A 60,948-nucleotide genomic window follows, 5' to 3' on the forward strand; every position below is an offset into this window, starting at 1 on the left:
ATGTTTGATTGGATGGGCTGTAAGTTATGATTTTTATTCCACAGTTCCGTCCATGGGGCAATTTTGATTGTATATCAGTCCAGTTATGATTACTGATATGACGACTTGTACCCTGAAATGACTCCCCTGATGATTCTTTGAAACGCGTCGGGAGGTACTGTGGTATGGTTCGAGCAAAGTGAAGGTATTTGTGCAAGACCTTTAGGAGGTCACCTGACTTTGAGCCATATCATTACATGCCCTATGAAAATACGGTAAGGCCGTTTTTTTCTGCTTTAATGGTTGCGAACATTTGTTTGATCCTGATGAAGCGACCATCCTAGCTGTGTTTATCAATGCAGGTTTGAGTGTGACTTGTATTCATACCTCCTGTACTGTGTGCCTTATATGATTTGTCTGGAGGCTGTTAGTACACTTTCTGCAGCCCTTGACAGATGTTTTATTCTTTTATGGTGGCAGTCCACCTTTTATCCGCATATCTAATAAATGTTATATTTTAGGAGTTTTTCCTTGTCTTGACCCCATTTTGCTATATATTAGATCTTAGATATTAAGCCCTTCCCCCCCGGGTCGAAGATGCATGCTCTCTCAAAAGCTGTGGAATTCAGCGTTTTTCTTTCTTTCAATAAGGTCTGTAAAAAGTGATAAACCTGTTCAATTCTAAAGAACTCTTCCCTCGGTGGTGAGAGCTTTTCTAGCAATTCAGGTTTAGAGTATAATGTAAACAATGGGGCCAAATGGTGCAAACGTGTGATACCCTTTTCTTTCCACCAGGAGAATCCATTAAGGCACACCCCCGGTAGAAACATTGGATTGTGAAACAAGTCCAGGAGTGGAGATGGGGTTGTTTGCAACCCATATTGAAATCTACTGGTCCTCCAAAGTTTGATCGTGTTGAAAGAGAAAGGGGAATTCTCTGCCAATTTCAAGGGCAATAAGGCTAGTTTCACACTTGCGTTGGACGGGATCCGTTGCTATCCGCAGCCTTGAGGAATTACGGTAACCGTTACAGGAAACCGTTATATTCCTCATAGACTTCTATTAGCTACGGATAGCAACGGATGGTCTTGCATTGCATCCGCCCCGCAGCGCATCAGTTGTTTTGACGTTGACAGTCAGTGAGCGTCGGGCGGATGGAACGCTGCATGTAGCGTTTTTCTGCACTTGGCGGAGTGTCAAAAAAATGCAACCTGGAGGATTCCGTCGGCGTCCGTTGTTTTTATAATGGACGCCTATTGTGGCGGATTCCGTTAGAATCCATCATTTGACGGATTCCGTTAACGCAGCTGTCTTTACACAACTGCGCATGTCCAGATGTGTAAAGTCAAGGAAAAAAACCTACAACGGATTGCGTTATTTTGTACGATCTGTAGCATGCGTTGTGCCACTATATGCAACGGATCCGTTGCATGCGTCACACAACGCAATGCTACGGATCCCGTCCAACGCAAGTGTGAAACTAGCCTAAGCCCGTCATCCATAGTAGACTGCTCAACTTATATGGGGCTAATAATGTATTTTCTAGGTTCACCCATCCAGGGGCTCCCTTGTTGTGTGTTTTATTTTAATGAAGGATTTGCCCATGGTGCAATTTTTCATATAACTGTTGATGTTTATACTGCATTGCTTTGTATGTCATGGTTAGTGTTTTGAAACAGAATCTTTGGGCAATGGGAAACCAGTGAAGAGATTGGCAAAGAGGAGAGTCTGGGGAATATGGGGGGAGAGGTTGATTAGTCGGGCAGCAGAATTTAGGATAGAATGGAGAGGAGGAAGAGTGTTAGAAGGGAGGTCACAGAGCAGGAGGTTACAGTAGTCCAGACGGGAGATAATAAGGGCATGCACTAATGTTTTTGCAGATTCTTGGTCAAGGAATGTACGGATCCGGAAAATAGTTTTGAGGAGGAGTCGACAGGCAGTGGAAAGGGCTTGGATGTGTGGCTTGAAGGAGAGAGCAGAGTCAAGATATCAATTAAGGAAGAAAACAAAAGGTAAACAGTTTTTGTCCCAGGAGATGCCCATGTTGTCTCCAAGTTGATGAATTGTGTTCATTGTTGGCAGTAACCCTTTGCTGTAGATAGAGACTTTTGTGGTTTATTGCAACTGCCAAGCCGTATGCCTCAGCATAGATGTGTAACTGCCAAGTTCTACATCAACATTGTTAAGCATCAAGCTCTGTGCCTAAGGCCTCTTTCATACGCTCGAGTAAAACACACATGTTTCACGACACGTGCTGTAAGTGCATATGTGTGTGCATGTGCCCGTGTGCTGCCCCTGTATTATCCACGTGACATCCGTATAGCACACAGACAGCATGAGCTGGTATACTTACCTGTCCCCAATGCTTCTGCACTTCCGGGTCAGCGGTGAGTGCAGTGAATATACAATGAGCATAATGAGTGGGACCCAGAAGTAACAGCAGTGCCCTGAGACAGGTAAGTATAAAAAATCTTTATTTTTGTGTGACGAGTTTTCTCCGGTACGTGTCACACTGATGTCACACAAATCACATCAGTGTGTGGTCCGTGTAACATCCGTGCTGCTGGAGAAAAAGGGACATGTCACCGTGTGGCGCACATGAACACGAATGTGCACTACAGGGACACACGGTTCTTGTGAAAACACGGGTGTGTGCGCAGACCCATTGCTTTTAATGGTTGTACGTGTGTCTGTGTCTCCGGTATGTGTGTAAATGGACGTCACACGTACCGGAGACACGGATGTATGAAGGAGGACTTAGTGCTGGAGTGTAACTTCCTAGCTATATATCATTCAATGCTGTTGTGTAATCAAACCTGTGTCACTTTCCAGTGTGTAACCAAGCTCTGTATCATCATTGCTGTGTAATCATCAAGTACTGTGCCTCATTGCTGAAGTGTAACCACCAATTCAATCACCGCTGATGTGTAACTAGCACATGATATCTTGGTACTGGTGTGTAAATACCAAGCACTGTCAGCACTGTTGTGTAACCATCGAGCTCTGTGCCTAAGTGCTGAAGTGTAACCCACAAGATCAATATCAACACTGTTGTGTAAACATTTAGCTCTGTGCCTCAGTGCCGAAGTGTAACCACGAAGCTCAATATCAACACTATATGGAACTTATCCAGCTACATATTATCTGAAGCACAAATTTCCCTTCTTTCTAGAGGACTTGGTTTTTGCCCAACTGTGGACTTTGATATTTTCCAAACAATCCTCGATGTAAACAAATTTTCACGCAATATTACGTTAAAGTGTCATTTTGAAAATGATGGGATTGTTTTTGATGATTCTGAGACATTGTGTGATTCTTTTAAGTATAATGACAGTACGAACTATCCATTGTTCTATGAGCAGAAATCACTACAATGCCTCAGACAATTAAAAAGTGAATCCAATACTATAGAGGATACTAACAAAACAGTTGCTTCATTTCCTACCAGTAATCCTTGCTTTTATCCCATCAAATCACGTCCTAAAATATTGAATGTATATCAGGAATTGGTTGTTGGTGATCTTATAGATTTAAAAAATAATGTGAAAAAAACTAATGACAATTTAAAAAAAGCAGAACGTCTTGCCTTAAAACAGCTACAGGATAATAAAGATCTAATAATTAGGAAGGCAGATAAGGGGGGAGCAATTGTTCTTTTAAATGCTGGACTGTATGAGAAAATTAATCTCCAAGATTTAGAAAATGTTGATACCTATTTGGAGATTAATTATAATCCAACTGATAATTTCAACTCCCTTTTGAGTAAGCTTTTGGAAGAAGGTTTGGTTATGGGAGTAATGGATGATAAAATGAGAGATTATTTATATGTGTCTACCCCCGTTCTGCCCATCTACCACTCACTCCCTAAGATACATAAGAATGTTTTCCCTCCCCCAATGAGGCCGATTGTTTCGGGAATCGGGTCATTGGGGGAGAATCTTGGGGGGTGGGTGGATCACCACCTACAACCTTTAGTTTATGATATCCCTGGTTTCTTAAAAGACACCAAGGAAGTGGTAAAAGCACTTGATAATTTCCCATGGAAGTCAACGTACCAATGGCTTAGCTGTGATGTGGTCTCACTTTACCCCTCCATCCCCCACCATATAGCATTACGTTGCCTCACAGACCACCTTAATAAATATAGCCAATATGATAATAATCTAAAAACTTTTAATTTCAGCGGTAGAATTTCTGCTGAAATATAATTATTTTTACTTTAATGGAAGATTCTTTTTGCAAAGACGCGGAGTGAGTATGGGGGCTCGTTTCTCCCCGTCTTTAGCAAATTTGGTAATGGCCAGGTGGGAGGAGGATATGCTTTATAATGAAGAAAATCCTTTTTGTAAAAATCTATTATGGTATGGGAGATACCTGGACGACCTTTTGATCGTCTGGGTAGGCTCAGATGCTGAGATTGCAGATTTCATATGTTATATTAACAATAATGATTTTAATCTCAAATTTACATCATATTCAAATCCTAGGGATATTAATTTTTTGGATATATCCTTGAAAATTAAAAATGATAAAGTTAATATTACACCATTTAGGAAATCCACTGCGACAAATTCTATTCTAAAAGCCTCCTCCTGCCATATGCCACATACCATAAAAAACATCCCAGTAGGTGAACTTACTCGCATTAAACGTAATTGTACGGACATTGAGGATTATAAAAAACATGAAAAAATGACATGTGAACGATTGTCATATAGGGGTTACCCTGCTTGGTCTCTAAATAGAGCAAAATCTATAATGGGGGAAACTGATCGTAACAGACTCCTGTTTGCTGATAAAAATGAAAATAAAAATAAAAGTAAGAATATTAATAATAGAAATTTAGTTTTTACCACTAACTATAGCCTGCAATATAATAAAATCGCTGAAATAATAAAGAAATATTTACCAGTTCTTAATGAGGACCTGAAACTGAAAAGAATTTTAAGCAACGGTGCACACTGCATTGCAAAAAAAAGCGCCTACATTGGCTAATATGCTTTCACCAAGTCTGTATTTGGGAGAGGGTACTAACAGGTTAAAGAAAACTTGGTTGAATGCGGATGGCTTTTATAAATGCGGTGCGAACCGATGCAAAACTTGTAGATATGTTAAAAATGATAAAAACTTTATTTCAAGCCACAATAAAAAAGAATATTCGATTAAAAACTATATTAATTGTAACACAGAGTATGTAGTGTATTCAATAGTCTGTACTTTGTGTGTTACTCAATATATAGGATGTACAAGTGGCCCTTTAAAGGTGAGAATCAGGAGACATATTTTAGATGCTGGGAATCCTAATGCATTAGCCGCATCTGCGGTTTCAAAGCATTTCAGCGATATACATGGAGGCAATTTAAATAGCATGGAAGTCATGGGGATTGAAAAGGTAATAAAACCGCTGCGGGGTGGAGATCACAGAAGGAAACTTCTCAACCGAGAAACCTTCTGGATCTTCACCCTGGAAAGTAGATATCCCCATGGTTTAAACAGTAGACAGGATCTAATCTTGCATTATTGATCTATTTTATTAAACTTATTTCTGGACTACTCTTCACTATGGAACCTTTTGTGATGAAATTTGACATCTATAAAATTGGAAAATAAAAAATGAATTATGATGTCTATATTTATAAAATTGATAAGGTTTCATCTCCCTCTACCTGGGATATAATTACCATGATTCCTAATATTATTCACAATGTTTAAATATGGTATTCTATATATTTGTATATGTGTTTTTAATTATGTATGTATACCTCTTTGTATCAACCCCCTTATAGTTAACCTCACAGGTGAGCAATTAACTTTGAGGGGATTGCCTTCTTAGGTAAGGATTTGGTCAGTCTTGGTTCAGACCATGATTAAGATAGTTTGTTGAAACGCGTCGCTCTGACCTGGGCACATCTATATTTTTATGCTGCATGTACCTGCTTGGATTTTATGGAAAACCAACAATAAAGAAGATAACTTTTTTAAAATTTATGTGATTGCGCTGGATTTACATTCTATTCCTACTTGGTGACTTCTGACCATCCGTGCGCTGATCATCCTCCACAGGACTACTATAGGTCTGCAGCAAGCTTGGTGAGCTGATAATATATATTTTGCAATATCAACACTGTTGTGCAACCATCAAGCTCTGCGCCTAAGTGCTGAAGTGTAACCACCAAGCTCAATATCAACACTGTTGTGTAACCATCGAGCTCTGTGCCTCAGTGTCGAAGTGTAACCACCAGTGTTCACATATAGTCAAACATGCATTTTCATCTTTATTTGACTATCTTTCTATCATTCATGGTGACTATGGCGTTAATTAGGCTTTCATTATCATCTGCCCCTCTTCTTAAACCCCATATTCCAATACCATTTTTATGGTGGTGTGAGACACCATTTTAGGTATTCTCTGTCTATCATTATTCATAATTAATGATAATGTGTCTATGATACTTTGTTTGCTTTAGGACACTTTTGGGGGCTTTCTAGCCAATAAGAACCATTTGCATGTTGATAGGCTAAATCATTGGCTTGCCTTTGCGATCTGTGGTCCTGCTTACTATGGTACATTTAGCGGTATTTACCGCGTTAACAGCAGGATCGGTTTCCTCCACTCTATACAGGAGCGGAAGTGACGTTTGGAAGCTCCGACGTCACTTCCGGTTTGGCCGATGCTCTTCGCGCAGAAACGGAAGTGGCGTCTGATGACTCTGATGCCGCTTCCGTTTTGGCTGATGTTTTTCCGCGCAGGAGCGGAAGTGACGTCCTATAGTGATAACGTCACTTCCTGTGTTGCCGCGCGGTCCGCCTATTATAGGTTAGATAGCGGGATTGACCGCGCGATTACTGGCATCAGTCCGTCTTTACCTCCCTGCGCGGGAGCGGAAGTGATGTCACACGCCATTTGTCTTCACTTCCGGTCTGACCACGTGGTTTCTGTATTCTGCCACGTGGACAGGAAGTACCTCTGAAGTGGCCTCCACACATAAATAGACACTATAGAGATGGCTGCATTGCTTTGCGTCTCAGTCACCTTGGTCATTGTACCTGGAGGATGAACTGGGAATACCTACCAGACGACCTGCCTTCCATCTTTGGCCACTGATGTCGGTCTGCTTATGTCACGAAAGCCTATTCTACTAAGGTATTTAAAATAATATATTTCTGTATCTATTCTTTGATTGAGAATGCATGTTTTTTCGTTTTTCTTATTTCTTGGATATTATTGTATGTCCTAACTTATGGGAAATCAATCTCTTTTTCTGTTTAGATGCAAAAACTTATGGATACTATGAAATCCTTGGTTCTTTTTTTCCCCTGATGAACCCCTAAGATAAGATTTTTAGGGGGGAAACGCGTCGGGATTCTGGATTGTTACCAGTGACCTCAGCAGATAAGTTCCCTGCTGGGATTATATGTTGTATTTTTATGCATCTTTGGTACATTGGTATCTTTATATCATCCTATTGGAATTTTAAGAGCATAGGAAAAAACTGTGTATGGATTCCCATTTTTTGAGGCAATAACATACCATATAGTAGTTCGTATTGCCTTTTCTTTCCTTATTTAAGGATAAGTTGTATTATGGTTACCAATTCCTCTTGGTGACCAATTTTTGACAATGACCTATTGACTACTGTGCACTTATATTCTTGGTGGTGGGTCTTTTGCGACTTGCGGGTCAAAGGGACAGCTTAGGGAAAGCCGACGAGGAGCGGGGGGTACCCAATACTTTAAGGTGCACCTCCGCTGGCAGGTAGCTATAAGGGAGGGAGAGACTAATCCGATATATCCCTAAGGACAATAGGCTATCAATTTAATTTTACAAAGACTTGGAGCCATGCTACCTAGGGCTCACTTATAAAACGCTGAGATTACAATAGCCCCTTCCCTCACTAGCTGGTTTGTATACCTCTTGTCCTCCCACTCACTTCACTTGACCAATTAAAGACTTTCTATAATATAAGAGTTATTAAGCTCTGTATTTCTGAGCATTTTTAATATTTTACCCTAATAAATATTGTTTTTAGGAGTATTTTTTCTTTTTGGTTTTTCTTCACGAACACTCCTTGTATACATTTGTTTTGGTTGTAAATAAAAATGAAAATAAAAATAAAAGTAAGAATATTAATAATAGAAATTTAGTTTTTACCACTAACTATAGCCTGCAATATAATAAAATCGCTGAAATAATAAAGAAATATTTACCAGTTCTTAATGAGGACCTGAAACTGAAAAGAATTTTAAGCAACGGTGCACACTGCATTGCAAAAAAAGCGCCTACATTGGCTAATCTGCTTTCACCAAGTCTGTATTTGGGAGAGGGTACTAACAGGTTAAAGAAAACTTGGTTGAATGCGGATGGCTTTTATAAATGCGGTGCGAACCGATGCAAAACTTGTAGATATGTTAAAAATGATAAAAACTTTATTTCAAGCCACAATAAAAAAGAATATTCGATTAAAAACTATATTAATTGTAACACAGAGTATGTAGTGTATTCAATAGTCTGTACTTTGTGTGTTACTCAATATATAGGATGTACAAGTGGTCCTTTAAAGGTGAGAATCAGGAGACATATTTTAGATGCTGGGAATCCTAATGCAATAGCCGCATCTGCGATTTCAAAGCATTTCAGCGATATACATGGAGGCAATTTAAATAGCATGGAAGTCATGGGGATTGAAAAGGTAATAAAACCGCTGCGGGGTGGAGATCACAGAAGGAAACTTCTCAACCGAGAAACCTTCTGGATCTTCACCCTGGAAAGTAGATATCCCCATGGTTTAAACAGTAGACAGGATCTAATCTTGCATTATTGATCTATTTTATTAAACTAATTTCTGGACTACTCTTCACTATGGAACCTTTTGTGATGAAATTTGACATCTATAAAATTGGAAAATAAAGAAGGGAATTTTGTTACTTACCGTAAATTCCTTTTCTTCTAGCTCCTATTGGGAGACCCAGACGATTGGTGTATAGCACTGCCTCCGGAGGCCACACAAAGCATTACACTAAAAAGTGTAAGGCCCCTCCCCTTCTGGCTATACACCCCCAGTGGGATCACTGGCTCACCAGTTTTAGTGCAAAAGCAAGAAGGAGGAAAGCCAATAACTGGTTTAAACAAATTCACTCCGAAGTAACGTCGGAGAACTGAAAACCGTTCAACATGAACAACATGTGTACCCGAAAAAACAACCAAAAATCCCGAAGGACAACAGGGCGGGTGCTGGGTCTCCCAATAGGAGCTAGAAGAAAAGGAATTTACGGTAAGTAACAAAATTCCCTTCTTCTTCGGCGCTCCATTGGGAGACCCAGACGATTGGGACGTCCAAAAGCTGTCCCTGGGTGGGTAAAGAAATACCTCATGTTAGAGCTGCAAAGACAGCCCTCCCCTACGGGGAGGCAACTGCCGCCTGCAGGACTCTTCTACCTAGGCTGGCGTCCGCCGAAGCATAGGTATGCACCTGATAATGTTTGGTGAAAGTGTGCAGACTCGACCAGGTAGCTGCCTGGCACACCTGTTGAGCCGTAGCCTGGTGTCGTAATGCCCAGGACGCACCCACGGCTCTGGCAGAATGGGCCTTCAGCCCTGATGGAACCGGAAGCCCAGCAGAACGGTAGGCTTCAAGAATTGGTTCTTTGATCCATCGAGCCAGGGTGGCTTTTGAAGCCTGCGACCCCTTGCGCTTACCAGCGACAAGGACAAAGAGTGCATCCGAGCGGCGCAGGGGCGCCGTGCGGGAAATGTAGATTCTGAGTGCTCTCACCAGATCCAACAAATGTAGATCCTTTTCATACCGATGAACTGCATGCGGATAAAAGGAAGGCAAGGAGATATCCTGATTAAGGTGAAAAGAGGATACCACCTTAGGGAGAAACTCCTGAATGGGGCGCAGCACTACCTTGTCCTGGTGGAACACCAGGAAAGGAGCTTTGGATGACAGCGCTGCTAGTTCAGACACTCTCCAAAGAGACGTGACCGCTACCAGAAATGCCACTTTCTGTGAGAGTCGAGAAAGTGACACATCAATCAGGGGCTCGAAAGGCGGCTTCTGGAGAGCAACAAGGACCTTGTTTAGATCCCACGGATCTAACGGCCTCCTGTACGGAGGGACGATATGACACACCCCCTGCAGGAACGTGCGCACCTTAGAAAGTCGCGCTAGACGCTTCTGAAAAAACACGGATAGTGCCGAGACTTGCCCTTTAAGGGAGCCGAGCGACAAGCCCTTTTCCAACCCAGATTGCAGGAAGGAAAGAAAGACAGGTAACGCGAATGGCCAGGGGGATACTCCTTGTGCAGAGCACCAGGATAAGAATATCTTCCACGTTCTGTGGTAGATCTTAGCAGACGTGGGCTTCCTAGCCTGTCTCATGGTGGCAACGACCCCTTGGGATAATCCTGAAGACGCTAGGATCCAGGACTCAATGGCCACACAGTCAGGTTCAGGGCCGCAGAATTCCGATGGAAAAACGGCCCTTGGGACAGTAAGTCTGGTCGGTCTGGTAGTGCCCACGGTTGGCCGACCGTGAGATGCCACAGATCCGGGTACCACGACCTCCTCGGCCAGTCTGGGGCGACGAGTATGACGCGGCCGCAATCGGATCTGATCTTGCGTAACACTCTGGGCAAGAGTGCCAGAGGTGGAAACACATAAGGGAGCCGGAACTGCGACCAATCTTGCACTAAGGCGTCTGCCGCTAGAGCTCTTTGATCGCGAGACCGCGCTATGAAGGTCGGGACCTTGTTGTTGTGCCGAGACGCCATTAGGTCGACGTCCGGCACCCCCCAGCGGCGGCAGATTTCCTGAAACACGTCCGGGTGAAGGGACCATTCCCCTGCGTCCATGCCCTGGCGACTGAGGAAGTCTGCTTCCCAGTTTTCTACGCCCGGGATGTGAACTGCGGATATGGTGGATGCTCTTTCCTCCACCCACATCAGAATCCGCCTGACTTCCTGGAAGGCTTGCCGACTGCGTGTCCCTCCTTGGTGGTTGATGTATGCCACCGCTGTAGAGTTGTCCGACTGAATTCGGATCTGCTTTCCTTCCAGCCACTGCTGGAAGGCTAATAGGGCAAGATACACTGCCCTGATTTCCAGAACATTGATCTGAAGGGTGGACTCCTGCTGAGTCCACGTCCCTTGAGCCCTGTGGTGGAGAAAAACTGCTCCCCACCCTGACAGACTCGCGTCTGTCGTGACCACTGCCCAGGATGGGGGCAGGAATGATCTTCCCTGTGATAATGAGGTGGGAAGAAGCCACCATTGCAGAGAGTCCTTGGTCATCTGAGAAAGGGAGACTGTCCTGTCTAGGGAAGTTGTCTTCCCGTCCCATTGGCGGAGAATGTCCCATTGAAGTGGGCGCAGATGAAACTGCGCGAACGGGACTGCCTCCATTGCTGCCACCATCTTCCCTAGGAAGTGCATGAGGCGCCTTAAGGGGTGCGACTGACCCTGAAGGAGAGACTGCACCCCTGTCTGTAGGGACCGCTGCTTGTCCAGCGGAAGCTTCACTATCGCTGAGAGAGTATGAAACTCCATGCCAAGATACGTTAGTGATTGAGTCGGTGCCAGGTTTGACTTTGAAAAGTTGATGATCCACCCGAAAGTCTGGAGAGTCTCCAGCGCAACATTCAGGCTGTGTTGGCATGCCTCTTGAGAGGGTGCTTTGACAAGTAGATCGTCTAAGTAGGGAATCACCGAATGTCCCTGAGAATGCAAGACTGCTACCACTGCCGCCATGACCTTGGTGAAAACCCGTGGGGCTGTCGCCAGACCAAATGGCAGAGCTACGAACTGGAGATGGTCGTCTCCTATCACGAAACGTAAAAAACGTTGGTGCTCTGTAGCAATCGGCACGTGGAGATAAGCATCTTTGATGTCTATTGATGCAAGGAAATCTCCTTGAGACATTGAGGCAATGACGGAGCGGAGGGATTCCATCCGGAACCGCCTGGTGTTCACATGCTTGTTGAGCAGCTTTAGGTCCAGAACAGGACGGAAAGAGCCGTCCTTTTTTGGAACCACGAAGAGATTGGAGTAAAAACCTTGTCCTTGTTCCTGCAGAGGAACAGGGATCACCACTCCTTCTGCTCTTAGTGAGCACACCGCCTGCAGAAGGGCATTTGCTCGGTCGGGATGTGGGGAGGTTCTGAAGAACCGAGGCGGAGGATGAGAACTGAATTCTATCCTGTACCCGTGAGACAAAATGTCTGCTACCCACCGGTCTTTGACCTGTGGCAGCCAAATGTCGCAAAAGCGGGAGAGCCTGCCACCGACCGAGGATGCGGAGGGATGAGGCCGAAAGTCATGAGGCAGCCGCCTTGGAAGCGGTTCCTCCGGTTGCTTTCTTGGGGCGTGAATGAGCCCGCCAGGAATCTGAGCTCCTTTGCTCCTTCTGAGTCCCTTTGGACGAGGAGAATTGGGTCTTGCTGGAACCTCGAAAGGACCGAAAACCTCGACTGCCACTTCCTCTGTTGAGGTTTGCTCGATCTGGGCTGGGGTAAGGAGGAGTCCTTACCCTTGGACTGTTTAATGATCTCAGCCAATTGCTCACCAAACAGTCTGTCTCCAGATAGTGGCAAGCTGGTTAAACATTTCTTGGAAGCAGAATCTGCTTTCCATTCCTTTAACCACAAGGCTCTGCGCAAAACCACAGAGTTGGCAGACGCCATTGAGGTACGGCTCGTAGAGTCCAGGACAGCGTTGATAGCGTAAGTCGCAAACGCAGACATTTGCGAGGTTAGGGACGCTACTCGCGGCACTACTGGACGTATGATAGAGTCCACCTGTGCCAGGCCAGCTGAAATAGCTTGGAGTGCCCACACGGCCGCGAATGCTGGAGCAAACGACGCGCCGATAGCTTCATAGACAGACTTTAACCAAAGGTCCATCTGTCTGTCATTGGCATCTTTAAGTGAAGCCCCATCTTCCACTGCAACTATGGATCTAGCCGCAAGCCTGGAGATTGGGGGGTCCACCTTTGGACACTGGGTCCAGCGTTTGACCACGTCAGGGGGAAAGGGATAACGTGTATCCTTAAGGCGTTTGGAGAAACGCTTATCTGGATAAGCATGATGTTTCTGGACTGATTCTCTGAAGTCAGAGTGGTCCAGAAAAGTACTCAATTTACGCTTAGGATACCGGAAATGGAACTTCTCCTGCTGTGCAGCTGCCTCCTCTGCTGAAGGGGCTGGGGGAGAAATATCCAACAGTCTATTGATGGCCGCTATAAGGTCATTTACCATAGCGTCACCATCAGGGGTATCTAGATTGAGAGCGGTGTCAGGATTAGATTCCTGATCACCCACCTCTGTCTCCTCATACAGAGCCTCGTCTCGCTGAGACCCTGACCAGTGTGATGACGGCGAGGGTCTTTCCCAGCGAGCCCGCTTAGGCTGCCTGGGACTGTCATCCGAGTCAGAGTCTTCAGCCTGTGATGCTTGGGACCCCCTTGAAGTACGGATTAGTTCCAACTGAGGGGGACCGGGGAGCATAGACACAGCAGTGTCCATGGTCTGAGAAACTGGCCTGGACTGCAAGGTTTCCAGGATTTTTGTCATAGTCACAGACATCTTATCAGCAAAAACTGCAAATTCTGTCCCCGTCACCGGGGCAGGGTTCACAGGCGTCTCTGCCTGGGCCACTACTACCATAGACTCTGGCTGTCGAAGTGGCACAGGGATTGAACATTGCACACAATGGGGGTCATTGGAACCTGCCGGTAGATTAGCCCCACATGCGGCACAAGCAGTGCATACCGCCTGTGCCTTGGCACCCTTGCGTTTTGCGGATGACATGTTGTTGTCTCCTCAGAGCAATGAGGGTATAAGCCAAGAAGCGACTGTACAGTGCAACATAAATATATATATGGTACAGGGAAAAAATGCACCAAATAACACTGTGGCACTAGTGGGGCCAGCACTTATGTGCAGCTTACCGCCCGCATAAACGCGGGTGTGTGGTCGCCAGAGTCCCTTGTCTGAGTCCCCCAGAGCCTGTGTCCGTTCTCCAGCCAGACTGCATGCAGGAATGGCTGCCGGCGTCCTGTGGAGAGGGGCGGGCCCTGGGCGTGTTGAGACCAAGAGCGGGAAACTTGCGTCCCCACTGTGCCCAGTGAGAGGGCTGGAGTATGTAAATAAGACTCCAGCCCTCGGCGCTGGCTATAGAACAGCGTCTCTCCCTTTCCCTGATTGACAGGGTGGGGGCGGGAACGAAGCAGAGCTAGGCCGCAAAAGCCGGGGACTAGATTTATGAGCGCTGCCGCCGTAAAAGCGCGGGCAGCGCGAGTCCCCGGCGCACCACAAGTCCCAGCGGCGCCGCCGCTCCCGGAGCGGCCGGCGCGGTAGTTCCCAAGACATAAAATCACTCAGCTAAGCTGCAGTGACTCTAACCCGAGCGCGCAGCGCTAGTGTCCCCGGCGCACTAGCACACCCAGCAAGCCTGGAGTGTGTGTGGCCTGTCTGTGCGGGGACACAGAGTACCTGAACGTTGCAGGGCCTTGTCCCTGACTGTACTCAGCTCCTCCAGCAGGGTCTCTGGGTCTGTGGATGGAGCTCGGCCTCAGGGTTTGGGGGCCGGTAAGATCCCACTTCCACAGAGCCCCTCAGGGGGATGGGGAAGGAAAGCAGCATGTGGGCTCCAGCCTCCGTACCCGCAATGGGTACCTCAACCTTACAAACCGCAAGTGGGGTGAGAAGGGAGCATGCTGGGGGCCCTATATGGGCCCTCTTTTCTTCCATCCGATAGAGTCAGCAGCTACTGCTGACTAAACAGTGGAGCTATGCGTGGATGTCTGACCTCCTTCGCACAAAGCAGAAAACTGGTGAGCCAGTGATCCCACTGGGGGTGTATAGCCAGAAGGGGAGGGGCCTTACACTTTTTAGTGTAATGCTTTGTGTGGCCTCCGGAGGCAGTGCTATACACCCCAATCGTCTGGGTCTCCCAATGGAGCGCCGAAGAAAAATGAATTATGATGTCTATATTTATAAAATTGATAAGGTTTCATCTCCCTCTACCTGGGATATAATTACCATGATTCCTAATATTATTCACAATGTTTAAATATGGTATTCTATATATTTGTATATGTGTTTTTAATTATGTATGTATACCTCTTTGTATCAACCCCCTTATAGTTAACCTCACAGGTGAGCAATTAACTTTGAGGGGATTGCCTTCTTAAGGAAGGATTTGGTCAGTCTTGGTTCAGACCATGATTAAGACAGTTTGTTGAAACGCGTCGCTCTGACCTGGGCACATCTATATTTTTATGCTGCATGTACCTGCTTGGATTTTATGGAAAACCAACAATAAAGAAGATAACTTTTTTAAAATTTATGTGATTGCGCTGGATTTACATTCTATTCCTACTTGGTGACTTCTGACCATCCGTGCGCTGATCATCCTCCACAGGACTACTATAGGTCTGCAGCAAGCTTGGTGAGCTGATAATATATATTTTGCAATATCAACACTGTTGTGCAACCATCAAGCTCTGCGCCTAAGTGCTGAAGTGTAACCACCAAGCTCAATATCAACACTGTTGTGTAACCATCGAGCTCTGTGCCTCAGTGTCGAAGTGTAACCACCAAGCTCAATATCAACACTGTTGTGCAACCATCAAGCTCTGTGCCTCAGTGCCGAAGTGTACCACCAAGCTCAGTATCAACACTGTTGTGTAACCATCGAGCTCTGTGCCTCAGTGCTGAAGTGTAACCACCAAGCTCAATATCAACACTGTTGTGCAACCATCAAGCTCTGTGCCTCAGTGTAACTACCAAGCTCAATAGCAACACTGTTGTGTAACCATCAAGCTCGGTGCCTCAGTGTCGAAGTGTAACCACCAAGCTCAATATCAACACTGTTGTGTAACCATCAAGCTCGGTGCCTCAGTGCTGACGTGTAACCACAAAGCTCAATATCAACACTGTTGTGCAACCATCAAGCTCTGTGCCTCAGTGACGAAGTGTAACTACCAAGCTCAATATCAACACTGTTGTGTAACCATCGAGCTCTGTGCCTCAGTGTAACCACCAAGCTCAATATCAACACTGTTGTGTAACTATCAAGCTCTGTGCCTCAGTGCCGAAGTGTAACTACAAAGCTCAATATCAGCACCGTTGTGTAACCATCAAGCTCGGTGCCTCAGTGCCGAAGTGTATGTACCCACCATGTTCAATATCAGCACTGTTGTGTAACCGTCAAGCTCTTTGACAGACTGCTTGAGTTTAACTTCCAAGTAGAGCTGGGTGATTTCGCAAAAAAACGTTCCCTGCTCATTTTTTAACAAAATCTGGATCTGGTCTGGAATCCAGTACCCATATAAGTGTATGGGAACCAGAATCCGGGGATTAAAAATGTTGGTGGAAGGGATAGGGGATAGGAGTGTACGCAGTGTACTCACCGACCCTCCGTGTCATGGCGCTTTCACTTCCGGAACTGCATAGGTCTAGATCGTGCACTAAAAGTAAAGGTAGATGCTACAATGTATGAGCTCCTTCCAGGTATGACGTAATTTGTCACGTGATGGGGGTCTGTGTTCAAAATGGAGCCGCGATGTGTCATCCTCTGCTCAGCCTGAGCGGCCTGCATCATGAAGTAGGCAGGTCAGGATGAGCTGTGCCCGTGATGTCTACTCCTCTGTTCAGCCTGAGTGGCCTGCTTCATGAAGCAGGAGGCTCAGGATGTGCCACTTTGTTGATGTTTCCTCCTCTGCTCAGCCTGGGCCTCCTGATGCATGAATCGTGCAACAGGAGGACCAGGATGAGCTGCGCTGACGACGTTTCCTCCTCTGCTCATCTGACCCGCAGAAAGTCTGTGAGCGGACAGAGTCAGACACTGTCACAAAAGCTGGCGGCGCGTCTGACTGCAACCAATCACAGATGCCAAGCTGCGTGGGGAAAGCGGTGCATATGCGATGAGCGGCCCAGGAAGGCTGCAGGAGCAGTATACAGCCGGCTGGAGTCTTGGTAAGGCTAGGTTCACATTTCCGTTGTTTTGCATCAGTCTCTTGCGTTGCTTGACGCTTGTGACTGATGCGTTGTACAACTCGTGACAAGAATTGGAATTCATTGTCATCATAAAGCGGATTCTGTTGTAAAACGTGAGAGAGAGAACGATCAGCTGATCATTCACAATAGCCGGCTGCCGGCTTTTGAGAGCGATCAGATGATCTCCCGGTGGCCGGCTATTGTGAACGATCAGCTGATCGTTCTCATAAGCCGGCCGCCGGGAGATCAGCTGATCACTCTCATAAGCCGGCCGCCGGGAGATCAGCTGATCGCTCTCATAAGCCGGCCGCCGGGAGATCAGCTGATCGCTCTCAAAACCCGGCGGCCGGGAGATCAGCTGATCGCTCACAGAAGCCGGCCGCCAGGAGATCAGCTGATCGCTCACAGAAGGGGGCTGCCGGGCGATCAGCTGATCGTTCGGCCGCTGAGAGCATGCGCAGCGAAATCAAAAGGATTCTGCTGCTCAAAAAACGTTACACTCTGCGTTCCTGCCGCCCAACGGTCAGTGGTTCCATGACTAATCAGTCAAGCGGAGGATGCAACGCAAGGCCATCAGTCACAATCCGCCGCTCATACAAGTCTATGGGAAACAACGGAATCCGCCAAACGGATTGCGTTGTTTATCAGAGCGGCGGATTGTGACTGATCATAAACAACGGAAATGTGAACCTAACCTAAAGGCCACTTTACATGCTGTGATATCGGTACCGATATCGCTAGCGTGGGTACCCGCCGCCATCGGTTGTGCAACACGGGCAGATCGCTGCCCGTGGCGCACAACATTGCCCGAACCCATCACACTACTTACCTGCTCTGCGACGTCGCTGTGACCGGCGAACCGCCTCCTTTCTAAGGGGGCGGTTCGTGCGGCGTCACAGTGACATAACTAAGCGGCCGCCCAATCAAAGTGGAGGGGCGGAGATGAGCGGGACGTAACATCCGCCCACCTCCTTCCTTCCGCATTGCGGCCGGCGGCAGGTAAGGTGAGGTTCCTCGTTCCTGCGGCGTCACACGGAGCGATGTGTGCTGCCGCAGGAGCGACGAACTACATCGTACATGCTGCAGCAGCGATATTTGCGTACAAGATTTCTCCCGTGCCTCCCCCATACTCTGGAACGCTCTACCTCAGCATATCAGACTCTCCCCTACCGTGGAAAGCTTCAAGAGGAACCTCCAGACCCACCTCTTCCAACAAGCCTACAACCTACAATAGCCCTCAGTCCAGTACACCACTGCGCAACCGGCTCTGTCCTCACCTATTGTACCATCACCCATTCCCTGTAGACTGTGAGCCCTCGCGGGCAGGGTCCTCTCTCCTCCTATACCAGTCTGTTTTGTACTGTTAATGATTGTTGTACGTATACCCTCTTTCACTTGTAAAGCGCCATGGAATAAATGGCGCTATAATAATAATAATAATAATAATACTAAAAAGGGACCCCCATGTCACTGATGAGCGATTTTGAACGTTTTTGCGACGATTCAAAATCGCTCATAGGTGTCACACACAACGACATCGCTAATACGGCCGGATGTGCGTCACAAATTCCGTGACCCCAACGACATCGCATTAGCGATGTCATAGTGTGTAAAGCGGCCTTACGAATGAAGCGCTCGCTTCATACTTATATAGATACAATGAATTTGTAGCACTGTCCCACTTCTGGTTCATACAGGTGCACAGGAAAGTGAGTCATGAGATGAGGCCAATGTTACAAGAGGAGTCACACGCTTCTTCAAATTCTTCTATAGACTCCCTCTGCTGGACTCTCATGGGCAATATGGAATATCTGTTTCCCTACAACTACCAAGAAAATAAGACAAAATGGTAAAATAAATACAAAAAAACCCCACAATGCCTCCTCACACAGTTCAGACATCAGAAGTGTCTCATCGGCTCTAGCAGTGGTGGATTTTTACAAGAACCCACATTTCAGGGTTCTCCTTAAAGGGAACCTGTCACCACTTTTTTGGCCTATAAGCTGCGGCCACCACCACCGGGTTCTTATATACAGCATTCTAACATGCAGTATATAAGAGCCCGGGCCGCTGTGTAGAACGTAAAAAAACACTTTATAATACTCACCTAACGGTCGCTCGGTTGGCCTTATGGGAGTCTCTGTTGTCCGGTGCTGGCGCCTCCTCTTTCGGCCATCTTCGTCCTCTTTCTGAAGCCTGTATGCATGACACGGCTACATCATACACACTCGCCGATCCTGCGCAGGACCTTAATGCCGGTGAGTGTGGATGACGTCGGATGCATCATGCACCGCGGCTAGAGGAGAACAAAGATGGCCAAAAGAGGCGGCGCCGGCACCGGACAACAGAGACGCCCATAAGGCCCACTGCACCGCCCATTTAGGTGAGTATTATAAAGTGTTTTTTATGTTATACCCCCGGCCTGGGCTCTTATATACAGCATGTTAGAATGCTGTATATAAGCGCTCGGTGGTGGTGGCCGCAGCTTATAGGCCAAAAAAGTGTTGACAGGTTCCCTTTAAAGGGGTTGTCAAGTTTAAATCAACAAGTTCGCATTCATTTTATGTGTCGCTCTATGTGACTGCAGTCTTGTGAACCTTCACATCTCATACACTGTGAGGATTCTCCGGTGTCAGAGCCGGGAATGGAAGTAACGTGGCTGCGAGAATACAATATGCAGACCCCCCTGCCAGAATCTGACTAGAAGGTGGCATTGCTTAAACAAATATATTCACTGAGGCTGCTCTCTAGCCGGAGTCTGCATGTCGTATACTCGTGACTACGTGACCGCCATTCCCGGCTCTGACACCGGAGAATCCTCACAGTGCACAGTGCATGAGATTTGAAGATTCACAAGTCTGCAGTCACATAGAGCGACACATAGAGGGACTGCAGACTTGTGGATTTAGACCAGATAGATCATCAATATCTGATCTGTGGGGGTGCGACAGCCGGCACCCTCACTAATGACAGCCAGAACTGCTCAATTAGAGCTGCGCAGCACAGATCCGCCAACTCTATAGTGGCCAGCCCCTCATTCGAATCAATAGTACCTAGCAGGGGCCACTATTCTGTTGATGGAGCTGTTCTGTGCAGCTCCAGCTGAGCACTCCCGACTGCTGCCGTCACCAAATGGGATGAATCGGTAAAAAGTAAACACTATTCCGAAACCGATTTCTGGATTTCGTTTTTTTAAGGCGTTCATTGTGCGATCACCCCCCACCCTTAAGAGGTATTGCAAAAATTAATGGTGGGGGGAAAAAACAAAAGTGCATTTCACTTTTTTTTTTCTTTAAAGAGGATCTTGAGGGAAACTTGTCCAAATAAGGTATTGTCCAATCAGAAATCTGCAAAAAAATAGAAAACAAAAGTATAATAATAATAATAATAATAATAATAATTAAAAAAAAAACTTCTTTAGGAAAATAAAAACTCAAAATGCACTCAGAAAAAAAGAGCAGTGTGTGAACATAGCCTTAAAGAAGGCGCGTCCTGAAACGGACTTGTTAGGACCGGCTGCAGGGAACATCCCCTCCTCTCTGCGTCTGACAGTGTCCTCCAATGAGCGGTCACGTGTTACACAGCCGGGTCACGTGACGGTGACGTCACCAAGGTCCTCTTCTTTAGCGAAGCTCAGAGCGGCGCGCGGGGAAGGTGAGTGTGTCTGCAGAGGGCGCGAGGTGACGGCGGATGTCAGCGCCATGTGCAGCTGTGAGGTGACGGGGAAAGCTCCTGGTTCTGTCACCGTCCGTTCATGACCCATTTTGATAGTCGGTATCTGTCGTATCACGGACATGTCCTGTTCACCAGCGTCTATAGACTCCAAAATGTCGTCTCCCAGCGCTCTAGTGGAGGCGGCCATTTTTCTGTAGCCCTGTGCAGGGCAGTAGTGCTTCTGTTTTCTCAGTGATTGTAGTGAATTGTATTTCTGTTGATGCACCACAGATAACAAGACCATCAGATTACACTTTGGCCATATTTATGGTTGTAACCTATGGAAGCACCCAGTTAATGTAGGAGCCAGGAGCCCCAGATCAGAAACTGGGAGGTAGTTGGGGTTGTCCGGTGCTCAGACCAGGACAGCAAGTGCTACACTGTGGGCTTGCCCCATACAAAACACGGCCAATTCTATGGAATACACGTGTAACAACATATACTGGGCTCTATGTATGCACCGCTGCCTCAGGTCTTTGTTGACTAGCTGCAGCAGTGACGCCATGATAGATGCCCATGACCCCTGAGCCCAGGGATTGTCTGCAGCGGTCAAGTGATGATGGCATCATCTCTTCCAGGCCAGTAGAGGGCATATTTCAGCAGGAAGTATGGCTTCTTTTTTTTTTTTTTTCCAATTCTTCCTCGTTCCTTTTTACATCTTTCTTCGTCTCTCTCCATCGTCTTCCTTCTCTCTCCATCTTTCTCCATCTTCTTCCTTCTCTCTCCGTCTCTCTCCATCTTCTTCCTTCTCTCTCCATCTTTCTCCATCTTCTTCCTTCTCTCACCATCTTTCTCCATCTTTCTCCATCTTCTTCCTTCTCTCTCCATCTTTCTCCATCTTCTTCCTTCTCTCTCCATCTTTCTCCATCTTCTTCCTTCTCTCTCCATCTTTCTCCATCTTCTTCCTTCTCTCTCCATCTTTCTCCATCTTCTTCCTTCTCTCTCCATCCTTCTTCACCTTTCTTGCTTCTCTCTCCATCCTTCTTCACCTTTCTTGCTTCTCTCTCCATCCTTCTTCACCTTTCTTGCTTCTCTCTCCATCCTTCTTGCTTCTCTCTCCATCCTACTCCATCCTTCTTTCTTCTCTCTCCATCCTTCTCCATTCTTCTCTCTCCATCCTACTCTATTCTTCTCTCTCCATACTTCTTGCTTCCCTCTCCATCATTCTTCATCCTTCTTGCTTCCCTCTCCATCCTTCTTCATCCTTCTTGCTTCCCTCTCCATCCTTCTTCATCCTTATTGCTTCTCTCTCCATCCTTCTTCATCCTTATTGCTTCTCTCTCCATCCTTCTTCATCCTTATTGCTTCCCTCTCCATCCTTCTTCATCCTTCTTGCTTCCCTCTCCATCCTTCTTCATCCTTCTTGCTTCCCTCTCCATCCTTCTTCATCCTTATTGCTTCTCTCTCCATCCTTCTTCATCCTTCTTGCTTCCCTCTCCATCCTTCTTCATCCTTCTTGCTTCCCTCTCCATCCTTCTTCATCCTTCTTGCTTCTCTCTCCATCCTTCTTCATCCTTCTTGCTTCTCTCTCCATCCTTCTTCATCCTTCTTGCTTCTCTCTCCATCCTTCTTCATCCTTCTTGCTTCTCTCTCCATCCTTCTTCATCCTTATTGCTTCTCTCTCCATCCTTCTTCATCCTTCTTGCTTCTCTCTCCATCCTTCTTCATCCTTCTTGCTTCTCTCTCCATCCTTCTTCATCCTTCTTGCTTCTCTCTCCATCCTTCTTCATCCTTCTTGCTTCTCTCTCCATCCTTCTTCATCCTTCTTGCTTCTCTCTCCATCCTTCTTCATCCTTCTTGCTTCTCTCTCCATCCTTCTTCATCCTTCTTGCTTCTCTCTCCATCCTTCTTCATCCTTCTTGCTTCTCTCTCCATCCTTCTTCATCCTTCTTGCTTCTCTCTCCATCCTTCTTCATCCTTCTTGCTTCTCTCTCCATCCTTCTTCATCCTTCTTGCTTCCCTCTTCATCCTTCATCCTTCTTGCTTCCCTCTTCATCCTTCATCCTTCTTGCTTCCCTCTCCATCCTTCATCCTTCTTGCTTCCCTCTCCATCCTTCATCCTTCTTGCTTCCCTCTCCATCCTTCTTCATCCTTCTTGCTTCCCTCTCCATCCTTCTTCATCCTTCTTGCTTCCCTCTCCATCCTTCTTCATCCTTCTTGCTTCCCTCTCCATCCTTCTTCATCCTTCTTGCTTCCCTCTCCATCCTTCTTCATCCTTCTTGCTTCCCTCTCCATCCTTCTTCATCCTTCTTGCTTCCCTCTCCATCCTTCTTCATCCTTCTTGCTTCCCTCTCCATCCTTCTTCATCCTTCTTGCTTCTCTCTCCATCCTTCTTCATCCTTCTTGCTTCTCTCTCCATCCTTCTTCATCCTTCTTGCTTCTCTCTCCATCCTTCTTCATCCTTCTTGCTTCTCTCTCCATCCTTCTTCATCCTTCTTGCTTCTCTCTCCATCCTTCTTCATCCTTCTTGCTTCTCTCTCCATCCTTCTTCATCCTTCTTGCTTCTCTCTCCATCCTTCTTCATCCTTCTTGCTTCTCTCTCCATCCTTCTTCATCCTTCTTGCTTCTCTCTCCATCCTTCTTCATCCTTCTTGCTTCTCTCTCCATCCTTCTTCATCCTTCTTGCTTCTCTCTCCATCCTTCTTCATCCTTCTTGCTTCTCTCTCCATCCTTCTTCATCCTTCTTGCTTCTCTCTCCATCCTTCTTCATCCTTCTTGCTTCTCTCTCCATCCTTCTTCATCCTTCTTGCTTCTCTCTCCATCCTTCTTCATCCTTCTTGCTTCTCTCTCCATCCTTCTTCATCCTTCTTGCTTCTCTCTCCATCCTTCTTCATCCTTCTTGCTTCTCTCTCCATCCTTCTTCATCCTTCTTGCTTCCCTCTGCATCCTTCTTCATCCTTCTTGCTTCTCTCTCCATCCTTCTTCATCCTTCTTGCTTCTCTCTCCATCCTTCTTCACCCTTCTTGCTTCCCTCTCCATCCTTCTTCATCCTTTTTGCTTCTCTCTCCATCTTTCTTGCTTCTCTCTCCATCCTATTTCACCCTTCTTGCTTCTCTCTCCATCCTTCACCCTTCTTGCTTCTCTCTCCATCCTTCACCCTTCTTGCTTCTCTCTCCATCCTTCATCCTTCTTGCTTCTCTCTCCATCCTTCATCCTTCTTGCTTCCCTCTCCATCCTTCATCCTTCTTGCTTCCCTCTCCATCCTTCATCCTTCTTGCTTCCCTCTCCATCCTTCTTCATCCTTCTTGCTTCCCTCTCCATCCTTCTTCATCCTTCTTGCTTCTCTCTCCATCCTTCATCCTTCTTGCTTCTCTCTCCATCCTTCATCCTTCTTGCTTCTCTCTCCATCCTTCATCCTTCTTGCTTCTCTCTCCATCCTTCATCCTTCTTGCTTCTCTCTCCATCCTTCATCCTTCTTGCTTCCCTCTCCATCCTTCATCCTTCTTGCTTCCCTCTCCATCCTTCATCCTTCTTGCTTCCCTCTCCATCCTTCATCCTTCTTGCTTCCCTCTGCATCCTTTATCCTTCTTGCTTCCCTCTCCATCCTTCATCCTTCTTGCTTCCCTCTCCATCCTTCATCCTTCTTGCTTCCCTCTCCATCCTTCTTCATCCTTCTTGCTTCCCTCTCCATCCTTCTTCATCCTTCTTGCTTCCCTCTCCATCCTTCTTCATCCTTCTTGCTTCCCTCTCCATCCTTCTTCATCCTTCTTGCTTCCCTCTCCATCCTTCTTCATCCTTCTTGCTTCTCTCTCCATCCTTCATCCTTCTTGCTTCTCTCTCCATCCTTCATCCTTCTTGCTTCTCTCTCCATCCTTCATCCTTCTTGCTTCTCTCTCCATCCTTCATCCTTCTTGCTTCTCTCTCCATCCTTCATCCTTCTTGCTTCTCTCTCCATCCTTCATCCTTCTTGCTTCCCTCTCCATCCTTCATCCTTCTTGCTTCCCTCTCCATCCTTCATCCTTCTTGCTTCCCTCTGCATCCTTTATCCTTCTTGCTTCCCTCTCCATCCTTCATCCTTCTTGCTTCCCTCTCCATCCTTCTTCATCCTTCTTGCTTCCCTCTCCATCCTTCTTCATCCTTCTTGCTTCCCTCTCCATCCTTCTTCATCCTTCTTGCTTCCCTCTCCATCCTTCTTCATCCTTCTTGCTTCCCTCTCCATCCTTCTTCATCCTTCTTGCTTCCCTCTCCATCCTTCTTCATCCTTCTTGCTTCCCTCTCCATCCTTCTTCATCCTTCTTGCTTCCCTCTCCATCCTTCTTCATCCTTCTTGCTTCCCTCTCCATCCTTCTTGCTTCCCTCTCCATCCTTCTTGCTTCCCTCTCCATCCTTCTTCATCCTTCTTGCTTCCCTCTCCATCCTTCTTCATCCTTCTTGATTCCCTCTCCATCCTTCTTCATCCTTCTTGATTCCCTCTCCATCCTTCTTCGTCCTTCTTGATTCCCTCTCCATCCTTCATCCTTCTTGATTCCCTCTCCATCCTTCATCCTTCTTGCTTCCCTCTCCATCCTTCATCCTTCTTGCTTCCCTCTCCATCCTTCATCCTTCTTGCTTCCCTCTCCATCCTTCATCCTTCTTGCTTCCCTCTCCATCCTTCATCCTTCTTGCTTCCCTCTCCATCCTTCATCCTTCTTGCTTCCCTCTGCATCCTTCTTCATCCTTCTTGCTTCTTTCTCCATCCTTCTTGCTTCCCTCTCCATCCTTCTTCATCCTTCTTGCTTCCCTCTCCATCCTTCTTCATCCTTCTTGCTTCCCTCTCCATCCTTCTTCATCCTTGATTCCCTCTCCATCCTTCTTCATCCTTTTTGCTTCTCTCTCCATCTTTCTTGCTTCTCTCTCCATCCTATTTCACCCTTCTTGCTTCTCTTTCCATCTTTCTTTTTCTCACTGTTAATTTGAAAAAAAATGCAGGAAAACCCTTTAAATGGTTTGTTCCCTTCTATAGGCTGGGGTATAGCGAATTAATGGCTGAGGGTAAGATCACTGGGCCCCACCGATCCTATGAACAAGGCTCTGTACCCCAACATTCCCCCTTTTGAATGGAGCACAGATAGAGCATGTGCAGCTCCACTAATGTGTTGTCTTTAGACCTGCCGCAGTTTGGAGTACAATGCTCACAATCTTAGGCAGACCCACATGGAATAAATAGAGCAGAGGAGCACGTATGTGATCTTTGCTCCTTACACAGCCCCATTGTGAAGACCCGTAGGGGTCCCAACAATCGGAAAGTTCTCTTTGGATAAGGGACAAGCTCCATAATTGGTTCAAACCCTTTAAAGGGTTATTCACAAAATTAATTAATGGATATTGTCGTATAGAACATATAAGTTCAAGCAAATTATTGCCTATTAATCTGTTCAGTCGATCTACAGACATTAACAAACATTTGTTTCTTTACAGCTCGTTGCATAGTAGACCGACCACTGCTTTTAAACAGCAGGACATGTGAAGAGCTTACAAGCTTTTCAGTTCAGCTTGTAAGCACGGTTTGAATTCTTGTCAGGATCGCTAGAGAGCGCCGAAACCTCCCAATCCCCGGCAGATTCCGCTCACTGCTTACAATCTTCATAGTAGCGGTTGTCGGTCTTTTGCGCAACAAGTTGCACACAAAAGTATCTCAAGAATGGCTGAAGATCTCACTAAGCAGCAAATTGTGAAAGAGCTTGTATTTAAAAGCACAAACCTCGGCCTCCTTCCATACTCCACTCTTATCCTCGCTGTACTTGCCATTTTTCTTGCTTCCAACAAGCCAATATTATTATTATTTTTAATGCATGGACCAAATTTAACAGCCCTTCTAAATAACATACAATCAAAAAAGCATCAAACAAAACCCTGCTAAAGCAATATGCAGATATAGACTGTGTCATAATGAACCCTGTCTGGTATGTCTGGCTGCATGCATCCCTAATGATGCCCAATAGCCGCTTGCGCCCGGTGGTCAGGGTTCAGCCTCGTGTAGATGAATGTATGTTATTGCTGATCGGTCACATTTTCTAGTCATGAGCCGAATTTCTCATCCACATTCTTCTCTTTACAGGACACCAGTATGGCCAATGAACTGGACGTGTTTGTTGGAAACACGACGCTGATCGATGAGGAGGTGTATCAGCTCTGGCTGGATGGATATTCAGGTAGTAATTCTGCATGAGGATATCCTTCGATGTTTATTAACAGATCTGGACGAGACGAAGGGCTGATGAATGGGACATAGGGTAGATCTTTGTTAGGCTAGGTCTACACGGGCATCTTTGACACAACGGGCATCTAATTATTTCCTCTGGTGTCACGGTCTGACCATCAGCCTCCTCCAGCACCGTCTGTTGAATTTTCTGTCGCTGGTCTCAAATCAAACCCGATTCGCTTGCCATAGACATCATTGCAAATCAGAGGCGACTGCAGCATGCGTGTCTTTATACCATCATGTGACATCTGTTTTTTTTTATTTGTTTAAGGCCCTGTGCGCACGCTGCGGAATCACCGCGGATTTGCTGCAGAAAATGTGTCTAACATTGCTGCAGTCAATTACCCAGCAAATCCTATGAGTTTTAAAAAATGCTGTGCGCACGCTGCGTTGTTTTATACCAGCAGATTTTCCGCTGCAGAATTAATGAGCATGTCACTTCTTTTCTGCAGGTACCTGCGGTTTTTGCCATAGATAATGGTAAAAATCCGCAGGGACCAACTTGCGGCAAAAACACAGGTACGTGTGCTTGTGACACACGTCACCAGCGATCCTGGCGTGGGCGGCACCTCGGGCGCAGTGGGCGGCGTCCTGATGGATGAAATGGAGCGTGGGGGGACGGCGTCAATGTGCTGGAGGAACAGCAATGGTCAGCAGAGAGCCCGCCCCCATGGACGATTTACAAAATTTACATAGCAAAAGGTACAAGTTTATAAAGTATTTAATTTGGTTTAAAAGGGGCCACAAAAAGTACAGGAACCTGCTAGAATGCAGCCCAGGAGCTGCAGAGGGGGAAACTTTTAGGTTTCAAGCTAAATTTCTGATGACAGGTTCCCTTTAAGAAAATGGCACTTTCTAGTGCCTATCAGCAAAAATAAATTACAGAAGGCAAAATACACTGTCCTTTGTAAATAATTGCAGTGGATCCATTAATAAAGGATGGCATTGATTTATTTATTTAGCTCACACATTGAATTTAATGAGCAAGTCTGATCAAAAAACCTCAGAAGAGTCGGGTGCATGCTGCGATTGGTTACTTTCAAGCGTGAGAATACTCATGTATTCATATAAGATTTCCTGGATTCTTTCTTTCATTTTGTTGCTTTGTTTTTTCTCTTTTGCAGTGAGCGATGCGGTGAATATGCGTCTGAAGAGCGGGATTTTGGATCAGACCGGTGCTGGTGCTGACGTCCTGGAGAGTGACACCATGGACCATTACAGAACATTTCAGATGATCGAAAGGCTTCTCCATTATCCACCCAAGCTGGTGCAGCAGTTACTTTTTCAGATCCCACCTTACAAGCAAAGCATGCTGATTGAGAGGTACTACTACTCACATCATCCTGCATATTTATATAGAGCAGGCGTCAGCAAATTGTAGCACAACCAGCATGTGGGTCATGCTTTCCTAGCCTACACTGTACGCACCACCATCGATCCGCTGTCTGGATGTAAGCATTGAATAGAGCTGAAAAATACAACCCTGTTAAATCTGCATTAGCCATGGCCGGTAACTTCAGATCAGCTATAGTTCCCGGCAGCGGCTGCTACATATAGAACAGATCTGTACTGTTCTGCCAGAGATGACAGATGTGCCAAGTATCAGACCCCCATTGATTGACTATTGGTGAGCTATGATTGGAATACGTCATCAATAAATGTCTGGACAATCCCTTTAAAGGGAACCTGTCACCACTTTTTTTGGCCTATAAGCTGTGGCCACCACCACCGGGCTCTTATATACAGCATTCTAACATGCTGTAAGATGGAGTTGGGCCATATGGGCGTCTCCGTTGTCCGGTCCCGACGCCACCTCTTTTGGCCATCTTTGTTCTCCTCTAGCCGCGGTGCATGACGGGTCCGACGTCATCCACACTCGCTGGCATTCAGGTCCTGAGCAGGGCAGATCAAAGTATTGTAGTGCGCCTGCGCAGGACCGACGAGTGTATATGACTTAGACGCGTCATGCACCCAGGCTTCAGAAAGAGGATGAAGATGGCCGAAAGGGGAGGCACCGGCACCGGACAATGGAGACGCCTATAAGGCCCACCGCGCGACCGTTAGGTAAGTATATAAAGTGTTTTTTATGTTGTCACAGCGGCCTGCGCTCTTTATATACATCATGTTAGAATGCTGTATATAAGAGCCCGGTGGTGCTGGCCGCAGATTATAGGCCAAAAAAGTGGTGACAGGTTCCCTTTAAGGTCTTTCTTCCTCTAGGTACTATGCTTTTGATGAAGCTTTTGTCCGGGAAGTTCTTGGAAAGAAACTTTCTAAAGGAACTAAGAAAGATCTGGATGACATAAGTGCGAAGACAGGTGTGACCCTGAAGAGCTGCAGGAGACAGGTATCTGACGGTACTTTATTCCCCAGCGCCATTAATTTACATCCTCTCATTTAGGCCACGGTCACACGTTCAGTATTTGGTCAGTATTTCTTTATCGCTCCTAATTGGGAGACCCAGACAATTGGGTGTATAGCTACTGCCTCCGGAGGCCACACAAAGCATTACACTTAAAAGTGTAAGGCCCCTCCCCTTCTGCCTATACACCCCCCGTGGGATCACGGGCTCCTCAGTTTTCAAGCTTTGTGCGAAGGAGGTCAGACATCCACGCATAGCTCCACTGTTTAGTCAGCAGCAGCTGCTGACTATGTCGGATGGAAGAAAAGAGGACCCATACTAGGGTCCCCAGCATGCTCCCTTCTCACCCCACTTTTGTCGGCGGTGTTTGTTAAGGTTGAGGTACCCATTGCGGGTACGGAGGCTGGAGCCCACATGCTGCATCCTTCCCCATCCCCCTTAGGGCTCTGGGTGAAGTGGGATTTTACCGGTCTCCAGGCACAAGGGACCGTGCTCCATCCACAGCCCCTGGGGAATCTGCTGGATATGGAGCGGAGTATCGTCAGGGACAGGCCCTGCTACGTCAAGGTACTCTGTGTCCCCGTACAGACCGCGCGCACACTGCAGCATTGCTGGGTGTGTTAGTGCGCCGGGGACAACAGCGCTGCGCGCTTGTGCCACACTTCCACAGCTTGCTGAGGGAGTTATTGTGTTGGGAACTGCCGCGCCGGCCGCTGCTGGCAGTTTACACTGCGGCGCGGCTGGGACTTGTGGTGCGCCGGGAACTTCCGCGCTGGCCGTGCATATTTGACGGCCGCGCTTATTACTAGAGTCCCCGGCTTTTGCGGCCTAGTTTCGCTTCGTTCCCGCCCCCAGGCCTGCCAGTCAGGGGAAGGGCGGGACGCTGTACAGAACGTCAGCGCCGAGGGATGGAGTCTGCTTTACATACTCCAGCCCTCACATTGAGCACAGTGGGACGCCAGTTTCCCGCACTTTGTCTGAGGCACGCCCACGGTCCGCCCCTCTTCACAGAACGCCGGCGGCCATTCCTGAATGCAGTCTGAGCTGGAGAGGGGAGACAAGTTCTGGGAGACCCAGGCACGGGATTCTGGCGACCACACACCCGCTTTTAGCGGGCGGTAAGCGGCACCTCCGGTGCTGACCCCACTAGTGCCGAAGTGTACAATTGTATTTTTATGCTTGCATGCTATACATTGCACTAAACGGTCGCTGGTGATTCTTGGCTATATACCCTCCTAGATTGCTTAGTGGAGACTACAGCATGTCGTCCGCAAAAAACAAGGGTGCCAAGGCACAGGCTTTCTATGCTGCTTGTACCGCTTGTGAGGCTGTTCTACCGGCAGGTTCCACTGACCCCCATTGTGTGCAGTGCTCGGCCCCTGTGCCACTTGCTCGGCCGGGGCCCCTGCTGGAGGTGTCCCAGGGAGAACCACCTGTGAATACTGTCCAGGTGACGGGGACAGAGTTTGCAATTTTTGCTGATAGATTGTCTGTGACTATGACTAAGATTCTAGAAACCTTGCAGTCTAGACCAGTAACTCAGACCATGGGCACTGTTGAATCATTGCTCCCTGGCCCCCCTCAGTTGGAACAGCTCCGGGCTCCGGGGGTGTCCCATGCATCCCAGGGTGACGGCTCTGACACAGACGACAGTCCCAGACAGCCTAAGCGAGCTCGCTATGAGCGGCCCTCTACTTCATCACACTGGTCAGGGTCCCAGCAGGAGGACTCTCTGTATGATGAGGCAGAGGTAGCTGATCAGGATTCTGATCCTGAGACCGCTCTCAATCTGGATACTCCTGATGGTGACGTCATAGTGAATGATCTTATCGCGTCCATCAATAAAATGTTGGATATTTCTCCCCCAGCTCCTCCAGTGGAGGAGTCAGCTTCACAGCAGGAGAAATTCCATTTCAGGTATCCCAAGCGTAAATTAAGTACTTTTCTGGACCACTCTGACTTTAGAGAGTCAGTCCAGAAACACCACGCTTATCCAGATAAGCGTTTCTCCCAACGGCTTAAGGATACACGTTATCCCTTTCCTCCTGACGTGATCAAGAGCTGGACCCAGTGTCCCAAGGTGGATCCCCCAATCTCCAGGCTTGCGGCTAGATCCATAGTTGCAGTGGAGGATGGGGCTGCACTTAAAGATGCCACTGACAGACAGATGGAGCTCTGGTTGAAATCCATCTATGAAGCTATCGGCGCGTCGTTTGCTCCTGCATTCGCAGCCGTATGGGCACTCCAAGCTATTTCAGCTGGTCTTACACAGGTTGACACGGTCACACGTACATCTGTTCCGCAGGTGGCATCCTTAACCTCTCAAATGTCTGCATTTGCGTCTTACGCGATTAATGCGGTTCTGGACTCTACGAGCCGTACGGCAGTGGCATCCGCCAACTCCGTGGTTTTACGCAGAGCCTTGTGGTTAAGGGAATGGAAAGCAGATTCTGCTTCCAAAAAATGCTTAACCAGTTTGCCAGTTTCTGGTGACCGACTGTTTGGTGAGCGTTTGGATGAAATCATTAAACAGTCCAAGGGTAAGGATTCATCCTTACCTCAGCCCAGACAAAACAAACCCCAACAGAGGAGGGGACAGTCAGGGTTTCGGTCCTTTCGAGGCTCGGGCAGGTCCCAATTGTCCTCGTCCAAAAGGACTCAAAAGGATCAGAAGAACTCAGATTCTTGGCGGGCTCAGTCACGCCCAAAAAAGACAGCCGGAAGACCCGCTACCAAGGCGGCGTCCTCATGACTTTCGGCCTCCTCTCTCCGCATCCTCGGTCGGTGGCAGGCTCTCCCGCTTTGGCGACATTTGGCTGCCACAGGTCCAAGACCGTTGGGTGAGAGACATTCTGTCTCACGGGTACAGGATAGAGTTCAGTTCTCGTCCTCCAACTCGATTCTTCAGAACGTCTCCGCCTCCCGACCGAGCCGATGCTCTTCTGCAGGCGGTGTGCACTCTAAAGGCGGAAGGAGTGGTGATCCCTGTTCCTCTTCAAGAGCAAGGTCACGGTTTTTACTCCAATTTGTTTGTGGTACCAAAAAAGGACGGGTCTTTCCGTCCCGTTCTGGACCTAAAACTTCTCAACAACCACGTGAGAACCAGACGGTTCCGGATGGAATCCCTCCGCTCCGTCATCGCCGCAATGTCTCAAGGAGATTTCCTAGCATCAATAGACATCAAGGATGCTTATCTCCACGTACCGATTGCTCCAGAGCATCAGCGTTTTCTACGCTTCGTTATAAGAGACGAACACCTTCAGTTCGTAGCTCTGCCTTTTGGTCTGGCGACAGCCCCACGGGTCTTCACCAAAGTCATGGCAGCTGTAGTTGCAGTCCTGCACTCTCAGGGACACTCTGTGATCCCTTACTTAGACGATCTGCTTGTCAAGGCACCTTCTCAAGAGGCATGCCAACACAGCCTGAACGTTGCGCTGGAGACCCTCCAGGGTTTCGGGTGGATCATCAACTTTTCCAAGTCAAATCTAACCCCGACCCAGTCGATAACATATCTTGGCATGGAGTTTCATACTCTCTCAGCGATAGTGAAGCTTCCGCTTGTCAAACAGCGTTCACTAAAGACAGGGGTGCAATCTCTCCTTCAAGGCCAGTCACACCCCTTGAGACGCCTCATGCACTTCCTAGGGAAGATGGTTGCAGCAATAGAGGCAGTCCCTTTCGCGCAGTTTCATCTGCGTCCACTGCAATGGGACATTCTCCACCAATGGGACGGGAAGTCGAAGTCCCTCGACAGGAACGTCTCCCTTTCTCAGGCGGCCAAGGATTCTCTTCGATGGTGGCTGCTTCCCACCTCATTGTCGAAAGGGAAATCCTTCCTACCCCCATCCTGGGCGGTGGTGACGACAGATGCGAGTCTGTCAGGGTGGGGAGCAGTCTTTCTCCACCACAGGGCTCAAGGTACGTGGACTCAGCAAGAGTCCACCCTTCAGATCAACGTTCTGGAGATCAGAGCAGTGTATCTTGCCCTACAAGCTTTCCAGCAGTGGCTGGAAGGCAAGCAGATCCGTATTCAGTCGGACAACTCCACAGCGGTGGCATACATCAACCACCAAGGAGGAACTCGCAGTCGGCAAGCCTTCCAGGAAGTCCGGCGGATTCTGACGTGGGTGGAAGACACGGCTTCCACCATATCCGCAGTTCACATCCCAGGCGTGGACAACTGGGAAGCAGACTTCCTCAGTCGCCAGGGTATCGACGCAGGGGAATGGTCTCTTCACCCGGACGTGTTTCAGGAGATCTGTCGCCGCTGGGGGATGCCGGACGTCGACCTAATGGCGTCTCGGCACAACAGCAAGGTCCCAGCTTTCATGGCACGGTCTCACGATCATCGAGCTCTGGCGGCAGACGCCTTAGTTCAAGATTGGTCGCAGTTCCGGCTTCCTTATGTGTTTCCACCTCTGGCTCTGTTGCCCAGAGTGCTGCGCAAGATCAGGTCCGACTGCCGCCGCGCCATCCTCGTCGCTCCAGACTGGCCAAGGAGGTCGTGGTACCCGGATCTGTGGCACCTCGCGGTAGGCCAACCGTGGGCACTACCAGACCGACCAGACTTGCTGTCTCAAGGGCCGTTTTTCCATCAGAATTCTGCGGCCCTGAACCTGACTGTGTGGCCATTGAGTCCTGGATCCTAGCGTGTTCAGGATTGTCTCAAGAGGTCATTGCCACCATGAGACAGGCTAGAAAACCTACCTCCGCCAAGATATACCACAGGACGTGGAAAATATTCTTATCTTGGTGCTCTGCTCAGGGAGTTTCTCCCTGGCCATTTGCATTGCCTACTTTTCTTTCCTTCCTGCAATCCGGTTTGGAAAAAGGTTTGTCGCTCAGCTCCCTCAAGGGACAAGTCTCAGCGCTATCTGTATTTTTTCAGAATCGCCTAGCACGACTTCCTCAGGTACGCACGTTCCTGCAAGGGGTTTGTCATATCGTCCCTCCTTACAAGCGGCCGTTAGAGCCCTGGGATCTGAACAGGGTTCTAATTGTTCTTCAGAAGCCGCCTTTCGAGCCTATGAGGGATGTTTCCCTTTCTCGCCTTTCACAGAAAGTGGCTTTTCTAGTAGCGGTCACGTCTCTCCGGAGAGTGTCCGAGCTAGCAGCGCTGTCATGCAAATCTCCCTTCCTGGTGATTCACCAGGACAAGGTGGTTCTGCGCCCGATTCCGGAGTTTCTCCCTAAGGTGGTATCCCCGTTTCATCTCAATCAGGATATCTCCTTGCCTTCTTTGTGCCCTCATCCAGTTCATCAATGTGAAAAGGATTTGCATTTGTTGGATCTGGTGAGAGCGCTCAGGATCTACATTTCCCGCACGGCGCCCCTGCGCCGCTCGGATGCACTCTTTGTCCTTGTCGCTGGTCAGCGCAAAGGGTCGCAAGCTTCCAAATCCACCCTGGCTCGGTGGATCAAGGAACCAATTCTTGAAGCCTACCGTTCTGCTGGGCTTCCGGTGCCCTCAGGGCTGAAGGCCCATTCTACCAGAGCCGTGGGTGCGTCCTGGGCATTACGGCACCAGGCTACGGCTCAGCAGGTGTGCCAGGCGGCTACCTGGTCGAGTCTGCACACTTTTACCAAACACTATCAGGTGCATACCTACGCTTCGGCGGACGCCAGCCTAGGTAGACAAGTCCTTCAGGCGGCGGCTGCCCACCTGTAGGGAAGGGCTGTTTTTACGGTCCTATCACGAGGGGTTATTATACCCACCCAGGGACTGCTTTTGGACGTCCCAATTGTCTGGGTCTCCCAATTAGGAGCGATAAAGAAGAAGGGAATTTTGTTTACTTACCGTAAATTCCTTTTCTTCTAGCTCCAATTGGGAGACCCAGCACCCGCCCTGTTTGCTTAGGGATTTTTGTTTTTTCGGGTACACATGTTGTTCATGTTGAATGGTTTCGGTTCTCCGATGTTCCTTCGGATTGAATTTGTTCTTAAACCAGTTATTGGCTTTCCTCCTTCTTGCTTTTGCACTAAAACTGAGGAGCCCGTGATCCCACGGGGGGTGTATAGGCAGAAGGGGAGGGGCCTTACACTTTTAAGTGTAATGCTTTGTGTGGCCTCCGGAGGCAGTAGCTATACACCCAATTGTCTGGGTCTCCCAATTGGAGCTAGAAGAAAAGGAATTTACGGTAAGTAAACAAAATTCCCTTCTTCACATTAGTATTTGTAGCCAAAACCAGGAGTGGGTGAAAAAATACAGAAGTGGTGCCCGTGTGTCTATTATACTTTTCCTTTGTCTGTTCCACTCCTGGTTTTGGCTACAAATGCTAATATAAAATACTGACTTTGTGAACATGGCCTTATAGTTACTGTTTTTAGTGTTTTTTGTTTTGTTTTTGTTTTTTTTATGTTTGTTTGTTTTGTTTTCTTTCCTGTAGTTTGACAATTTTAAGCGGGTTTTTAAGGTGGTAGAAGAAATGCGAGGCGCTCTGATTGAAAACATCCAGCAGAATTTCCTTTTGTCAGACAGACTCGCCAGGTAGGTTCCCAAAGCCTTACATGTTAAGGAGAAAAACAAACAAAGGAAAATTTTAATCCACCTCAGCCCCTTATATTTTCCCTAAAAAATTATAATTTTTATATTATCACATCTGATCTATGAAAATATATAAAAATAAATGAGCAATACGGTAAACCCAGCAGAATAAGGCTTCATTCACACTTCCGTTGTTTTGCTTCCCGTCACCTTGAGGCATTACGGTATCCTGCAAAATATTTTGCAGGAATCCGTTTTTTTCCCCATAGACTTATCGATGGATTGTGACTGATGGCCTTGCGTTGCATCCGCCGCGTGACGGATCAGTCATTTACTGACTGACCGTCAGGCAGGAGCAACACTGAATGTAACGTTTTTTAGAGCGGCAAAAAAACTGACTCCGCAGGTGTCCGTCACCATCTGTCAAGAGCTACAATGGATGTCTATGGTGCTAGATTCCGCTATAATCCATTACACGATGGAATCCAGTGCTGGATTCTGTCATGCTTTACTGAGCATGCCCAGCATGTTTGGCACACCCATTGGGCTGTCCCGAAGACAAACGGATCACTATGGATCCGTGAAGAAACGGACGCACAACGGATGCGACGGTTCCGTTTTTTCACAGGATTTCTGCGGATGGAATCCTGTGAAATAACACATCTGTTGCGTCAGTTGACATCTAAAAAACTACGGACGCAAAACAACGGAAGTGTGAACTTGGCCTTATAAAATCGAAACGTGAATTGGCGTTGTTACTCACATTGTCAGGAAAATCGAATAAAAGTGATAATCGAGAGCGACGTATGTACCTTTTTTAATATGGTAATACTGTGCACTGCCTCACACAAGTCCCCATATCTGTCTATTGACAGGAAAATCATAGGTCTTAGAAAGTGGTGATGTCAAAACAGTGTTTTGTTTTTTTTTCTTTACTGCTAATAATGTAATAAAAAATTTAAAAAAATAGTTTGGTGTTATCGTGAGCTGGAGAATCTTGTTGCTGGATCTTTTTTACTACACACTGAAAGTCCTAAAAATGAATCCTGAAAATCCAATGGCGGAATTGATTTTTTTTTTTTTTTTTTACCAATAATATTTCACTCACCAAATGTAAGATTCAAGTGAAACCAGTGAATTAAACTTACAAGCAAGTTGTACTTTGTACCAGAAACTGCCCCAATCCTCTCCATGGGGTGTCTGGTCTTGCAGGTCAGCCCGCCTGAAGTTAATGGGGCCAAACTGCAATGCCACACACAACTTGTAGACAGTGGCCTTGTTTTCCTTTTCACTTTTTTTTTTTTTTGGGTTGAAATACACCTTATATTATATACTAACTGTACTACCCGGCTTCGCCCGGGTTAATAACTGCTGTTAACAAAATAGTCTATCTCTGTCACTTTCCCTGTCTCTCTTTCCCTGTCTGTATCTTTCCCTCTCTTTCCCTGTCTGTCTCTTTCCCTGTGTCTGTCTCTTTGTCTGTCTCTTTCCCTGTCTTTGTCTGTCTCTTTCCCTGTCTGACTGTTTCCCTGTCTCTGTCTGTGTCTGTCTCTTAACCTGTCTCTCTTTCCCTCTCTGTCTCTTTCCCTGTCAGTCTGTCTCTTTCCCTGTCAGTCTGTCTCTTTCCCTGTCAGTCTGTCTCTTTCCCTGTCAGTCTGTCTCTTTCCCTGTCAGTCTGTCTCTTTCCCTGTCAGTCTGTCTCTTTCCCTGTCAGTCTGTCTCTTTCCCTGTCAGTCTGTCTCTTTCCCTGTCAGTCTGTCTCTTTCCCTGTCAGTCTGTCTCTTTCCCTGTCAGTCTGTCTCTTCGTGTCTGTCTGTTTCTTACCATGTCTGTGTCTGCCTCTTTCCCTGTCTGTCTCTTTCCCTGGCTGCATTGTGACACGCCAACATTCCATATAAGGGCGTGGCTGCACATGCTTCTGAAGTTCTGGCTGCACTGTGGCTCCCAGCTCCATTCGCTTTACTGGAGGCAGATTTTTTGGTGAATAACTGTAAAGAGCGGAGTTAAAATTTCCCCTCAAAACATAGCCTATGACGCTCTCGGGGTCCAGACGTGTGAGTGTGCAAAATTTTGTGGCTGTAGCTGCGACGGTGCAGATGCCAATCCCAGACAGACAGACAGACAGACACAGACACACGATAGAATGTATAAATAGAATGTATTAACGCCCGGGATAGTAACTGTCTCTCTGTTTCTCTCCCATTCTCTGTCTGTCTCCCCCTCTGTATATATCTCTGTCTCTCTTTCTCAATCTGTCTCAATCTCTTTCCCTGTCTGTCTATCTATCTCTTTCCCTCTCTTTCCCTGTCTGTCTGTTTCCCTGTGTCTGTCTCTTTGTCTTCGCCCGGGTTAATAACTGCTGTTAACAAAATAGAATGTATTAACAAAAATGTATTCTGCACACAAAAACCACAAAACAAATAGATAGAAATGTAATTATTAAGTTGTTGCCTATATTAACCAATCAGAGCTCAGATTAATTAACTGTAACAAAATAGAAGCTAAGCTGTGATTGGTTGCTATTGGCAGCCTGATAAATCTCCAGGCAACAGAAAGCCCTCCCCCCTGACAGTATATATTAGCTCACACATACACATATAGACAGGTCATGTGACTGACAGCTGCCGGATGTCCTATGTGGTACATTTGTTGTTCTTGTAGTTTGGCTGCTTATTAATCAGATTTTTATTTGTGAAGGATAATACCAGACTTGTGTGTGTTTAGGGCGATTATGTGGTGAGGTTGGTGTATGTGTGGTGAGATGTGCGCTGAGGGTGGTATATGTGTTCAAGTACGTGGTAGTGTGTGGCGCATTTTGTGTGTGTGTTCATATCCCCGAGTCCGGTGAGTATCCCATGTCGGGGCCCCACCTTAGCAACTGTACGGTATATACTCTTTGGCGCCATCACTCTCATTCTTTAAGTCCCCCTTGTTCACATCTGGCAGCTGTCACTTTGCCCACAACACTTTTCGTTTCACTTTTTCCTTATTATGTAGATAGGGGCAAAATTGATTGGTAAATTGGAACGCGCGGGGTTAAAATTTTGCCTCACAAAATAGTACCCGGCACTGCCCGGGATAGTAACTGTCTCTCTGTTTCTCTCCCATTCTCTGTCTGTCTCCCCCTCTGTATATATCTCTCTCTATCTCTTTGTCTGTCTGTATCTTTCCCTGTGTCTGTCTTTTTGTCTGTCTCTTTACCTGTCTGTGTGTCTCTTAACCTGTCTCTCTCTTTCCCTGTCTGTCTTTTTGTCTGCCTCTTTCCCTGTCTGTGTCTGTCTCTTTCCATGGCTGCATTGTGACACTCCAACATTCCACATAAGGGCATGGCCGCGCATTCTTCTGAAGTTCTGGCTGCACTGTGGCTCCCAGCTCCATTCACTTTAATAGAGGCAGGTTTTTTGGTGAATAACTGTAAAGAGCGGAGTTAAAATTTCCCCTCAAAACATAGCCTATGACGCTCTTGGGATCCAGAAGTGTGAGTGTGCAAAACTTTGTGGCTGTAGCTGCGACGGTGCGGATGCCAATCCCGGACATACATACATACACACATTCAGCTTTATATATTAGATAATATATTTATTTTTCTTTGTCGCTCCATTGGGAGACCCAGACAATTGGGGTGTATAGCTTCTGCCTCTGGAGGCCACACAAAGTATTACACTTTTAAAAAAGTGTAACCCCTCCCCTCTGCCTATACACCCTCCCGTGGACCACGGGCTCCTCAGTTTTATGCTTTGTGTGGAAGGAGGCACACATCCACTCATGCATTCTCATACATAGTTATGTCGGATGGAAGAAAAGAGGACCCCGATGGGGCCCCCGGCATGTTCCCTTCTCACCCCACTATGTCGGCGGTGCTGTTAAGGTTGAGGTACCCATTGCGGGTACGGAGGCTGGAGCCACATGCCGTCTCCTTCACCATCCCTTATGCGGCTCTGGGAGAAGTGGGATCCTGAGCAGTCATCCATATGCTGGGACCGTGCTCCATCCGCAGCCCCTGGTGGAACCTGCCGGACCGGAGCTTCTTCACCCCCAGGGACCGGGCCCTGCAACTTAAAGGTACTCTGTGTCCCCATGTGGGGACTGTACAGGGAGGGTCGCACCTTCTCCCCGGAAGCCGCGGTAGTTCAGTCCGTTGTCTTTTCGGCGGACTTCCGCGCCGACCGTGCCTGCTTGTCGGGCGCGGCCTTAAATTTAGTCCCCGGCTTCGCCGCGGCCTAGTCTCGAAAAATCCCGCCCCTGAGCCTGCCTGTCAGGGGTAAGGGCGGGATTACCGGCATGACGTCGGCTTTGAGGGCCGGAGCATCTAGCATGTCTCACTCCCCCCCTCATTGACCACTGTGGGGACTCCAGATTCCCGCTCTTTGTTAGTGCCACCCTCGGCTCCACCCCCCCCGCTCCGGCGGCCATATTTGCCATTCTGCCGGTGGATGCTACTCAGCATCAAAGCTCTGCAGCTCCGGGGGATCCACGACAGGGAATCTGGAGGACACACTCCGCTCGTTAGCGGTTGGTAAGCCACACCGGTCACCCGGTGCTGGTCCCCCTAGGGTGCCGGGATATATATATGTATATATATATATATATATCTGTCCGGATAGGCTGTATACCCTTTTCCCATATACCCTCAGTGGTCACTCTCCTGAGAGACAACAGCATGTCGTCCACAAGGAGCAAAGCTACTAAGGCACAGATTTTTTTCGCGGCCTGTACCTCTTGTGGGGCTATGTTGCCTGCGGGATCCACCTACCCTCACTGATCAATGCTCGACTCCTGCCACGCTTGCTCAGCCGGAGCCTAGGGCACTTGTGGGACCCTCGGCTCATGTAGATCCCCCTGCTCCCCCTGAGCAGGCTGCAGGGACAGAGTCACCGTCGTTGGCTTCTTTCGCTGACAAACTCTGTCACTTTCTCAATCCATTGCACAGTCTATGGACAAATGGTCATCTAAGCTCCTTGAGGCATTGCAGTCCAGACCGGGCCCTTCACAGGCCCCGGCCCCTGTTAGTTTGTCTCCTCCAGGCCCTTCTCGGTCCGCGCCGCAGCGCGCTCCCAGGATAGCCCCTAGGTCCCAGGCGGAGGACTCCTGCCCGGATCGCAGTCCCAGACCGGCTAAGTGGCCTCGCTGGGACTCTTCCCCGGCCTCCTCACGCTGCTCTGGATCCCAGCTTGAGGACTCTCAGGAAGACGAGGCGGACGCGGGAGCTCAGGGCTCTGACTCTGACTTCGCCCTTAACCTTGATACCCCTGAGGGGGACGCCTTAGTAAATGATCTTATCTCGTCCATCAACCAGGTGTTGGATCTCTCACCCCCGCCTCCTCCTGTAGAGGAGTCGGCTTCTCAGCAGGAGAAACACCAATTCCGTTTCCCCAAACGTACGCGCAATACGTTTTTTGATCACTCTAACTTCAGGGACGCTGTCCAGAAGCCCAGAGCGGTCCCGGGCAAGCGCTTTGCTAAACGGCACACTGACACGCGTTATCCCTTTCCTCCTGAAGTCGTTAAGGGCTGGGCACACTCTCCCAAGGTGGATCCTCCAGTCTCTAGATTGGCTGCTAGGTCCGTTGTGTCTGTTGCCGATGGCTCATCCCTGAAGGATGCCACTGACAGACAGATAGAGCTCTTGGTGAAGTCTATTTATGAGGCCACGGGCGCGTCTTTCGCCTCGGCCTTTGCAGCCGTGTGGGCTCTCCAAGCAATCTCGGCATGTCTGACTGAGATTAATGCTGTCACGCGGAATTCTGCTCCGCATGTTTCTTCCTTGACCTCTCAGGCATCAGCATTTTCGTCCTACGCCATGAACGCCGTCCTGGACTCCGCTAGCCGTACGGCTGTAGCATCCGCTAACTCCGTGGCAGTCCGCAGGGCCATGTGGCTGCGCGAATGGAAAGCAGACTCTGCTTCCAAAAGGTTCTTAACTGGTTTGCCTTTTTCTGGCGACCGTTTATTTGGCGAACGGTTGGATGAGATTATTAAGGAATCCTCGGGAAAGGACTCCTCCTTACCCCAGTCCAAACCTAAGAGACCTCAGCAGAGAAATCCAATCGAGGTTTCGGTCCTTTCGTCCCTCCGCCAAGCCCCAATCCTCTTCGTCCAACCGGCCGGAGAAAGGCCAGAGGAACTCCTATGCGTGGCGGTCCAAGTCACGCCCCCAAAAGGCCGCAGGAGGCACTGCCTCCAAGACTGCCTCCTCATGACTCTCGGACTCACCTAGCCACATCCTCGGTCGGTGGCAGGCTCTCCCGCTTTGGCGACGCCTGGTGGCCACACGTTCAAGACCGATGGGTGAGAGACATTCTGTCTCATGGTTACAGGATAGAGTTCAGCTCTCGACCTACGGCTCGTTTCTTCAGAACCTCCCCACCCCCGCACAGGCCGACGCACTTTTTCAGGCGGTGGACGCTCTAAAGATCGAAGGAGTTATGATTCCCGTTCCCCTTCAGGAACGTGGTCGCGGATTTTACTCCAACTTGTTCGTGGTGCCAAAAAAGGACGGGTCATTCCGTCCCGTTCTGGACCTCAAGCTGCTCAACAGACATGTGAGAACCAGACTGTTTCGGATGGAATCTCTCCGCTCGGTCATCGCCTCGATGTCACAAGGAGACTTCCTAGCATCGATCGATATCAAGGATGCTTCTCTCCATGTGCCGATCGCACCCGAACATCAACGTTTCCTGCGTTTCGCCATCGGGGACGAACACCTCCAGTTCGTCGCATTGCCCTTCGGCCTGGTGACAGCCCCACGGGTTTTCACCAAGGTCATGGCATCCGTCGTGGCGGTCCTGCACTCTCAGGGCCACTCGGTGATCCCCTACTTGGACGATCTCCTAGTCAGGGCCCCTTCTCGGGTGGCGTGTCAACAAAGTCTTACCGTCACTCTGGCGACTCTCCAGCAGTTCGGGTGGATCATCAATTTCCCGAAATCCAAGTTGACGCCGACCCAATCACTGACTTACCTCGGGATGGAGTTTCATAGCCAGCCAGCGTTAGTCAAGCTACGCGGGACAAAGAGCTTTCTCTGCAGGCGGGGGTGCAATCACTTCTTCGGAGTCAGTCACACCCCTTAAGGCGCCTCATGCACTTCCTGGGGAAGATGGTTTCAGCTATGGAGGCAGTGCCGTTCGCGCAATTCCATCTACGGCCTCTCCAATGGGACATTCTTCGCAAATGGGACAAGAGTTCGGCTTCCCTCGACAAGAACATCTCTTTCCCTTGCAACCAAAACATCACTTCAGTGGTGGCTCCTACCCACATCTCTGTCTCGGGGAAAATCCTTCCTACCCCCAACCTGGGCCGTGGTCACCACGGACGCGAGCCTGTCAGGTTGGGGAGCGGTTTTTCTCCACCACAGGGCTCAAGGAACCTGGACTCCAATAGAATCGTCCCTTCAGATCAATATCCTGGAGATAAGGGCAGTATATCTAGCCCTATTGGCTTTCCATCGGTGGCTGGAGGGCAGGCAGATCCGAATCCAGTCGGACAACGCCACTGCCGTCGCCTACATCAACCACCAAGGCGGCACTCGCAGTCGTCAAGCCTTCCAGGAAGTCCGGCGGATTCTGCAGTGGGTGGAAGTCACAGGCTCCACCATCTCCGCAGTTCACATCCCGGGCGTAGAAAACTGGGAAGCAGATTTTCTCAGTCGTCAGGGCATGGACGCGGGGGAATGGTCTCTTCACCCAGACGTGTTTCGAGAGATCTGTCGCCGCTGGGGAACGCCGGACGTCGATCTCATGGCGTCACGGCACAACAACAAGGTCCCGGCCTTCATGGCACGGTCTCAGGATCACAGAGCTCTGGCAGCGGACGCTTTGGTCCAGGATTGGTCGCAGTTTCGACTGCCTTATGTGTTTCCCCCTCTGGCAATGCTGCCCAGGGTACTACGCAAGATCCGGTCCGACTGCCATCGCGCCATTCTCGTCGCTCCAGACTGGCCGAGGCGGTCGTGGTATCCGGATCTGTGGCATCTCACGGTGGGTCAACCGTGGGCACTTCAGACCGCCCAGACTTGCTGTCACAAGGCCCGTTTTTCCATCTGAATTCTGTGGCTCTCAACCTGACTGTGTGGCCATTGAGTCCTGGCTCCTAGCGTCTTCAGGGTTATCTCAGGATGTCATTGCCACCATGAGACAAGCCAGGAAGCCAACGTCCGCCAAGATCTATTACAGGTCTTGGCAAATCTTCTTATCCTGGTGCTCTGATAACGGTTTTCCTCCATGGCCGTTTGCCTTACCCACTTTTCTTTCATTCCTTCAATCCGGAATGGACAAGGGTTTGTCCCTCGGCTCTCTCAAGGGCCAAGTGTCGGCGCTCTCCGTGTTTTTTCAAAAGCGTCTAGCCAGGCTTCCGCAGGTCCGCACGTTCCTGCAGGGGGTTTGCCACATGGTCCCACCTTACAAACGTCCGTTGGAACCTTGGGATCTTAACAGGGTCCTGACGGCTCTTCAAAAGCCGCCTTTTGAGCCGCTGCGGGATGTCTCTCTCTTCCCGTCTTTCTCAGAAGGTGGCCTTCCTGGTGGCAGTCACATCACTTCGGAGAGTGTCTGAGCTTGCAGCGCTGTCATGCAAAGCTCCCTTCCTGGTTTTCCACCAGGATAAGGTGGTTCTGCGTCCTGTCCCGGAATTTCTCCCTAAGGTGGTATCCCCTTTTCATCTAAATCAGGATATCTCCTTGCCTTCCTTTTGCCCTAATCCAATTCACCAGTGTGAAAAGGATTTGCACTCTTTGGATCTAGTGAGAGCACTCCGTTTCTACGTGTCTCGCACGGCGCCCCTGCGCCGTTCAGACGCGCTCTTTGTCCTTGTCACTGGCCAGCGTAAGGGCTCTCAGGCCTCCAAGTCAACCTTGGCTCGGTGGATGAAGGAACCGATTCTCGAGGCCTACTGTAGTTCTGGGCTTCCGCTCCCTTCAGGGCTGAAAGCCCATTCTACCAGAGCCGTAGGTGCGTCCTGGGCATTGCGGCACCGGGCGACGGCTCAGCAGGTGTGTCAGGCAGCTACGTGGTCTAGTCTGCACACTTTCACGAAGCACTATCAAGTGCATACCTGTGCTTCGGCAGACGCCAGTCTAGGTAGGCGAGTCCTCCAGGCGGCGGTTGCCCACCTGTAAGAGGGGGCCATTTTCGGCTCTTTTTATTGAGGTATTCTTTTACCCACCCAGGGACTGCTCTTGGACGTCCCAATTGTCTGGGTCTCCCAATGGAGCGACAAAGAAAAAGGGAATTTTGTTTACTTACCGTAAATTCCTTTTCTTCTAGCTCCTATTGGGAGACCCAGCACCCGCCCCTGTTCCCTTCGGGCTGGTTGTTCTTTTGTGTACACATGTTGTTCATGTTAATTTGTTCTTTTGGTTCATGGTCTTCAGTTCTCCGAACATCCTTCGGATTGAATTTACCCTAGACCAATTTATAAGTTTTCTCCTTCCTGCTTTTGCACCAAAACTGAGGAGCCCGTGGTCCACGGGAGGGTGTATAGGCAGAGGGGAGGGGTTACACTTTTTAAAGTGTAATACTTTGTGTGGCCTCCAGAGGCAGAAGCTATACACCCCAATTGTCTGGGTCTCCCAATAGGAGCTAGAAGAAAAGGAATTTACGAAAAGTAAACAAAATTCCCTTTTTTTTTTTTTTAAAATATTTCATATTTTCTAACCAAATGTCTTGTATTTACATTTTAGAGATTACGCTGCAATAGTCTTCTTTGCAAACAGTCGCTTTGAAACGGGCAAGAGAAAGCTCCAGTACCTGACATTTGAGGATTTTGCAACTTGTGCAGAGCATCTAATTCAGAACTGGACATTGGGGGCAGTGGGTGAGTAGTCCGGGCACATACAGTGGTACCATAGGGTACAAGAAGAACGACGACACATCTCCAAGAGACAAGCCCAGCCTGTATAAGGGGCATATGGACTTTAGAAAGGAGTCTCGCAGGTGAGCGTGCCTTCAATTAAGCAGGAAGATGGAAATTCATTCATTCATTCATTCATTCAGCCTTTCCGTGATGAGGAGGAGGAGGGATTATAGAGATGAGAAAAATGTATATTTACAGAAATGGTGCGGAGGGAAAGGAATGGATACAGGTTATACAAGACATGACTGGGTGCACGACCTCCATATCCGTCTACTGCAGCTCCTATTTCCAGTCTGTTTCCCCACAGATGTAGCAGACGACATGGACATGGATTTGGATAAAGAATTTTTACAAGATCTGAAGGACCTGAAAATTCTGATAACAGATAAAGACCTTCTGGACCAACATAAGAGGTGAGAAATGTGAACGTGTGTCCTGCCATCCTTCAGCAGGACTAATGGAGATGCAATTGATCTGCTGGTGCAATAGTCCTGGTCCTTCATCTGTTTTTGTTTGGTGATTGACACCACTGGCTGCAGGGCTGATGGCCGTCCTCACACTGATCGACTTCCAAAATATTTGCAGAGTCGCTGTCACTGATGGGACTGAAAATAATGGCTGAGAAAATGGTTAACCACTAAACGACCGCCCACTGTCTCTTGATGTCAGATGATGCTGATCCTCTGCTTGTAGTGATGTCTCTTGGGGTCACTGCAGGAGGGGAAGTTACCAGCTCCTTGAGCGTTTTCTGCTCTAAAAATTAAACTTTTATCACTTGAAAACTGGCAATAGGATTCTGGAGAGATTGCTCTGTGCTCGATTTTACCTTCATCAATAGGGTATCAGCAGAAATACCCACATTCTCCGCTTTTGCTGCTCGCCCAGTGATCCCTCACTAATGGAAATAGTCTCAGACTCCCTCTCCAGTAAACTGGTATAATAAGAGAGTTAATACTTGTTGGATAGAGGCACTCTGAGAATGACGGTACCTTACAGAAATTTGAGGACCTTGAGTAATTGGATACTGTTTCAAATTTCGTCAGATTTTCACGAATTATTTTAGGAAATTAATGAGTTTTGACATAGACTAACTGGATTTGTTCTTATTGGTATGCTGAATCCCCACCATCCCCCATTTCCTTTCACCTCTTCTTTCTTTCTTTTCTTCCTTTCACCTCTTCTTTCTTTCTTTTCTTCCTTTCCCCTCTTTCTTTCTTTCCTTTCCCCTCTTTCTTTCTTTCTTTTCCCCTCTTTCCTTTTTTCTTTCTTTCCCCTTTCCCTCTTTCCTTTTTTCCCCTCTTTCCCCTTTCCCCTCTTTCCTTTTTTCCTTTCTTTCCCTTTTCACCTCTTGCCATTTCCCTTTCCCTCTTTGCTTTTTTTCTTTCCCTTTTCCCCTCTTTCCATTTCCCTTTCCCTCTTTGCTTTTTTCTTTCTTTCCCCTTTCCCGCTTTGCTTTTTTCTTTCTTTCCCCTTTCCCTCTTTCCTTTTTTCCTTCTTTCCCCTTTCCCCTCTTTCCTTTTTTCCTTCTTTCCCCTTTCCCCTCTTTCCTTTTTTCCTTTCTTTCCCCTTTCCCCTCTCCTTTTTTCCTTCTTTCCCCTTTCCCCTCTTTCCTTTTTTCCTTCTTTCCCCTTTCCCCTCTTTCCTTTTTCTTCGGCGCTCCATTGGGAGACCCAGACGATTGGGTGTATAGCACTGCCTCCGGAGGCCACACAAAGCAATTACACTAAAAAGTGTAAGGCCCCTCCCCTTCTGGCTATACACCCCCAGTGGGATCACTGGCTCACCAGTTTTCTGCTTTGTGCGAAGGAGGTCAGACTTCCTACCACCGTCTTGGGCGGTGGTCACGACAGACGCGAGTCTGTCAGGGTGGGGAGCAGTTTTTCTCCACCACAGGGCTCAGGGTACGTGGACTCAGCAGGAGTCCACCCTTCAGATCAATGTTCTGGAAATCAGAGCAGTGTATCTTGCCCTACTAGCCTTCCAGCAGTGGCTGGAAGGAAGGCAGATCCGAATTCAGTCGGACAACTCCACAGCGGTGGCATACATCAACCACCAAGGGGGGACACGCAGTCGGCAAGCCTTCCAGGAAGTCCGGCGGATTCTGATGTGGGTGGAAGCCACGGCCTCCACCATATCCGCAGTTCACATCCCCGGCGTAGAAAACTGGGAAGCAGACTTCCTCAGTCGCCAGGGCATGGACGCAGGGGAATGGTCCCTTCACCCAGACGTGTTTCAGGAAATCTCTCGCCGATGGGGAAGGCCGGACGTCGACCTAATGGCGTCCCGGCACAACAACAAGGTCCCAACCTTCATGGCACGGTCTCGCGATCAAAGAGCGCTGGCGGCAGACGCCCTAGTGCAAGATTGGTCGCAGTTCCGGCTCCCTTATGTGTTTCCACCTCTGGCACTCTTGCCCAGAGTGCTACGCAAGATCAGATCCGATTGCAGCCGCGTCATTCTCGTCGCCCCAGACTGGCCGAGGAGGGCGTGGTATCCGGATCTGTGGCAGCTCACGGTCGACCAACCGTGGGCACTACCAGACCGACCAGACTTACTGTCCCAAGGGCCGTTTTTCCATCGGAATTCTGCGGCCCTGAACCTGACTGTGTGGCCATTGAGTCCTGGATCCTAGCGTCTTCAGGCTTATCCCAAGGGGTCGTTGCCACCATGAGACAGGCTAGGAAGCCCACGTCCGCTAAGATCTACCACAGAACGTGGAGGATATTCTTATCCTGGTGCTCTGCGTGCTCAGGGAGTGTCTCCCTGGCCATTTGCATTGCCTACCTTTCTTTCTTTCCTGCAATCTGGGTTAGAAAAAGGTTTGTCGCTCGGCTCCCTTAAAGGTCAGGTCTCGGCGCTATCCGTCTTTTTTCAGAGGCGTTTGGCACGCCTTCCTAAGGTGCGCACGTTCCTACAGGGGGTTTGCCATATCGTACCCCCGTACAAGCGGCCGTTAGATCCATGGGATCTGAACAGGGTACTAGTTGCCCTCCAGAAGCCGCCCTTCGAGCCTCTGAGGGAGGTTTCACTTTCTAGACTATCACAGAAAGTGGCTTTTCTGGTAGCGATCACATCTCTTCGGAGAGTGTCTGAGCTGGCAGCGCTGTCATCCAAGGCTCCCTTCCTGGTCTTCCACCAGGACAAGGTAGTGCTGCGCCCCATTCAGGAGTTTCTCCCGAAGGTGGTATCCTCTTTTCATCTTAATCAGGATATCTCTTTGCCTTCGTTTTGTCCTCATGCAGTTCATCAGTATGAGAAGAATTTACATTTGTTAGATCTGGTGAGAGCACTCAGAATCTACATTTCCCGCACGGCGCCCTTGCGCCGTTCGGATGCACTCTTCGTCCTTGTCGCTGGTAAGCGCAAAGGGTCGCAGGCTTCTAAGGCCACCCTGGCTCGATGGATCAAAGAACCAATTCTTGAAGCCTACCGTTCTGCTGGGCTTCCGGTTCCATCAGGGCTGAAGGCCCATTCTACCAGAGCCGTGGGTGCGTCCTGGGCATTGCGACACCAGGCTACGGCTCAACAGGTGTGCCAGGCAGCTACCTGGTCGAGTCTGCACACTTTCACCAAACATTATCAGGTGCATACCTATGCTTCGGCGGACGCCAGCCTAGGTAGAAGAGTCCTGCAGGCGGCAGTTGCCTCCCTATAGGGGAGGGCTGTCTTGCAGCTCTAACATGAGGTATTCTTTACCCACCCAGGGACAGCTTTTGGACGTCCCAATCGTCTGGGTCTCCCAATGGAGCGCCGAAGAAGAAGGGAATTTTGTTACTTACCGTAAATTCCTTTTCTTCTAGCTCCTATTGGGAGACCCAGCACCCGCCCTGTTGTCCTTCGGGATTTTTGGTTTGTTTGCGGGTACACATGTTGTTCATGTTGAACGGTTTTCAGTTCTCCGATGTTACTCGGAGTGAATTTGTTTAAACCAGTTATTGGCTTTCCTCCTTCTTGCTTTTGCACTAAAACTGGTGAGCCAGTGATCCCACTGGGGGTGTATAGCCAGAAGGGGAGGGGCCTTACACTTTTTAGTGTAATTGCTTTGTGTGGCCTCCGGAGGCAGTGCTATACACCCAATCGTCTGGGTCTCCCAATAGGAGCTAGAAGAAAAGGAATTTACGGTAAGTAACAAAATTCCCTTCTTTCCTTCTTTCCCCTTTCCCCTCTTTCCTTTTTTCCTTCTTTCCCCTTTCTCCTCTTTCCTTTTTTCCTTTCTTTCCCCTCTTTCCTTTTTTCCTTTCTTTCCCTTTTCCCCTCTTTCCTTTCTTTGTATTATATGAAGTATGGACAATCCAAAAAGCCACCCCTTCCCCAATAAAAGGCAAAAATTGCTTCCCCCCCCCTTCTCTATTTGCACCTGAAAAATTTACGTAACTTGTACTTCCAAACTGCTGTGGAAAAATACTACTGCTCCTTCATCAAACGAGGCTCTATACAGCTGCATCAAGGCTGCTAAAACTGCGAGATTCCATGCAGCAGTTATGAGGAATGTAGTGCAAAGGCCTCATGGAAATCAGGTTGGAAGTGTCGGTGCACAGATTGACACACCTCCAGTGCACTTCCACCCTGATTTGGAGAATGCAGTGCAGTGCATGTCAGGAATACAGTGGAGTCTATAAACCCCATGTTTTCTTAGGGTTTTCCCTACAGCTGCTGACACAAAACGTGACTATGTGCTCAAGTGGTTGCGTTTTTCTTTTTCTAGTTTGGTTTGTACATCACTTAGAGGAAAAATCGCAGTGTTCCACGAGATGGAAGCAAATTTTAAGGTATGTCTAATGTTATCTTTGTGTGGCACAGATGTACAGCATGATCCTGCACCTCTACATGAACTTATTGACATTCTTCTCTCCATACAGACGCTCTCTAGGGCCTTGGTGAACATTGGCACAAGCCTCACCCATAACAAAGACTTGAGAGATTTCTTCATCGATCTTGTGGAAAAGGTAATGCACAGACCGCTTCTTGCCTAATTGTTTGTAATCAGTCATTTGCTGGCTTTTATACTTAATAGGCTGGTTTCACAAGTTTGTGGTTTTTATTTTTATTTTTTTTGTGTTTTATACTGAGTCATAGATTAAAATTTATGCTGTGTGTGTGTGTGTGTTTGTTCCCCTTTTTTTTTTTTTCTTCCATTTTTCTCTTTGTAGACACATGGTCTCCCCTCCAAAAAATAGAATTGCACGCTGCGACATGACTAGCGATCTCGTTAGCGATGTGACACGCCAAGATCGCAGATAAGATTTGCCGAGATCGCACATAGGTCATTTTTGTAGCGCTGGTCACATGTGCGATCTCGGCAAATCGTATGTGCGATCTGGCATGTTACATCGCTAACGAGATCGCTAGCGATGTCGCAGCATGTAAAGCACCCTTTATGGATACATGTAACATCTGTGAAAAACAGAACATGTACAGAACAATCGGACATGTGTCATGGAACAAATAGTGAAGGTCCATAGCAATTCCTTTAATACAATGTTATCTGCATCAGTTCGTTTTTGTTTTGTATTTTTTTGGGGGGGGAGGGTTTCTTGCAAAGTATATTATTTTTAATTTTTTTTTTGCTATTTCTTTTAAGCGTTTTCTGCATGAAAAACTGATGTTTTTGACCACTGGAAAAAGATAGTGTGAACCTACCCGAAAAGTAGTTTGAGTTGGAGGAAATCTATGGGAAAAAAACCCCCCAAAACGTTTAAAGATTTAATTAAAATGGTGGTTATTGGACGTTTTTTGTGATATAAGGATGCTGACAACTACTTTTTACACAAAAATATTTAATAGTGGAATTGATCATAAAGCTTTGCGGATCCTGATTCAGCGACCACATTGGTATTTCGGGTCACCCGGATAGTAGACTGTCCTCATCCGCTTCAGATCCACCCAATTGTTTCCATATCCAGGTTTGCTTCTAGGGTTGTGACTTAAGGCCGCTTTACACGCTGCGATATCGGTACAGATATCGCTAGCGTGGTTACCCGCCCCATCTGTTGTGCTACTGCTGCAGTAACGATTTTTGAGAATGGACCCCCATGTCACCGATGAGCGATTTTGCACGTTTTTGCAACAATGCAAAATCGCTCATAGGTGTCACACGCAACGGCATCGCTAATGCGGCCGGATGTGCGTCACCAATTCCGTGACCCCAACGAGTTCGCATTAGCGATGTCGTAGCGTGTAAAGCCCGCTTTAATCTTTTTGGCCCTTGGACACTTTGAGTGATGAAATCATAATCGCACATCAAACTTGGATTTGTCTTTTATTAGGATGGGAAGGTGTTAATATTGGGGCCTTGTAATAAGTAACAGATGCCATTATTTTTTTTTTTCTCTTCCAGTTTATAGAACCTTGTAAAGCTTCTGGCTGGTTGTCTTCGGACGTTCAACTGTTCCTCACTCAGTATACAGCATCTGCTCGTGCTCTCGATGCCTTCAAGTGAGTGTTTTATTGGTCTCGCTGATGTATCTGCGGCACATCCTGTCCTGTCCTCAGCCTCTTTTCCCCCTCCGGCCTGTTTTCATCTTTTCCTTTTTTGTCGCTTCTTCGCTTCCCTAACATTCTTCAGCAGTGGTTTCCTGGACTTAGTCCTCCTGCGTCATACTTCATTCATGGGTCTTAATTGCTAGGTCTTTCCAGGTAGTTACTGTGGGTATTGCGAGTCCAGCATTTATCTGTAATATCTCCTAATGAAAACCAAATCAGTGCATCTGTGAATCCAAATAATTGGATCTATAGCTGTAATCAAGAAGCACAGAGAAGCTCTGTGGACTAAAGGGCCATTTACACGCTGCGACATCATTAACTATCATTGGGGTCACGGTGTTTGTGACGCACATCCGGCGTCGTTAGCGACATCGCAGCGTGTGACACAAAGGAGCGGCGATCAACGATCACAAAATCGCTGATCGTTGACACGTCGCTCCTTTTCATATCGTTGCTGCTGCAGGTACAATGTTGTTCGTTGTTCCTGCGGCATCACGCATCGCTGTGTGTGACACCGCAGGAACGATGGAGATTTCCTTACCTGCGTCCACCGGCAATGAGGAAGGAAGGTGGTGGGCGGGATGTTCCGGCCGCTCATCTCTGCCCCTTCTCTGCTATTGGGCGGCCGCTTAGTGACGTCGCTATGACGCACCTCCCCCTTGAAGGAGGGATTGTTTGGCGGTCACAGCGATGTCGCTGCAAAGGTATGTGCGTGTGACGCTGCCGTAGCGATAATGTTCGCTACAGCAGCGATCACCAAATGTCACACGAATGACGGGGGGCAGGTACTATCGCTAGCGATTTCGCAGCGTGTAAAGTCCCCTTAAGTCCCATATTAAGGTTCACTTACACCACACGATTGTTTTAGAATCGAACAGTCTAAACCGTCCGCTGACCTTCTGCCAAACAAGCAAAAAGCTCATTTGTTGGATTAATCTTTCGATTTGCACACAAGGCCATCATTCTAGGCCGCACATTGTTCAGTGCACAAGTACTGTTTACACAGGACAATCTATTACCGAGCATTCACTGCACATTTGAAGCATCGTCTGTCTGTAGAAACAGTCTAATAAATGACTGGCGAATATGTTGATGGTCATTTAACCACGGGCAGTAATATTACGTCCTAACGGTCATAGTGTTATTCGCCGCCGGCTGCTGCAAGCAGCCTGCAGTGATCCACACACGTCAGCTGATTTGTATAGCTGACATGTGTGCTCAACAGGCACAAGTGGAATTGCGTTCCGCCCGTGTCTTTTTAACACCTTAAATGGCACTGTCAAAAATGTGACAGCGCCATTATAATCGCAGTAGCGCTAAAACGTAACTTACAGGCCTCCACCGAAAGTCATGTGACGTGATCACATGGATCTGATGGTTGTCATGGTAGGACAGGATCATGTGATGACTCCTGTAGCTCACATGGCTCAGGTCCTGTAACCAGCAGCCGAGTACTGTCTCTTACAAGAGATGATCATTTCTCTCAGTCTGAGTGATACTGCTCTGATCGAGAGAAAACTATGAGCGATCAGATTGCTCATCCTTATTGCCCCCTAGGGGGACTATTAAAAAAAAAAAAAAAAAAAAAAAAAAAAAAAAGTTTTGAAAAATTAAAAGAACCTAAAATTTCAAATTACCCCCCCCCCCTTTTTGCCCCATTTGAAAATTAAAGGGTTAAAAAAAACCACCCCATGTACACACATTTGGTATAGTGTTCAGAAATGCCTGATCAGATTAATTGATTTTATATTTTGATCGGTAAACGGCGTAGCGGCAAAAAAAATTCCAAACTCCAAATTTACGTTTTTGGTCACCACAAACTTTGCACAAAATGCAATAACAGGCGATCAAAATGTAGCCTCTGCGCAAAAATGGTACCGATAAAAACGTCAGCTCAAGACACAAAAAAAATAAGCCATCACTGAGCCATAGATCTCGAAAAATGAGAACGCTACAGGTCATGGAAAATGGCGCAAAACGTATGCCACTTTTTTGGACAAACTTCTGATTTATTTATTTTTTTCACCCCTCAGATAAGAGTACATCTATACTTGTTTGGTGTCTGCAAACTCGCACTGACCTCCTGAGGCATCACACCAATACATCCGTTTTACCATATAGTGAACACTGTGAATAAAATATCTCCAAAAACAATCATGCAATCGCACTTTTTTTGCAATGTTTCTGCAGTTTTCCAGTACACTATATGGTAAAACTCATTATTTCATTTAAAAGTACTTTTCACAAAAGTACTTTACACAAAAAACAAGCCCTCAGATGGCTATATTGACTGAAAAATAATAAAAAAAAAAAAAAAGTATGGCTCTTGGAAGAAGGGTGTGAAAAAAAACAAAAAAAAAAAACGCAAAATTGTCAGGTTGTGAAGGGGTTAATGCTGCACATAGTGTAAATGGACATGTTATTAACATTTAACTCTGGGATTGACCTTTTTGTTGACTACTGCACCCAAACCTACCTTTACGTTGTCTACATGATCGTTTCCTTTTAGGTGTTTTGTTTTGGGTTTTTTTCCCCCCTTATGATTTAGGAAGGTAAATTCAATATTGGGGCTCCTTTAGACCAGCGTAATTCACTCCATATGTTGTCTTTGTGATTAAACTGGGACTGCACATGGAGCAATGCAAATAAATTATATATATTGTTTGCTGATTAAATAAAAATGGATGATGTAAACTGACAAAAATGGACATACAGACTGCATATGCATGATTTACGGGTAACAATATGGCTGAAAAATCATCTGTCTTTTCTGGAAGAGAAATGGATGTTTTTACATATGCTCTGACCCCGGCCTTAAAAGCACTGTCGGCACAGCATGACTGTTCACACCAGGCACAGGCACTCGGTGCGTCATGGAAGAGCTAGTAATTTAAATCCACCTTCCCACCTGCTGCTTTTCCCTCTAGCTCTACCCTCCTCTCTTCTGTGATTGACAGCTCTGGCTTCATAGTCAGAAAAGGGGGGAGATGGGAAACCAGCAGCTGGGAAGGTGGATTTAAGTCATTAGACTCACTATAATGAACGAGCGCCTGAACTTGGTCTGAACAGTCATCCTGTGCTGATAGGTTCCCTTTTAAGGACGGCGACACACATCCGTGCCGCCGGCACGTGTTTGTCATTTTTTACACGTACCGGCGGCACGGAGACACGTTAAGCAATGCTACCCTATTGTAGCAGGCACACACACGTAAAACCATACGGAACGTGTGTCCGTGTGCGTTTGTACGTGTGCGTTTTTCAAAGCGCTGACATGTCAGTGTTTTCTCCCGCAGCACGGGTGTCACACGGCCCACACCCGTACCACACGGGTGTAGTGTGGATGCAGTCCCGTGTGACACGCGCCGGAGAAAACACACGTGTCAGTGAAAAAAAACATTAACTCACCTTCTCCAGCCCTCCTGTCTCTGCCGCTGCTGCCTCTTGCTGCCGACCGCCGCTCATTATACTCATTTAATATTCACTTCACTGCCTGGCAGCAGCAGCAGCGGGGAGACGGGAGGGCTGGAGACCGAGGATCAGCACCACGGACAGCAGCGCGGACATCAGGAAGGACCAGGTGAGTATGTAAATTACCGGTTCTACGTGTGTTATCGTGGATAGCACACGTAGAACACACGTGGCCCGCACGTACCAGAGACACGTACTTACCTGCACACAACACGCAGGGAAAATACGTGTGTCTCAGCACGTGCGTGAATTTCACGTGAGTGTGGCAGAGGCCTAAGACTGATTTTACCTGTCACAGATTTGGGGCCTATAAGCTGCGGCCACCATCAGTGAGCTCTTATATACAGCATTCTAACATTGTGTATATAAGAGCCCAGGACACAGTGTAGAACGTAAAAATGATTTTAGAATGCTCACCTAAATGGTCGGTGCGGTGCAGTCCGGTCGGATGGGTGTCTTCGTTCTTCGGGTGCGGCGCCTCCTCTTTCGGCCATCTCTGTCCTCCTTCGGAAGCCTGGGTGCATGACGCGTCCTTTGTCATGCACACAGGCCAGCATTGAGGTCTTGCACTGGCGCACTTTGGTCTGCCCTGAGAAGGGCAGATCAAAGTATTGTAGTGCGCCTGCGCAGGACCTAAATACCGGCTAGTGTGTTGGTGACATAAAACGCAAAGCTGAAATTTCAACCAACCAAAGTGTAAAGCCAGCAGTTTACTAGAACACTCCCCATCTAATTTGATGTCTATCGGACACTTGGCTGTGCTGCAGTTTATGCTATTCAGACTACATACCCAGGTAGTGTCTGCATTCCCATATCAGCTGTGATTTATCTACAAAACTTACTATAATATGCATTTCAGAAACAAGAGTATCACCAGTGACTGTTTTTGACTGTGTCCTTCTTTTCAGGCAGCAAGCTCTTTGGGAGAGATACATGGTCACCCTACGGAACTGTCTACTGAAAATGTATCACAACTGATTGTTCTACCCATTGCATGGCCAAGACGGAGGCTGCTGCGTGTCCTCTTCTATGTGACTGTGTATGTTTTGTATATATGTACATATGGAGTGTTTAAAGAGAGAGCATTATTAATAAACTTATTACATCTCCGTTTATTCTCCAGTGTGTAATTAAAAATCTGTCTGGACACAGACTTCATTAGTTCCCATAATATAACTCGCTGAGCTGGCAATACAAATCCTAAATATATTTAGCAGGATTTTACAATTTTTTTTATTTTTTATTTTTTGATCGGCCAATAATTTAAGACCTTATAATCTCCGAGTGTTCTCCAGTGTTTAGGCTTTGTGCATGAATCTTCTAAATTTATCAAACTGGTCACATCTGTCATTTGTGGCCATGACTAGCTCCATCTTGTCCCCTTAGCAAACGGGTGCGGGAGTTGCCTACTAACATGATCTAGTCTGGTCCAAGGAATGTGTCTGTTTCCAAAGTGGGTCCACAGGTAATGATTACCGGCTTTGGATGCTGCTGTAGAAACTACATTCATTCATTCATTCATTCATTCATTCATTCATTCATTCATTCATTCGTCAGTACCTCTTAATACTGATATACAATCGCCTGAAGCAGAAAGATGACCACAGAGCTGGAGTCAATATTTAGATATTCCTTGCGGAATTTATTATATGTGGCTTTTATTGTTTATTTTCCCCCCTCCCCCCCCCCCCCCCCAATTAACCTAGATCAATATGTGGAAAATGATCATGGACCTGGATAAGAACATTTCTAAAATTCATGGGACCAGGAAAAGGGTATCTGAAAGAGAACACAGCTCTAAAACATTAAAGAGTCATCATCGTGTTTATTTTTCCCTCACCCTATCACGGCACCACGATATAAGGGTGCCGTCATGGGTTTGGAAAAAACACATTACCGGTAAGTAATTACGTATTTTTCCCTCACCCTATGACTGCACCCTTATATCGTGGTGCCGTCCTGGGTTCGGAAAAAACACATTACCGGTAAGTAATTACGTATTTTTCCCTCACCCTATGACTGCACCCTTATATCGTGGTGCCGTCCTGGGTTCGGAAAAAACACATTACCGGTAAGTAATTACGTATTTTTCCCTCACCCTATGACTGCACCCTTATATCGTGGTGCCGTCCTGGGTTCAGAAAAAACACATTACCGGTAAGTAATTACGTATTTCTTTATCGTTCCTTTGGGAGACCCAGACCATGGGTGTTTAGCTTCTGCCTCCGGAGAACACACAAAGTACTACACTTAAAAGTGTAGCTCCTCCCTCTGAGCTTATACACCCCCTGGTAGCCAGTCCTAGCCAGTTTATTGCTTTGTGTCAGGAGGCATACATCCACACATGCATTCTCATCTGATTTGTTTGACTTTTGGAAAGAGTTTGAAGAAAAGCGGGTCCATGTCTGGACTCCCAGCATGTCCCTTCTCACCCCACTGTGTCGGCGGTGTTAAGGTTGATTTACAAGGCTGCAGCCTTACATGCCGCGCTCCTTCACCATCCCTTCTGGGCTCTGGCTTGAAGTGGGAGCCAGCACGGTCTCCATGCCTGGCAGGAGTCCGGTCTCCATGCACAGCCCCTTGAGGATTCTGTTGGACCGGAGCACTCATCCCCAGGGACATGGCCCTGCGTCTCAGCAGCTAAGTACTTGAGACGTTTATGTTGGGGGTCCCGGTTCTTTATTGTAAGGGGAGAGTATGCTGTATGTGATTGTTTTAACTTTTCCGGCGGGTTCTCTAGCTTTTGCCTGAGAACCGCGCCGATGGTGCCTGCTTGTCGGCCTCGCCGCTTAAATTTAGGCCCTGGCTTCGCCGGAGGCCTAGTTTCATTTTCCTGCCCTCACATGTCACTCATGCAGAGGGACAGGTTTGGCTCCTGCCGGCGGCCGTTCTACACAGGGGAGGGACACTCCCCACTGCTGGGGCGTCCCTCCTTCCCTGCAGGTCTCTATAGCCCTCCAGTTCCCGCTCTTTTATAGGAACGCCCTCTTCTCAGGCAGAGTTCACTCTGCTCTGGGACATCCTGCATTCTGCATCTCTGCTGAGGTGCTGCGACTGGGGGACCGGGCTTCGGGATCTGGAGGGCACACAACACCGCGCTCAGCGGTCTGGTAAGCCACAGCTGGTCTCCGGTTGTGGACCTCTGTATATTCTCCCTGGGGTTCATTCTCTGCAAAGCCCCCACTCCAGCAGCATGTCTCACACAAGGAGCAAGGCTCCAAAGCTTTATGCTGCATGCACTGCATGTAAGCTCCTGCTGCCTGAGCTGAGCACCTATCCACATTGTGAGGTCTGCTCTAACTTGGCGGTGCCACAGCCTGGAGTCTCACCCCCAGTGGTCTCTCAGGCTGCTGCTGCACCTGTGATTGAACCCCCGGCCTGGGTAGAGTCTTTTTTTCCAGCACCCATGACGGCACCACGAGAGAGGGGATCCGCCCTTCAAGGACAGGAAACCTCCAGAATAAAAAGGGGCGGCACCTCTCCCCGCATCAGTTGGTTTCCTGTCCTTGAACAGGGAGCCTCCAGAGATCCACTAGATCCAGAGGCCTGATGGGCCGAAGATTCAAGTCCGGCGCCCGGCCGGCCGACTCTGGCAGCGGCACGAGTCCTGCTGCGGTCGGCCGAGGTGCTGTGGAGCTGCCGCAGCGGATCCATGGGGGTCAGGACTGCGTACAGCGTGCCCGATAGGAGCGCCAGGAGCCTGCGGGAACCAGGTAAGTCCGGTCGGTGGAAGGCTTCTGCCGGTGGCCGCAGGGCTCTCCCGTCGCAGCGTACCCACGGGGGTCCTGTCTGCACACGGGCTCCTTCCCTCCCTGCTCCCGCCCCCCCCTCTCCTTACCACGCTACCGGCACCGGAGGCCAGGATAAGGGTGGCTGCTGCTGCGATCCCTGCGGGGCGTCCTCGTGGCGGCAGATGCTGGGGCGCTTCCGGGAAGGAGCGCCATGTTGTGTGTGGCAAAAGGGATGGTCCGGGCTGTGCACATGCGCAGCGCGCTTTTTTCCTATTGGAGGCGCGGATAGGTCGTCATCCGCCGGAAGTAGGGGGCGGAGTCGCCTGGGTGGCTTTGAAAATCAGAGCGGCAATCTTCTCTATAGTGCCGGTGCTCTGTTACCATGACGGACAAGCAGTCAGCTGCGTCTCCTTCGCCTCCCTCCTCCCCAAAACCTCCCTCTGGTCATGATACTGCCGCCCTGAAACGGCAGCAGAAGGGTGGCAAAGATGACAGTGTCACCAGCTCAGGGGTCAAGCGTGGGGGGACTGATGACCGGTCCTCCAAGTGGAAGGACCCTGACTCTCCTGACAGAAGACGGCCCTCTAAAGGAGGGAAGTCGGATGATGGCCCTGCTGACCCGGTATAGCCTCTTGACATCTGTGGGTGAGTGCAACTCATGAGTTCCGCTTTTAATGGCGGTCGTCTTGTCTGTTTTTTATAGGATCGCAGTAAACCTAGAAAATGTTTATCAAAAGCCAGACATAAGGAATGTGCCTTGTGCTGTAAAGAACTTTCTGGTTCCTGGACTAAGAGACTGTGCAAAGGCTGCATTCAGCAGACTTTGTCGGAGGAACAGCCAGGATTTGCCTCCGATCTCCGGTCCCTCATACGGGAAGAGGTCAGGGTCTCCCTACGATCCCTGTCTGGAGCACAGAGTACTGGGGGTTCTCGGCCCCCTTCGCCTACCCACGAGGACTCTGATAGGTCTGATGGGGAATGTGATTCCTCTGGCTCTACTTCCCGCTCCTCCTCTGATAGCGACTCGGGGTTGCCAGTGCTTCCCACTCGAAAATATGAAAAAGTTAGTTAAGGCGGTGAGGACCACCATGGGCCTCCCGGATGAGAAACCTGAAAAATCTATCCAGGATAGGATGTTCGGGGGCATGGAGCAGAAAAAACGACGCTCCTTCCCGGTGGTGGATAAAATACAAGCCTTAATTGCCCGGGAGTGGAAGAGACCTGATAAGAAGCATTCCCTTCCTGGCGCCTTTAAGAGAAAATATCCGTTTGAGGAGGCCTCCTGCTCCACATGGGATAAGGCGCCAAAATTGGATGTGGCTGTCGCTAAGGCGTCCAAAAAGTTTGCCTTGCCATTTGAGGACATGGGCTCCTTGAAAGACCCGTTAGATAAGAAAGCTGATCACTTCCTAAAGAATACCTGGGAAGCTTCTGCCGGAGGACTGAGACCCGCCATTGCGGCTACCTGTATATCGAATAGACCTGGCTCACTGAATGTAATAGGGTGCTCTGGAGAAAATAATCAGCTGAAATCCAAAACGAATCTCCGGCACTCCAATGGAAGAATAAGAACAAAGTCTGGGTTTCTTTGGTGTTTTTTATTGTGAAAAAATAAAAGAAGTCTGTCTCTGTCTCAACGTTTCGGTCACAATGGGACCTTTATCGAGAGTATTATCAGACTGAGATAAAGGAATCGATG

The 60,948-nt window shown here is 48.1% G+C and overlaps 1 protein-coding gene across 1 annotated transcript; it reads left to right on the plus strand.

The window, feature by feature from the left end:
• The first annotated feature begins 20,549 nt into the window (after positions 1–20,549).
• Positions 20,550–56,628, plus strand: FIBP (FGF1 intracellular binding protein). Its single transcript, XM_075325602.1, has 11 exons — positions 20,550–20,631; positions 26,729–26,822; positions 27,997–28,195; positions 29,093–29,219; positions 35,621–35,721; positions 45,395–45,528; positions 45,875–45,980; positions 50,273–50,336; positions 50,427–50,513; positions 51,905–52,002; positions 56,427–56,628. The coding sequence occupies exons 2-11, from the start codon at positions 26,738–26,740 to the stop codon at positions 56,494–56,496; spliced, it is 1,071 nt and encodes a 356-aa protein (XP_075181717.1). The 5' UTR covers positions 20,550–20,631; positions 26,729–26,737; the 3' UTR covers positions 56,497–56,628.
• The last annotated feature ends 4,320 nt before the right edge of the window (positions 56,629–60,948 follow it).

The sequence above is a fragment of the Anomaloglossus baeobatrachus genome, chromosome 10, assembly GCF_048569485.1.
Source record: "Anomaloglossus baeobatrachus isolate aAnoBae1 chromosome 10, aAnoBae1.hap1, whole genome shotgun sequence".
Lineage (NCBI taxonomy): Eukaryota > Metazoa > Chordata > Amphibia > Anura > Aromobatidae > Anomaloglossus > Anomaloglossus baeobatrachus.

What these genes read in the sequence shown, in the direction of transcription:
- FIBP (XM_075325602.1), top strand. Translation starts at nt 26,738, where the DNA reads ATGGCCAATGAACTGGACGTGTTTGTTGGAAACACGACGCTGATCGAT. An exon ending in CTGGACATTGGGGGCAGTGG is followed by an intron (nt 45,529 to 45,874) that starts GTGAGTAGTCCG and finishes GTTTCCCCACAG; the next exon opens with ATGTAGCAGACGACATGGAC. An exon ending in CGTGCTCTCGATGCCTTCAA is followed by an intron (nt 52,003 to 56,426) that starts GTGAGTGTTTTA and finishes CCTTCTTTTCAG; the next exon opens with GCAGCAAGCTCTTTGGGAGA.